The 72089-nt window shown below is 37.8% G+C and overlaps 1 protein-coding gene across 1 annotated transcript; it reads left to right on the top strand.

Moving 5' to 3' along the window:
• Positions 1–30590: 30590 nt before the first annotated feature.
• On the top strand, positions 30591–32613 carry PLAG1 (PLAG1 zinc finger; the record flags this gene model as incomplete). The annotated part of the gene is made up of 2 exons (XM_084229524.1): positions 30591–30832; positions 31353–32613. 2 exons carry the CDS (start codon positions 30591–30593, stop codon positions 32611–32613), a joined length of 1503 nt encoding a protein of 500 aa, XP_084085650.1.
• Between the last annotated feature and the right edge of the window lie 39476 nt (positions 32614–72089).

Here is a 72089-nt window from a genome sequence, read left to right on the forward strand (position 1 = left end):
TTTAAAAATAGATTCCCTCAAAGTCTTTCTTTCATATCTTTTTATATTTGAATTAAACTAAATTAAATTTTAGAAATAATTTGTAGTGTTTATTTGGGATGCTTTATTTTTAAGTAAGGAAAACCATTTTCTTCTATTTTTTAGAAAGATTTCAAAAATTATTTAAAATGTATACCTAAGAAAAGTGTTCTGAAAACTCTTAAAACTGTTGAAAGTTATTTTCTTTATTCTTCACCAGAAAGTTTAAAAGTTTCTGTTAAGTTAATGAAATAAATTTTAGTAGTTTAAGGACAGTGTGCTTTATGGACTTCTTTAGAGTAATTTAAAAATCATTTCAGACACACTTAATAGCAGTTGAAAAGCTTTTCTACAGGTGAAGGTAAGAACATTCACTAACAAAGTTCTTAATTTCTGAACTGTTTTCAGGTGTATATACTGACAAAGAAATTTTCTTTACCATTTGTTAATTGGCAATTGATTTTTCTGAAGGAGAATCAAGACCTATTATAGTGTTAATATTTAGGAATAGAAGTTTCCTTAGATATTAAAAAATATTTTTAAGAGCAGAGGAGTGATCTCTTAAAGAGCAACCAAATCCTCTGCCATTTCAGAGTCTGGAATTCTTTTGTTTGAGTGACTCATCTCAGATTTTTAATTATTAAATATTTAAACTATATATGAGAATATTATCACATTAAGTGTTACAACTCAAAGGACTTCTCTCTCTCTTTTGTCTTTTTTAATGAATAGACATTAGAATCTCTAATTTTGAGATACATTTTTGGAGACTGTTAAACTAGAAATCAATTAAAAAATGAGGAAATCAACCCCTTTGGATAAAAGGCAAAATTGGAAAATATTTTAACTAATTTTGTTCACTTGAAGATACATTAAAAAAAAGTTGATTGAATTGTTCTTCATCGGGGCAATTTTAAGAAATTGAATCTGTAAGCTCAAGGTAATTGAAGTGTGCAGGTTCATAACAGCACCAGTTGAATTTTAGTCTGCTATATTTTCTCAATAACTTGATTTCATTTTTTTATTATCTTAATGTCGGAATTACATAGAGCCCCCATCACTTTACATCATACCTTAAAAGAATTATTTTTATCAACTTTAGAGAGTGAAATAAAAATAATACTGCTTAATATGACTATATTCCTTTACTTGATCATTTTGTATTTCCTGAATATAATTTCATTAACTATTTTAGTCCAAAGAAATTAGTTCCTTTGCTTTAAAAAGTTAAATTTGTTCTAAGTCTACAGTTCATAGGAGAGTTGTCACTTTGGATAAGATCTGTTTTAACCTGAAAAATAAATCTTAATGTGACCAGCATATCTGATTATAGGTGACATCTTAAACGTGAATTTGCTTTCCTTGTACTTCTAAAATTGATTTCTGAATTAATCGAGACAATGTATATTGTGTGTTTTTCTAATTTGTTATTGTCTAAGGTAATTTCACACAGTAAAATTTTAATCTGTTATGTTTCTTTTCTAATCTTTATAGTGCTTTTTGGTAAATCAACTGCTCAAATAAATCCATGTGGTTTCCACACTAGAACAGAATTAGACATATAGTAAAATTGGTAGGTTAATTATGCCAAGAGGGTTTGGAAGCAGACCTAGAAGTTCTTATTTGGACCACATTTAAAAATTTTCAAAGAAGGAAAATGCCTATGAGTGTAAGGTACACCTATAACAGCAATTTAGTGATGTTTTTCTTTTTCTTTTTCTTGCTACATAAAACTTGAACATCCTCAAAGCTACTATCCTGCAAACATGTAACTGATTTAACTAACTCTCTGTGTGCCATAAAGTACATGTATCAGGTTTAGCTTTTAATGTAATTTTTTTAGTTCCTTTGTCAAAGAAAAAGGTATAAGATAGGTATTCCTATGGTGTGAAGACTCTAAATATTTAACTGCATAACTGATGCACTACTGAAACATAGGGAATTTTCATTGAAAGTTGTTTTTGTACCTGAATCAATTTTTGTATGTTTAGAAAGTTTGTAAAAACAAAGTGAATACATACAAATGCCTGGCATTTAGTGGGAGTCCCTAAACATCTATCCTTTGACAATTAATGAAAACACCTTTCAAATAAAAGAGCAAAATTGCTTCAAAATTCATGATTTAGTCACTTTATTTCAAAGAAATATTTTTATCTATATCAGTTGAATATTCATTGTATTTGAAATTTTTAATCATTAAGGGTTTAATACTCAGAAATACTTTACTTCAGTGTTATAGAGATATCTTCCTTAAAAGCCTTTCTTTTGACATTATAACCTAATTTAGAGAGTTATTTTAAAGCTTTACTTTTATTTAATAAGAGCATTTTTAATCCCCAAATTATGTTGTTATTAAAAGAAATTCCTATCTCACAGCACTTTCAGTGATAGCTCGAGTTATTTTAAATATACACCAGAGATACTGTTGCTTTACTTAAACATTGGGTCTGATGTGCTTGAATTTAATCATACGCAGTTTACCTTTTATCAGGCAGTGCAGGAAGAGGAAGAGAAGGCAGTTTGTTTTGAAAGAAGTGCAATTGATCACATTCAGAGGCTGACTCATAATAGCTTTTCTAAAATACATGATACCTCTGCCAGAATTAAAAGGAATTTCTTAATTAAAACCAAAAAATCTCCGTCTGTCTAAGAAGTGTTTTCATAATCAGATTTCAGGCACACTTACATGCCTGCATTGGCTGTTTCAAGTGTTCCTACTCCTTGCACGCGTTTTGTTCTCAGTGCTGCCACCCTGTGTATGGCAGTGCCTCTAGACTGGATGTACTCCTGTTCTGTGCTATTTGTCAAGCGTTAACGTCCAAAACCACTTATGGGGGTGGGAAGCATACATACTACAATTAATTTAAGAGGTATTTTGGCATTCTCTGTTCCCATGTGACACTGTACAAAATCTAGATTGCTTAAAAGTTACACAGGGTAGAAATATGGTAACTCAACTGACAAAAGTGAAATGGGGGAGAGGGAACTTAAAGAGAAATACCATTATCTGTTTCATCAGTCACTTTACTAGAAGAAGGTAGACTTGGATTCGTGTTCTAAATATAGCTTGAAATTGATCAAAGGAGAAAGCAGAGGTTTTGGTCCTTCAAAGTTGAAAGATATTGTCAGACTTTTTTATTTTAGCCAAGTTTTTGTTAAATGTTCTTCCTAGGAAACAAAACTAAAAATGAGCACAAAGAAGAGACTGTTTCTGTTTAAGAGAAAAAGAAACTTAACTTGATTGGTGAAATTAGTCTCTGAATCATTAGCCAAGATGACTTTTAAGTTATATCACCCAAAATATTTTGAGTATTAATAACTGTGCTTCAGCCATAAGCTATTTTGACCTGGATAGCAGGCAGTCTTTGTTTCTACCTATATTATCTCATTTAATTTTCACAGCAATTGTGTGAAATAGGAAGTGCTGGCATATGTGCATGCAGGGAACAATCAAGATTTCAGAAACTGGAGTTTTTTTGCTTTTTATAAGTAACTTTTTGGAGCAAACAAGCCACAAAAGCTAATTATTATCCATGAATTTATTATATGACCTAAAGGTGCCCATTTTGAAGTTAATGTATTCATTATAAAAATCAGTTATTGTAAAGATAATATTTTCAGCCATAAAGTTGACACTGAATAGCTCAAGTTACAAAGTGATGTGTGTCCACTTATTTTAAAACTGCACATAAGGAAGGGGGAAAATTTATAAACTCATAGAGTTAAAGGAGAGTTTTTAAGATAATGACCTAGATTTTGTTTTACAATACTTACAATTGTTGCTTGAAAGAAAGTTTAGAGCAGAGCCATCTGATTTCAGAATGATGAGCCTCTTATTTTGAACTTTTGAATGGTTATAATTCAACAATGTAATTCTGTATGGTGACAACAGAAAATATTGTTTAGCTTTGTCAATATTAGATGTTAGACTTCCAAGATAGAAGTGTCACTGATGAACTTGCTACTCAGGAGAATTGAAAAAAGTGTAAAATGGTGTCCTAATTATGCCAAAATCCAGATTAAGTTCCAAATCTCTATTTTGTTATTTATGTACTTATCTCCTTAGAAGATTTAGAGACAAACCCCACATTTGACTGTGACCATGCACTTGACTTTGTCCAGGCTCCCTAAAATGCTTTTCTCGCATCTTACCTTTCTTTTAAATCCCATCTCAAACCATCTTTTTTTTTTTTTAAGTTTCTTTAATCTTACTCCAAAATGAGTGCCAGAGTAAGTAGAGTAATTCCTGCCCCTCTTATAGTGTTTATATTTGTCTTCTACTTTTTCCTTCTCTTTTATGCCTTTTAGAGGATGCATTGGTGAATAAAAGAAATCAAAGATTTATATTTTGAAATACCAAATGAATGTTACAAACTACAGAGAAAAGTGGGCTGTGAACAAGGTGGCAGTTAGGAATAGGAAGAAAGAGGGGAGGATGTTCAGGTGAAATTGTTTCAGCAGAGGCTAGAAGGTAAAAATGTGCTAATTGTCCATGGCCTCCAAGACCAGTCTGACTGGAGAGGATGATTTGTTAGAGAGCAATGCAAGGTAAGTTAGAAAGGTATGCTGGGGCCTGCCTGTGAGCAGCCTTGGTTGCCTCCTGTGACTGCACTCTGCTGCGAAGACACTGGAGCTTTTTGAGCAGGTAACGATGAATTAGGAAAATTAAGTTGAGTCAGAATAATCTAGAATAAACTGAGCTCATGGGTGTGATACTGGAGTTACAGAGATGTTAGTATAACCCAGATTTGAAGTGGTGGTCCACTGCTATCAGATGACTCAGATCTTTATCAGATAAAGATCTGCAAACCCTAGATATTTTCAGTGTCTATGTTATTTTCAGTGACAGGGCCACCTAGATGGATGCTTGGCATATCAGATTCTCAGCATCCCTAGAACCAACAATGCAAACTTAAATATTTTTTTCAGTGGACCTACCATTCTTTCAGACCCCTGGTCATGAAACCTCCTTTTCTGCGTTCTGTTGGAACCTCTGTTGTAGGTTAAATATTTCTGTTGTAGAAGTATAAACCAAGTGGACCTGTGAAGAAAGGAAGAGACAGTACCAGTAGGTAAATTCAATTCACAGAGGAGGTGAAGGGTCAACATCGGTGAAGGGTCAACATCGGTGAAGGGTCAACATCGGTGAAGGGTCAACATCGGATATGCATAGCACAGGCAGTGTCCCCTCCCCTACCCCCCCCCCCCCATAGCCGGAGCAGATGGTGTCACAGCGAGCAGAGTGGTAATGGCAGATGAAGCTCAAAGGAAAACTGGGGCCAGGAAGTATAGGATCTTAGATACCCTATGGAGGGCTTGCATTCTGTTGAGAGAGGGAACCACTGAGATTGAAAGCTTGGGTCTTTAATGATGTAAAGCCATTCTGTAAGCTGTATCGCATTCTCAGTCTCTGCTCAGTCCTTCCATCACCCATTCTCAATGCAGCACATTCTCCTGAAACCCTCTTTCCCCTATGCTCTCGCCAGGTGACTTACCTAGTACACAGTGTATCTCCCCGCCCAGCTCCTCATTTCTCAAATCCTGTGTCATTCTGGCCCACCCTGCATAAGACATGCCAGGGCCTTGGGCCATCCTGGGGCAGAGTTGGTCTAGTAGGGAGATGGACCCCACAGAATAGGCAGTATACATTGGGCTGTCTGAGCCAACCATGTTGCTCCCCTCACCTAGTGCCTGGTATTATCACTCACCCCTCCCATCGTCCTCCCCACCTGAGAGTGCGTATATGCTTAAACCTTCTTCCCTAGTTAAAAAAAAAAAATCACAGAAGACCTTTGCCTTCAAGCCGCATTCTCCTCAAGTATCTTTCTTTTGTCGTCTCTTTCTCCTGCCTCACCATTTGAATCTGTCATACTCCACCCCAAACCCCAATAACAAATCTAGTGGCATCTTTTCCATTTTAATTCCCACTTGGCCTTTCTGAAGTATTTGATGCATTTCCGAAAACTACCCCCTTACTTGCTTTTCTGGCTCTGCTGCTCCTGCTCTGGTACCTCATTTGCGCTTTCACGTGCTGGTGCCTGTCCTTATACCTGCCCTCCTCACCACCACCAGACAGGCCTCCCCGCACCCACCAAGTCTGTGGCAACAAGTACACATGTCCTGAAGAAAGACAGAGACCTCTGTATTGGGAGGTGGGTCTGCACATAAGCCCAGAGCCAGGGAATACCCAGAATCCCAGAGAGAGATGTACAGACACACAGCTGTAAACACACAGTGGGGATAGGAGACCCCTGCACCTGGAGGGACTAGTCTTTTTATGTGTGCTTGTGTAAATTAGTGTTTACCTCAGGAGAGGGAAAAGGACATACCAGAAAGGGATGTGAGCGAATGGCACACCCTGCTCATACCCAGCGGGGAGACACACAACTCTGTGTCTGTCTCGCCCCTGCCTCGGGAGATCCACAGAGGGAAAGATACTCCCATGTCCCCACAGGATGTACTGGAGAGACCCTGACATCTGGATGGGGCGTGGGGAAGTGTGACACCTCTAGAAAGTGGTGGAGGGGGAAGAGAGAGGCGAGCTCCAGGAGGAGGAAGTGCGGGTAAGTACAGTAGGCGTACTAACGGCGTTGAGGCCCTTGGTGGGACAGCAAGGAGAGACACATATACCCAGAAGGTGAGAGTGTTATACTCAGACCAGGATATGATGGGAGACACACTTGCACTCGGGATCACGGAGTGAAAGGCACTCATGCTAGGCACACTAGGTGAGAAGGAAGAGGTACACTCAGATCCAGAAGGATCCAGGCACACAGGTTTCCAGAACTGGGGAGAACCCCCCTTCAGAGTGAGTGGAGAGACACATACACATACACCCTCAGGAGGAGACAAACATAGACACATAACCTAGAGAGGAAGAGATGTACAGAATAGGGAGGTGAACCATACAGACCACTAGAGAGGGGAGAGATGTGCATACCCCTGATGGGAAAGAAAACAACAGAGATTCAGAAGGGAGTTGGTGTCCGGGTGTACACATGCACATGCACCAGGGCATATCTAGATGGGTGGAGGGAGAGAAACAGATCCACAGAGGAAGATGCACGTACATCTACACATACAAGGAGGAGGACGAGGCAAGGAGGGATGCCCACACAGGAGAGATATGGGTAGGAGGCAGGCTAGCACAGGGGGCAGTGAGAGAGGATGCAGTGGGCAGGAGGCCATACATCCAGAGGAATTACAGACATATGTATCTTACCCTCACCTTTGGTCCTTGCGCCACCATACACATGACTGGGGGGTGGTGAGTAATATTGGTGGTGCCTCCCAGTCCTGGGGAATAATATGTCTTGATGAACCCCCTCCCAGATTCTCTTCTAGAGAGAGAATCTGTAAAGGGAAGTTAACACTTGGCAAGACGTTACCTTCAGTTCCAGTCTATCCTCTTCAAGACACAGGTTTCCAGAGAGAAGGTCACACTTCTGTTGCCTTAATGTTAAAATCATAAAAGTTGTCAAATGTTCACATGGAAGGTTTTTCCCTTTGAGTCTAGTGTGCCTGTGCGTCACAACCACCCTAAGAGTATGACATAAGCAGCCTTTGGTTTCAGACGCACCACAGGTGATTACCCAAAACTGATGCTTTCACCCTCCGTGACATTGGCACTTGAGTGTCCTAATACTTGGGATTCTCTTTTTCCCACTTCTCGTTGGACAGCATCCTTTCAAGCCTGACTCATGGTACTTCTGTGCTCCACAGTTCCTGTGTAAATACCTGCCTTCTAGCACTAAGCACATAGCCTGCTTTGACTTAACACTTGATGGCTTTCTCCCTGCGGTGACTTGGCCTTATTTACCTTGATATCACCCTTCTTTTTTTGCATAGCAAACATAAAGTTTTGTGAGATTTAAGCTTTCTGAGCAGCAACCATTGAAGAAACAGTCTTGGGTCCTGTCTTCTCACCTACCCAGAACTATGTGGGGACCGGCTTCCACTATTTCACATTGTTTGCTGTCTACCACAAGGATCCAGACCTCACAGGTTTAGGATCCCCTTCTTCCTTGGAGTTAGGCTGAGGTTACTTTAGGCCAATGAACCTGCATATACCTTCCACAGCTGCTGGGAAGAGACTCAGGCCTCTCTCTGGCTGTCCCCCAACCTCAACCCGCCCCAGACCCTCTCTAGCCACTGTCCCTCTGCATTTCCTCACCCCATTCCTGTTTTCCCCTCACTGCCCTCGCTTTAGGAGGCTGCTTAGCTTGTGTGGGGGATGCAGGGATGGGCCAGGCAGTTACAGAATAGTACTGTCACCTGACATTAAGAAGTGCTTACTGTGTGCTTGCTGTCCAGCACACTTACCATTGCAGCTCCTTTAATCCCGGTAACTTGACAAGACAGGGACTGTGTTTTTCCCCAATGCACAGAGGAAGATGATGAACTCAGAGAAGTTAAGTCACTAAGTACTATGAGAGATCGTGCATGAAAAAAAATTCTCAGTGTAGAACCTGGTTCATTTAAGTGCTCAAATGGTTTTCTAAACATCTGTGTCCACTTCATTCTACAAAATTCTAGCATTAATGGTAATGATGATAATAGTTCTCTTGTAGACCTAGGGTTTCTAAAATAGTCTGTTGATTGACTATTGTCTATTAATTGACTATATTAAGTAATTAATATTTTTCTATTTGTATTCTCTAATTTATTTTTTTATTTTATATATGTATATTTTTACATCAGTCTTCATTTTTTATACAATGTATGCTTTATCATCTCAGGTATGACCCAGTGAAATTCCCACCACCAATTCACCCATGTACCTCTTCTAATAGAAATGTCTAATATGTTCTATTAATACTAATCTATTAATAGTTTAATAGAGATTTTAACTAGAGTCTCTGTAATACAGACTCTAGGTAACATTGCCCCAAGTTCACTAAGCAAATTGACTTGACAGAGCCTGTTTCCACACCACAATCCTTATTTATATCCTAACCTCCTCTTTTCTTGATTGCTGAGCAGTGTATTCCTTGCCTACACCTTCCCCTCTCTTTCCATGTCCCATTGAATCTGGAATCGTGTTTGCCCCCAGTAGAGATGGTCAAGATTCTTCCAATGAAAACTGAAGCTCTTCTCTTGATTCTACCAACTCTATTTGGCTATCTTCTTTCTCCTACAGACCTTCATGCCTTCACCATCTTTCCCAAACTCACCAGTTTGGGCTTCTGCATACACACACACTTACACACTCACATGCTACCTCCAAGTCCAATAGATTTTTTTTAAGATTTATTTATTTATACAAGAACCGGGGTATAGGCCAGATGCACTGGAGGGTGAGAGGACTCACCAGAGACAGAATGGGGAACAGAACAGACAGATTGACCGAAGTACACTGCTGAGGGGAGCAGCGGGCGAGTCAGGAGAGGTCTACTGTGCCGTGTGGATTGCTCCCTGGCCAGCCGGGGTATCAAACTCTTGCTGCAGAGGCTGCAGATAACTTCATAGGTTGCGTCTTAACCCCTTGCAGCACCACCAGGGAGGCCCCATCTGGGATATTATTTTGATGCAGTTATTTCGTATCATGTATATTTTGGGTGTATTTCCAAAATATACACTATTTTTTAAAGGTATAATTACAATATGATTATCAAACTGCAAAAGAATAATTCCTTAATATCATCAAATAGTGTTCAGCTCTCCAGTTTTCTTAATTTTTTCCAACAACTTTACATGATCCGAATCCAAAAAGTCCTGTTAGTTATATCTTTTTTTTTGACCTATAGGTTACTGCTTCATTTTATTCCTCCCTGTCCCCCATAAACTTTGTTAAAGAAATGAGATTTTTTGGTTTTGTGTATAGAGTTTCCCATAAGTCTGGGTTTTGATAATTGCAACCCCTGTGGAATTGATTGTTTTCCTTTCATTCCTGTAGATGATGTGGGATACAGGTTCTGCTTTTAGCCTTCAAACACTGTATCCCAGAAAGAATAGTTGGAAAGATTGAATGTGAAAGAAATAAACACTGAGTTAATGTAGACATATGATACCTTTTTTAAAAATTCTTTTAATTGTGGTAACATTAGGATTCTCTCCATCAGGTATCACTGCAATAAGGTACCCGCCACCGCGTCATCCACACTCCCATAGTCCATTGTGCTTCCCCCCCCCCTTGTTCCTACCCTTCCCCGTTTTCCCCCTCTTTTGGATGCTTCAGTTCTAGAGTCAGTTTTCAAGAGTTAGCCTTTAAGATTATCTTTCACTATGTTAGTTTGTTTCTCTATTTCCCACTTATTAATGACACTATCCGGTATTTATCTTTCTCCTTCTGACTTATTTCAGTTTGCATTATCTTCTCCAAGTCCATCCATGTTGCTGCAATACTGCTGTGATTGCTGAGTAGTATTCCTCTGTGTGTGCGTGCCTTCATAATTGGTTTATCTCTTTTTGGGCATTTAGACTGTTTCCATACCCTGACTGTTGTAAACAGTGCTATAGTGGTCATGGTTTTTCTTTTGAATTAATGTTTTTGTGCTCTTCAGGTAGATACCAGAGTGGGGTTGCTGAACTATATGGTAGATCCACGGAGTCTCGAGAAACCTCCATACTGTTTTCTGTAGGTGTTGGAACAGTTTACATTCCCACCAACGGTGTAGGAAGGGTCCTTTTTCTCTATCTACATCCTCACCAGCACTTGTTTCTGGTCCTCTTGATCTAGGCCATTCTCACAGGTGTGAGATGGTATCTTATTGTGGTTTTGATTTGCATTTGTCTGACAATAAATGACAATGAACATTTTTTCATGTGCCTGTTGGCCATCTGTAGAGACATGTATCCTGTTGGTGCAATATGATGTTCTGGTCTAATACTAATATTCACATCATTAACATGTTAAATATTAACAGGTATTTCTTTCTGGTATTATCTTTAAGCCTATATAATACTTTTATAAACAGAATTGGAATTTTTTTTTTCGTGTAGTACTTCTTCTAGCATTGTTTAAAGTTTTTCCCATGTACTTATATGTCACTTCTCTGTAGTCATCAGATGCGAGACTACTTGGAAATGAGCACCCCCATTTAGCCTTCCCCTAGTTTAATAGCACAGTGATGAATGATCCTGTGCATATATCTTTATGTACAGCTCATATTTTCTTCTTCAGAGTGAAATGAGTGAACAAAATTGTAAATGCCGCCTTTCGTGTGGCAAAGACAGGGCCAATCTGACCTTGGGGAGAATTTCCAGTTGCCAGTGGTACATGGGTGCACCTATCACCTTAACCCTTCCCAGTGTGAGCTGTGACCACTTAAGCCTTGCTTCTGTCTTTCCCTCTTGATTTCTCTTGTATGTATTTCTCTTTCAAATGTTTTCCTCCCTGAGCAGTCACCTCTTGCTGCCATCATTTCATCTGTCTTTGACTCCTGAGGTTGCTTTGTTTCATTTTACCTGAGAGGTCAGCACGTAGTGAGAGTTCGCATGGCACTCAGCTCCACTATAAAGGGTACGATGTGTGTGGATTTGTACATCTACTTTTCCGCTCTGGTTGTTCAGAACTATGTTCCTCTTTTCTGCTTGAGGTCATTGACATTGCATGATAAGTGAGAAATCTCTGTATGATATTAATAATACTACAAGTTTATGTTGAGGTAAAGGGAAAAAACTCACCTGCAAATTTCCGAAATAATCAAAACTTAACAAGCAAATAAATCAAGGGAGTAATTTTTCATATTACCCAATTATTTTTTTTTAAATGTAAACAATCGGTACTTCTTCTGGTACCCTTAAGTGTTTGGGAGAATATCATTTAAGAAATCTAAAATATTGGGAATATTGAAAAGTCATAATCATGATTCTCAGAAATTATAATACATGCTAAACATTACCTCACGTTTGCATAATGCTTCTCAAATTTCATTGTGGCTTACAAGTCCTTACCTCTGAATCTGAACCCCAGAAAGGGTCCTGCTGACTACAGCTTCATGTCCTTTAATTCTGCTAACTCTCTGCTCTTGCTTATTCTTGTGATTGGGAGCCTCCTTTTCTCACATTCTCTTGTTTCCTTTCAGGTTCATTTGCTCCCTGCCACCCCAGTTTGCTCTTGGTAGTGCTCAAGAATGCTATATTCCAACAACTGACCTCTCTATCTACTCACTACTTTCCAACATCTCTTCTTGCTTTTAATTTAAAAAAAAAAAGATTTATTTATGCATAGAAGAACTAGGGTGTAGGCCAGAGGTGCAGGGGTGAGAGGATTCACCAGCGACAAAGTAGGGAGCAGAACAGGTGGATCTACTGACATACACTGCTAAGGAGAACAGCGGAAGAGACAGGAGAGGTCTGCTGCACCATATGTGGGTCAGTTCCCTGGTGGGGATTGAACTTGAGCCCGCTGGGGTGATAGCGCTGAATCTTAACCCCTAGGCCACTCGGGATGCCCTATTGCTTTTGCTTTTCTTGGGCTTCTGGGGTCAGTCACATTAGTAGGTGATTAGAAGTGGCTGTATAAATAATCCTGACATGATAGCTGAGTCCAAGGCCCATCTTTTTTTTTAAATAAATTTTATTTTTATATTCCCCATACAATTGCAACCCCCTTATTTTGACCCCAATCCCTCCCCTCCCCCCACCCCCCATATCGTGTCTCTGGTTCATAGTTATTTGTTAATTTTGATTTTGACTTTCTTATAGTTATTCATTTTCCTGGTCCCTTATTTAAGTTTTCTAGATTCCTGCTATGAGTGAGACTATCCGGTATTTTTCTTTTTCTTTCTGGCATCATGCCAAGGCCCATCTTGATGTGGTTCTTGTTTCTCTCCATATCTGCCTCAAAAATGTTCCCTCCCTGTCCCTTTAGCACCACAGCACCAAAGGTGCTTCAGTTCCTCAGGCATGATGGGGGGCGGGGGTTCATTTGCCTAACCTCACCCATGCCATTTCCTCAGTTGGAATGATCTTACCTCCTTTTGCCCCTGCCCTGTTGTTCCTCCCTCTGGGCTGCACTCTCTATTTCTCCAGCCCCATTTTACAGCTCCACCCACATCTCACCTCTGTCCATTCAATTCTGCTGACTCTTCCTTCTCAGATTCTCATCTCCAAAGCTTGGAAGAATCTTTCTGTCAGTTCCTATTGTTCCTAATCTATATTTATTTTGTGACATTTTCTTCCATCTATTTTTTGTTGCCAATAATTTGTAAATGTCATTTTGGAATCCCTCCCTCTTAGACTACCTACTCTTTGATGGTAGAACTCGTGACTGGCTCATCTTTATGTGTTTATGATACCTTGATAGATAAATAACAGATTTATTTATCTCAAAGTTTGTTCTTACAACCTGTTTTAAGAAAGAGCGTCCAAGAGTACAGGAACTACGCCGGCGTATTGAGAAGACGAACTTTCTAGAGATGACCACAAGATGGCACAGTGACCGCAGTGTCCTAGTATCTGTTGAGGGTGGGCCAACGAAGAGAACAGTATGTCCTTGATTGCTGGATAGTCAAGGAAAACACTAGAAAATTTCCAGCTGAAAGTATCCAGTTAATTCCCAGTCATTCCAAAGGTAATCAGATAGATGGGGCAATGGTTTTCTTCCTCAGACCCATGTGGCCAACAGATGGAAAGCTTCCCTCCTTCCCTTCTTTTCTCTTCTTCCTCCTGCTTTACATTCACAAATATTTAAGTACCTCCCCCTTGAGGCCACTGTTCTAGATATTAGGAATACAGACATGGACAATAAAAAGGCTGGATCTTTCCCAATGGAGCTTATCCTGTGGCCTTCACTGGATCCAATTGCAGATATTGGAGACAGCCCCAGAGTTTCTTTGCTGTTTTTTGTTACTTCCTGAAGTTGCTTTCCCCTAGCCTGGATTGGGCTACAATTTTTTTTTTAATTATTCAAACAGGTTTCAGTTTAATAAGCAAAAGGACCAACAATCATGTATTGTGACAATTTTGTTTTAGCCATGATTTTCTGTGGCCTTTTACAGAAAGTTACCTCACTTAAACAAGAATTGACATACTGACATGTTCTCTGTACAGTTAAAGTTACTGAGGTTCAGAAAGGCCCCAAAACACATCTAATATTGCGTAGGTGTCTAATATTGCTTACGTAAATACATGGAAAAATAACTTTCATTATATTACGAGCAGGATCAACACTAGTACATTTTTTAATAACAAAAGAAAAGTCAGTCCAGTATTAATGGCAGGTACCTATAGATAAATATGACTATATTGTTGCTAAAGGTGTGTCCAATGTAAATTTACATACTTTTACATAGACAAGGTGTATCTAATGTAAATTTACATAGTTAAAATTATATCTAGCATTTAGAAATATTACTTCTGCAAGGGATAAGCAAGAATGTAAAACTAGTACAAGTGTGATTATTTAGAAGCTTCAGAAATCACACACTGCTTGTTTAAAAACCATGAGGAGTTACTATTAGAGCACCCTGTTATGGTGTGAGTCTTATAGCTGAGGACTCATTTTTTTCCACCATTGAATCCCCCATCTTGTGTGCTTTCCTCCTGCCCTAATCCCACCATCATCCTGGCTCTGCCAGAAGGGAGTCAGCTCCACACCCCTCTTTCCAACCCTTGCTTCAGTTTCAAGAGGATGAGAGTAGACATTTTGTGAGAGCTTATAAAGGAGACATCCCCATGTTAGAGAATCCATTGTGGCATTTTGGCTTATTACGTACTTTGAGTATATTTTTTTTCTAATGGGTAACTGTTCTCTATGATTTTTAATAATCATAATATTTTCAGAGGTGCATTATAGTCTTTTGCCACAGGTAAGCCACAGCCAGGGGTTCTGATAGACATAGTTAAATATTACCCAAATTACCATTCAATTCAACACACAAAATGACAATTGACTCCACCTGGATTAAGATAATTTATTTTAGCTGTGATTTAGAGTAAACTGTGATTCTGAGTACCATAAAATTTAAGATACATTCTGTTTATGTCATAGAGATGAGAAAGAAAGTGTACTCCTTCACCAGATCACTTTTAATGTAAATCTCACATTACATAAAAGTGCACACTCTTCTTCAAATGAAGTGTTCCCGTTGTTTGGTTGTTTGTCCTTCAATGATTCTGTCAGTCTATGATTCTATATCGGAGAGTATGTGAGGGGGGAGGTGAGGTGGCCCTATTTTTTAAGTGTATATCAAACCATTTAGGGACAACGCTTATTTCTAATATAACAGCTTTGCATCTTAAGCCTTCAGAAATACACTAGAGATGACATCGATCACTTTGTTTAATTCTTACAGTACTGCGAGGTAAGTCTGTATTCCTATCCTACAGAGGAAACTGCTGAAGAGATTAACTTGTCCAAAGTTATACTAATGGTAAGGGTCTGGCAGGAGTCAAACTCAGTTCTGACTCCCAAAAGCAAGTCCTTTGTCTTGTGCCACTGTTTCTCCTATACTTCTGGGCTCTGTGAATCCCTTTAGGATTTGTATTTTGAGACCCTCTCCAGGTCAACATTTTCAAGGGCCATTTTCAAGACAATTGCAGAACTGTACTAGTTAAGATAATGGAAAGACCTTTCTGGAACACATCACCTTATCACAGTGGGGAGCAGGGCATGCATCCTACAGTGGAAAGGGGCCTGACCAGGTCCAGGCTGAGGCTCAGGGAAAGAGGATCCTGGAGGTCTAATTCTGGTGGCTTCGCCCTTTATGTTAACTACTTGTCAGCAAACATAGCAAAGGCTTAAGTGAGCTTATAATTGAGGAATATCAAACTTCTTTTAGAAAAAGCTAACCTAAATAAAAATTCCAAGAACAGTCACCACTTAATTCTATTTCAGAAAGCAAAAAAGGCATACAAAGATTGGTGTTTTCTAAATAATCTGAAAACATGGCTGGGGGTGAGAGTGGGGGAGAAAATTGTATAGGAACCTACATTTAGCATAATTTGTAAATTATCAGAATAATTAAAAATTTTTCAACTCTTGGTAACCTGACTCTAATAAGGCTCCTCCACCCATGTCAAGTTTCATGGTTCCATTGTCTCTCTCACTCTTGGACCTAAAAATATCAAATTGTCTGAAGTTACCCAAACTCATCATTCCTCTACCTGGAATACCTGCCCTACTTGCTTAGTCTTACTTGTTCTTTTGTTATCTTGGCTGGAGCAGTGCTTCATTTATGTTTTTAATTAATCAGAGGCAAAACACCCAATTAGCATGGCTCTTCCTTTTTAAGATTACCGCTAGTTAGCATATTTTAAGGGTCTCTACAGAGGCTGAATTGAAATGCTTCAGTGGGCATTTCCTTTGGTATTTGATAAATGGAACTAATCCCAGATGCATTTATTATTTGTGGAGTTCAGTTAGAGGGTATTCCTGGATCCTTTAAATCATATAGTATGATATGCTAGTCTGTGAAGCAACAGGTGAACCCCATCAGCTTTCTCCAAGGGCAACAGCTGAGAATGTGACTCTAAAATCTGCCTAAATGTGTGTTCTTTCTAATAAGGATTAAATGCGACTCTTACATTTAGGCCACTCTTTCTTTATATTTATTTTTCTGTGTCTGAAAGATTTTAGTCATTTTGAGTCATTGCCCTTATAGAGGATTTTAGTTTATCATCTTAGTTTATCATTCACAGAAAGTGGGTTTTTTTTTCCAGACTTAAGTAAATTTATATGAAAATTTTTTCTCATTGGTTTTCCCCATATGAAAATTTGGCCTTTCTTTAGTTTTATTCAGTTAGAATTGATCTTTAGTTAGTTGCACACATTAAAATGTGCAGTTTGCCAAGTTGTGACATATGTTTACATCCCTGAAATCATCTCTGCAACCAACATAGTGAACATAGCCATCATTCCCCACAGTTTGCTCACGTACTCTTGGGAATGCTCCCTCCCGCCCCTACCCCCTGTCCCCACATAATCACTGAGCTGCTTCCTGTCATTCTAGATTGCTTTGCATTTCCTAGAATTTTATATAAATGGACTCATAGAATATGTCCTTTTTTTGTCTGACTTCTTTCATTCAGCATATTTTAAGTCCTATGTTATTGGATGTAACCTTTTTATTGCTGATTGGTAATCCATTATATAAAATCTATTTACTACTTGTTTATTCAGTCACACATTGATAGATGTTGAACTATACCTAGTTTTTTGTTATAAATAAAGCTGCTGTGAATATTCATGTGCAAGTTTCTGTGAGGACCTTTTCATATTTCTTGGGTAAAAAAATACATAGGTGTGAAATGGTCCATGTTTAACTTTTTAAAGAAGCGCCAAACTATTTTCTAAAGTTCTACCATTTTTATCTCCTCACCAGTGCTATATGAGTTCTGTTAGCTTTACATTCTCACCAGAACTTGATACAGTCAGATCATCAGACTTTTTAATTTTAGTCACTCTGTTGGCTAGGTAGCACTCATGGTACTATTAATTTGCATTTCCCTAGTGACCAATGATGTTAAGTATCTTTTCATGTCCTTATTTGCCACCTGTACATCTACATTGGTGAAATGTCTTTTCAGATATTACCAGTTTTTAAATAGGTGATTATTTTCAAGTTTTGGAAGTTCTTTATCAGATACATGCTTTGCAGAGATTTTCTTCTAGTCCTGTTATCACTTTTATTAGACATGATCAATTTTTATTGTTGCAATATACTTTGAGCATGCCTATACTTAAATATTTGTTTCCCATCTTTTTTTTTGTTTGCTTAAATTTATAGAAACAAGTTACCAGTCAATGTACATGAATATTTTAAGTTTTTTGATTGTATAGTTCCACAGTATATTCCAGAAAAGTTTCAACAGTTGATACTCCCACCACCAATAACTAAGAAATTTAATTCTTTATGTCAGATTTTGTTTGTTTTGTAAAACCCTGAAGGATGCCCTTAGATACCCCTTTCTTGCGCCCTATAATGTCCTTCTAGCCACTGCTACTGTCCCCAGGCTAGGTACCCTAGTCCCTCATTCATCAGGCACAGGAACCTTCCACTTGACTGTGGCCAAGTGAAGGAAACTTCATGCATCTCTTGCTGCTTTACCAAAAAAACTTACCGGGATATATTATGTCCCTCTTAGATGAGTACAGAAGCCCCTCTTCTTATCAAAGAAGAAAAACCTCTTCCTTTTCTCAGGCTTAGAATTTTTTATCCTACCCTCCCAGAATCGTCTATTTCTTTTCTATCTCTTTATTCTTAACACTTAGGCGTCTGTTCTCTTGTCTCTCCCACCTGGGATCCTGAGTTCCCTTAAGCCTATCACCCTACCTTTTTTCTTCTCTTTCAGTGCACCACTCTTTGAAACAAAGTGTCTTCTTACAGGAAGTCATTTCCTTGCCACTGGACACCCACATTTAGGAGTTTCACCCTCTTCCATTCTCTCGGTTCCACCCTATCCTGTAACATTTCTTGATGAAGCATGGTGTCTTCATGCCTAGTTGGGAATGCTGTGTAAGACTTGCAGGATGGTTCTGTGACTCTTAGCAGTTACCTTTTTGTGGGTTTTGCCACCCCTTTCTTCCTTCTCCTTGAAGCTCAATCTCTGCCCCTCCCCACTAATTACCTGGTTTGTTCTTATAGTGGGTAGGCTTATAGGCTCTGCCATGAGTTAGCTAACGAGTAATTTGGCCTGAGTCTTTCTGTATGAGTTAACTATACAAAATCCTTTTATCCCCTTTGTTACTTTTACCAGACATGTAAGTGTTCTTTGTTTCAGGAAATGCTTGATTTTGCTGATTTTTCAGATCTCTGCTTTAGACTACTCTCTGCCTCATTGGAACAAGCACTCCCTCTCTCCTTCTCCCCTACCCTCTTTTTTCTCCGTCCTCTTCCCTGTTCCCAGTATTTGTTCTCAGTACTTTCTGATCAAGTCAGTGTTCTATAGCAACCTCATTTCTCATGTATGGAGCACGTCAGTGTGAAATGTCTCATCCTTTTGGGTTTCAGTGTACTTTTCTCATTTGAGAGTTTACATTGTCTGTAAACTGCACTTTACTGTAGTTAGAAGGTCTTCTTAGAATCTGTAATAATCCATAGTTCTAGTCTGTGGGAACTTCTGGCTAACTGTATACCTCCTACATGCACCTCCTTTTGTTCTGTTTTTATTTGCATCCTTCAATAGTAAAAATCACCAAAAATCCATGGTTTTCTCCTTTTCTGACCTTGTATGATATTTGTTTATGCCATAAAATACCGTTTTTAGCATTGATTTGTCACTGTAATACTGCCAGAAGTTATGTTTTATTTTATTTACTGGTAATATTGCTTAAGTTGACATAAAAATTTCTATACTCTAGCTGCAACTAGTTGGTACACTCCTAGAGTACAGGCGCTGTATCTGTTTGCATCCCCAGTGATTGAATTCAGTGCCATAGGTAATAGATGTTGGTAATATTTATTACATCATTGTTAATGATCTCAGTGGAGTGGTATCTACATACGATTGAATGTTGACTCTCTGACCTAGGGAAATGAACCAGATGATTTCTGCACAGAACTCCTGATATTCCTGCTTTCTCTTAGTTAATGCCCATAGAGAGTCTTTATTAACCTTCACCAACAGAAGGAAGCTGAGGATAATTCAAAACACTGAGTACTTCAGAATACATTTTGGGTTTTCCTGTGTGATGTTGAAGATGGACTTGCCACCTGCAAATTCACATGAAAATGAGTAATAGTCTCATCATAAAGACTAATCACTCAGGAGCTGAGTAGTTGTCCATTTATTCAGCCTCTGCTTTTGGGTACCCGTTATTTGCACCCTTCCCTGTAAACAGATGACCTAAGGGAAACATCCATCAGGCAAGATTTCCCCTTAGCTACTGTTCAGAACAAGATACACACTTTAAAAGATTTTTCTAAAAACTGTGTTACAAAAAAAAAATAACTGTATAGAATACAAATGAAGAAAATGATCAGAAATTTGGGGTGATGACAATAAACTTGGAAGATACTTTGCCATATAAAAATATGAACAATACAGTTAATTGTGATTCAGGGGGAATATACAACTCTAGGGCTGTTTACTCTTCATTTTACAATGTCCTGTAAATATTTTGTTTCACATTTATTTCTAACAAGATTTTGATAATTGATTTTCCAATAAAGCATAAAGACTATGAATAGGTAATAATGAATAAAAAACAATTTAGTTCATATGCCTTTAATCAGATTGGGTCTGAGTTTTGGAATTTTTAAACTAACTCTTCTTTTCTTTTTAGGTTGCGCCTTGGTGCTGCATTGGCCGTATTTTGGCACGCAGAATGCTTCATTCTATGATGGTCTTTTGATAAGGTTACCTTGCTAGAGTTTGGAGCAGGGCCTCAGGTAGGTGGCTTTTATCATTATATGGCATGACTTTCAAAGTGATTGATTATTCCAGTCACTAAGATAAGATACAATATTAAAAGCTTTGAAAAGCATGCCACATAATAAGCATGCCACTTACTATTTAAAGGTCTGTCAATATCTATTGTGTTCAGCAGGACATCATTAATAGTTACAGTGTAATGGAAGGATTGGAATACTGGCAAGTACAGTCTTCCTTACTCTGCACAACATGGGTAACTGCTGTAAAAGCTTATTTGTTCATATTCCCCAAAAAGCCCACAGATGAACTCTTAAGTTCTTCTTGGAATCTTGTGATAGTCTCTTCCATGTTACCCCCATATCTCTTTCAATCAGCTGGGAAGGATCTGATTAACAATGGCAGGTGGGAGGTAGCTAGCTCTGCTTACTGGACAAGGCAGAGCTAGAATCAGGAACTCAGCAGGACCACAGTTTGCTACCCTTGTTGGAAAGAGGACACGCATGACAGTCTAGATTTCTCAGTCTGTAGATGCAGCTCAGTGACTCAGAATCAAGGTGTAGCAATACTTGGAAACCCAGGCACATAATGGATTTGGTACCAGGTAAGTCTGTCAGCAGGACTTCACACACAAGATCGAGGTTTAGCTGCCAGGTCCCTCAGCAGCCCTAGGATGGGAAGACTGGTTGAAACAAAGATAGCTGTGCCAAGTACCAGAGGATGGGCTCGAGCTCCTAAACTGCACCGCCACCAGGCAGGGGCCCAGCCCTCAGGGAAGAAGGACATAGGCTGAGAGCCAGACCGGGCCTCATAGTACATATGAACAGAGCTTTGTAACCAAATAAAAGGTGCATAAATTAACCTGGCTAAAATTCTCTGATAAGCACAGTGTTCTATGGAGATTAAGCATTACAATTAAGTCAGCATAAATTTTTAGTCTTTTGTATATTATAAACACTCTTAAAACATATGAAAAGCTATTAATGGTTGTTTATTGTTATAGGTTAAGGATTTTTTTCCTTCTCCATTATAGTTTTTAAACTTGTTGATAAGGGAGCTGGTTTTTAACAACTAGAAAAAGAAAAATTTTATCACTTTTAGCCAATTTTATGCTGGTTTTCTCCTTTTGATTTCTATCTGAAAGCAGTCAAAAATGTTCTCTGATATTTTCATCATTATCTGTACATTTTAATTTCTCATGAAGAGCATCTCCTTTAAAGGTTTTGAATTTTCCTTTTTTCATTTTTCCTTTCTATAGAATTACATTGACTATTTCCAGATGATAAATTATAATCAAAACACGTTGTATGTGCTTAAGGAGCTATGGGATAAAACACTTGAAAGCAGAAATGTTCTGAAAATTCAGGCTGGCTGAGAGTCACCCAGGTGTGTCTCTGAGCCTGTCAGGGACACCTGCACACCTCTGAGCGGCATGTGCCTCAGTCTCCCTTGCTGTCAACACCCATTGACAGAAACAGGACAGACTCCCAGGTGCTCATAATGCTGTGCTAGGTTCCTGCCTCTCCACCCAAACAAACTAGCAGTTTCATTCTGTGGGTTTGTCTTTAGAGCCTGCCGTAAACAGATTTGGAAATTTAGGAGCTCCAAAACACATTTACCTGCTTGTAATTCTTGAAGTTGTTTCAAGGAATTCTATTTGTGTTCAACAAATATTTATCAGAGATCTACTACTATTGGGATTCTGACCAGGTGCTGGGAGTATAAGGGTGAATAATAGCTTGCCTGGAGATGAATTTACAGTCCTGAGGAGGAGACAGGTAATTTCCAGAAAATCTTTAGAACCCATATCAGGGGTTCAATAATGAGAGAGGCAAAGTTCTGAAGTTCATTCTTGTGCAGTTAGAATCACTCAAATACAGTTACCAAGTGTCTTATTAGTATAGCTGGCAGAATGTGTGGGTCCTCTAGAGGCAGAGGGAGTGGCTACCCTGATTGGGCAAGTTTACCTAGAACTGATCCTACTTCAACTGTGTGGGAATAAATAAAAGTTGTTTCCAGAAGTAGTTTGGTCCAGGATAGCCACGTGGGCATAACTTAGAGAATAACAGTGATGGCATATATAGATCCCGACCTGGATGCAGGTTCTGTTTTCATTTCATTGTTTAGTATTACTCAAGATTTTGTACACACTTAACATTTATACCTTATTGACTACATGCACAAGCCTCTGATTAAAGTTCATTTTGAGCTGGCTTAAAACTAATTATCTGGGGCCTCCTTGGTGGCTCAAGAGGTTAAGAAGCAGCACTATGATGCTATCCATAGACACTGCAGCACTGGTTCAATCCCTGGCCCAGGAGGTGATCCACATGGAGCAACAGACCTCTTCCGGTCTTGCCCGCTGCTCCCCTCAGCAGTGTGTTTCAGTACATCTTCCTGTTCTGCTCCCCACTCTGTCTCTAGTGAATCCTCTCACCCCCTGCATCTCTGGCCTGCACCCCAGCTCTTGTATGCATAAATAAATCTTTTAAAGTAATTAAAAAATAAAAAATTATCTGCATGAACTTTTAAAATGAAGTAAAACATTATCACTTTGGTTTTAAAGTATACTCTTTCTACCTTCCCATTTGAATTTACTACAGATTGAATGAGTGCTTGAACCCTGACTTATGCTGTAGTTGTAATTTTAATAGCATTAGGATGAATGAAATCATGTCCTCCAAATATTTAGAGTCCTTCAATGTGAACATTTCCATAGTGTCAAGCATGCTTTTTGTAACCCCAGGAAGTTAAGGAGTTTGTGGTAATAAAAACATAAACGACTCTTCACAAATTGGGAGATAGGCAATTTTCAGGTTGCACTGACCTATGAAGTACCTACTTTATAATTCTAGCCAGGGCTAGAATTTTTGGAGATGCTTTATATTTTGGAAATGCTTTATATCAAAACAAAACCAGGAAAACTTCTGAAATTAAAGTTTTGATTAAGCAATCATACTTTCTGTTCACATGTAATCGTTAACTGTTTGCTCTCTCAAGTATCGTTGCTTCCTTTTTATATAATTCCTCTAATTTCCTGTTTGCAAATACTGACTGCCCTTTGCTAAGAAAATGAGAATACCCTGGTGAACCACCCATTTGTATTTTATTTTTTTGATAAGCATATGCAATCATGGGGGCTGGGAGGAATCTTCCAAATAGTAGTTAAAATGCTTACTTCCAAGTTATGTATCATTAAAAGAGAAGTAAAAATTTTGACCTATCATGATATTCTTGCTCCATAAAATAATTAACCAAGGAAAATATTTCTGAATTGAGATAAAATTTATTTGAATGTTATATCTTCAGCAGATATCTCTCTGGGTACACTAAGAAATGAATAAACAGCCATACCCACATGCAAAGTGACCCAAAAAGGAACCTAATTGTATACATAGAAGTGACATTGGAATTTTTTGGTTCCATTTTGGAATTTGTTGACTTTTCTACCTGTCCTTAAATAAATCTATTTCCCTTTACTTCTATTAGCTTTTGCTATTTGTATATTAGATATAAAACTTTCTGAATATCAATAAGACTGACTTCTATGGTAAATTTCAAAATGATTGTCGTAGAACTCTATGTTAATGAATTGCTCAAAATAATGTTAAATACAGTAGTTACAAAAGGACATCCTATTTTAATTAATTTTAGTTAGCTATGACATCTACTATAGGAAAATAAATACTGTACCAGTTTTCAGTGTTTCAAGTATACAGTGAGTTTTTGGGTACCTACCACAGCTTAAGCGGATCTGACCCAGTCTCAGCTCCTTTCCCTGTCTCCTGCTTCTCAGTGGGCACTCCTGTTCCTTTCTCTTATTGAATATAGGCAGCCTCATGTGATTACCTAATAATCCTTTCAGCTCCAGGCCAGGAATGGGCACTGGCATCAGGAGTGTTTCCACTTTAGCAATTTTTGTTAGGAATAGGGACCAAATTGATATTATTCACTTTATACTAATTTATTCCTTAGCAATAAGATCAATCAGATAAGACTTATTTTCTGAAACAAAAGTGTTTTAGAAACTTTAAGTATTACAGTTGCTGTTGTTTTAGTCTAAGACTATAAATAGCTACTAAGTTTCAAAAATACTTTCTGTTCTCTTAGTTTGTTGTTACCAAATTATACTCATGCTGTATTCCTTTTGACTTGAGTATGGGTATATTTATTCTACGCTTGTTTATGTGGTGCTTGAGCAAGCCTCTCGTTCATTTTGTTGCTGGAAGGCACTTACCTTGCTTTAATTTTTTTCATTCTGAAATTTCAGCAATATTTTTTCTTTCTTTGATGGAAACAGCAGTGACTAACTGACACAACTCCTGCCCCAGTGTTACTGACAGTTTACTTTTAAATTTCTTAGATTTTTATAGTTGCAAGGATTTTCCTCATTTTATCTCTAATATGTGATTTTACAGATCTGTGGGAATTGAATGCTATAAAAATTTCCACCTTATCATACAAGATCAAAAATGTTCTAAGCATACAGTTGCCCTTCAAAATTAACTGTGTCTTCAGTTGTGTTATCCTGTTGATAGAATCTTTCACAATATTCAAAACTCTGTTGTGTTTTATACATGTAAACGAAAGTATTAACTGCTGGTAAGTTTTCTTTTGCAAGCTACCTTATTTACTCTATATGAAAAAAACATGTTTTAAGCTAATGTTGACATTTTATGCCTTTATTTACAAATGGTGTTTTATGATTAGCATATGGAAGAATAAAGCTTTGATTATAGATGCCATTGCCCTTAATTAGCAATGTCTTTGTTTAACTTTTAAGTATAAAAGCATTATTGATGCAGGTAAGTGTTACAAAAATTCACAGCTGTTACAGAAATGACTATCAGAACTGTGGAATTTAAAATATAGAAACAGTTTCAATACAGGCCTGTTCTTTCTGCCTTCATCCTCATGGGAATTCATTTTAGTAGACCCTCTGATGTATGATTCATTTTTGCTTGTTATTTTTCTCGGTGAGTCACTGTTTTAGAATGTAAAACATAGGAAGATAAATCTGTGTGTGTGCAGGCATACTCAGTCTTCTCTTTAATTATTGTTTTTATATATGCAAATTTGCCCTAGAAAAAAAAAAATGTTTTGTTACTAGCAAAAGCAGGAAGGGTTTTCTGAAATACTTTTATCTTCTAGTGATTTGAAATATACATGTGTACATTTTCCACCTTGCTTCACAACTCTTTGGACCAAGGGAAAAAAGAACTGTAATCATTTAAAAAGCATAGTAACCAGCCTTCATATGTAACAACGGGAAAATGGGTATACATTTTGTTGCAGACTTTGCAGAATAGTAGTCACAATGCTTTAAAAAAAATTTCTTAATACTTCAAAAGAGATCACACATATTTTAACATTATGTAGAATTAGGAATACTTATAAACTTTATATTTTCTTGTGTTTATTATATCAAACAAAATAACAGTGAACTCTGTCACGCTCCTGGTTTCCCTTGTTTTAGGAAATAACTAGCAGTCCTTTGGAATTATTTGACCCAAAATAAGACTCATAATAGTTAGGCTGAATTTAGGGAAATTAACTATGACTTTGGGATTGTGTTTTGTGATAAATGAATGAAAATGCTGGCTTTATTATTTTATTTCAGACTGTAATATATAATGGATAATTTGTAAACTATTGTATTTCAAATCAAGATACATAATTTTGATCTATATTTAAAACTTTAACGTATTTTCATAAATGCCATTGAACAGTAAGCATAAATAAAATTTTAATGAATGTATTCTGGATGTAATAAAATTATATTCATGAGGAAAGGAAGAAAATATATATTTGCTTGCTAGTCAATGATGGTTTTAGATTTTTTCCTACCCAAATCACTGTCCACTCAGACAGATATAATAGCTATTACTTAACTGCTGTTTAAATTATTTAAAATTTACTTTGTAAACTGTCTTTATTAAAAGAAGCTTTTAAAATTTTAAGTTTGTTTCCTTTCGGGAGTCAGATCTGACTACTCTGAAAGAGAAAATAGACACTAACCCCATTCTTGTATTTAAAGTATAAATGACAGACTCTATCCACTCACAAGTTGGTTTGCTAAGCTATCCTTCTAGAATATAATCGGATAAGGGTAAAATAGAAGTGTTAGGACATAAGCCCCTTCTTGCTATCAAGATCTTGAGCTGCTTTGAGCCTCTTACATTAAAATGCCAATGATAATAAATGCAACTACCTGTCAGGTCCTTTGAATTCCAGGGAGGTTATAGAGATGAAAACACTATGCCTATACTGTATGTATATTATTAAAATAACATGATACACAAAACAGGCTTTCATATTCCTAATTACCCTTCCAAAACTCAGTTATGTGCCCTGAGCAAGTAAGTATTTACAAAGTTAACTTTATTATTTTGCAATTTTGATGTGCAGAGTTCAGTTCTTCCATTTATGCATGCCCTGTGCTTACAAAAGAATGGAGCTTTTGCTTTAACTTTTTAAATATCTTTTGTTGGTCTCAATTTTTATTTTTCTTTTAAACGTGAGAAAATGCTGCTTTCAGATAATACTTGTAGTATTTTTGTAATGATGCTTGAATGTTCTCTATTAAATATTTTATTTTCACATCACCAAATTCTTAAAGTACAGGACCATTTTCTATTGGGGAAATTAATTAGATTTGTGTTTAGAACAATAAAATTATTTTCATTTAGCTTGTCAGTGGTGAATCCTTTTGTTATATGTTGACTATTTGATTTGTATTTCCCCTCTCAAGTTCTTATATTCATGATTTCTGGTTAATCTTTATAATTCAAGTTTACTAACTTTCCTATGCCATGTATATTCTATTACAGATAATCCTATCTTTTTCTGCCTTTTGACTATTACTCTTTTCACATTTATTTGTTCAACCAAGAATTATTAGGGTTTTTTCTTTGTGTTCTTAGTCTACTGAGGATCATGCTACAAATGGACACTTTTGAGAAATACCACATTTTTCAACAATGATCTCTTGAAACCAAATGATGCTTTCTTCCTGACCCCCTTCTCTGTAGTAGTCCATATTTACTTTCCTTGCATGCTTTTGAAATCTAAAGAGCACAGAGTTGTTGCTACATTTCAGCAATCCTTGCAGCATTCTGAGAAATGAATTGTCAGGTACTGCAGATAACAAAAATGTACTCAGAGAAGCCCAAGTTGCACAAGTTTGTACAGTGTGGACATGTGAGTGCTTCTATTGGGTGTTTTCTGTTCTTTGGTGAGGTTCCAGATGCACTGTCTCCAAGAGAGAATTTAGTGTTTCTCTTCTGTAATATTATTAATGAAATTTTGATCAGTTTGGTTTACCCATAGTAACCCTAATATCCATTTCTCTTAGTAGACACGTTAGATTTTAAAATTTTAATGAATTTGGGAAAGAAGTGGGGAATCATTCAGCATCACAAAATGCCATTTATATAGGTAATACTATTTTACCTTTTGTTTCTGCATTTATTTGGTCATGTAAATGTGCTTAGAACTAATAATTTGCAATTGGTGAAAATTAATGCATGACTCATAAGCAGAATATGGAATGTAAGCATGTGCCATGAAATTGCAATTCTTTATCCTTTATTTTCCATCATTTACTTGCTGGTTCTAGTTAGAGTGTAGTCCATCCTTATTTTTTTGTTTCATAGATTGGCCAAAATGGGAAGGACTGGATTCCGCTCTCTTCCACGAAGAGTGAATGGAACTGGCTAAGATCAAGGTCTGAGGCTTTTTCCATCTGTCATCAGGTATTCATTGAACAGAAATCACTGCAATTCTATGCATGTACCTTTAAAGTACTATATTTGATTGATAGGTATATTATGAATGTGAAATTTTATTCAATGTTGAACTTACAACCTTGTATTTATCCTATAGTTTAAATGTACCTATAACTAATTTGAGTTTTGTAATTATTAAGATAAAAAGGTATTATTTATTAGCCATTAAAAAATTTCAGCTGGTCTTAGAAAAGTGTAATATTTGAAATCTGCAATTCTTCATTGCTCAGTATGTACATCAAAAATAACAGTACATAAAAGATTACCTGTTACTCCATATTATCACCAATTTTTATATAATCAATGTTTAAATATTGTTTCATGTTGCATTTTTAGTACATTTTTTTCAAAACATGGAAGTCAACATTTTCCCCAATTGGAATTCTCTGCCCGTGACAAATGTGACCAGTATTTAAAAATTTTTGAATATTAGTTACCTACAGGAATTTAAATACTATGCTGATTTTACAACTGAAAAATTTACCAACTTGTTTCCCACAGATGTCAATAGGTGGATAAAAGAATCATGTTAGGAAATCATGTAATTAAAAGTACTTTTTTTTTCCTTTATTGCTTTATACCAATTCACAGTGTCATTACTGGTTATTGCAGAATAGCTGTTTTGATGTTTCTGAGAGAGGGGCTGTATCTTAAATAAGAATATAGCAGGAAAAGAACAATTCCCTGAGATTCAGAAAATCTAAAACTTAAGGAAACATACTATATTAGCATTACTAATGTCAGTTGTTTTAATTGTGTTAATGTCACTTTTAAACTGCAGGGGAAACATAGGCAATTTGAACAGCATGAAAGAAAGCTTTTTCCTGTATCTACTTACGTGAACTAAATCCTAAGTCACCTATGTGGTTTACACTTTAAATGATTGGATAATTTTTCTCTTTTGCTATTTAATGACAGCCTCTACATCGAATACATTAGAAACTATTATCATGTACACTTAATTTTTTAAATTATAGGAATTTAGAGTTTCTGCAAGAGTATAACTGAAATTTGCAAAAAAAGTCAGTACCATACATAAAATTTGTCAAGGCAAGTGTCCGTACCAAAACACAACTACATAAAGAAATTGGTTTTCATTTGTTTCTGAATTTATCATAGGGTGAAAAATCCAGTTGATTAGTAGTTGATAACAGTCGTTTAATCATGTTCAGTATTTAAAATTATGTCTTTTTAAAAGAAGTTGCAAGTATTATTTCTCTGTCTTTTAAAAGTACATTGCTAAATAAACTAACATTCATGAACCTTGGAGAGTCATTTAACTCTTATTTAAATTGGATCTTTAGGGAATTGATTTTCTTACTCTGAGAAATATAGTCGATGATATTTACTATCTCTTGTCTATGAATTTTCAAAGGTTTCAGTCAGCTTTAAATTTTTTCAAGTAGACATTTTCTTTGCTGTAAGTTATGTACCATTTCATTTTTCTCACAGCACTGATAAAGAGTTGAAACTCTGACATACCTTTTTACCAACCTGAAATACCTCCTAATGATGTATCCTTGCACAGGTGCTGTGCTCTAAACCAGTAATCCCACATGTGTGTCACACAGGGCTTACAGGTGTGTCAAAGACTGATCCCCTGAGCTTTGGGGATGCCTGATGACCCTAACTTAACCACTGACCTCAGTGTGCCCCATGAACAGGACCATTTTCTATGATGAGGAAAATGGTGAGGAAAATTACTCCAGCTGAATCTTCCCTCTAAAACAAGGTCATGATCCTTACCTAAAATACAACAAAAAGTTTTTCCATTTCAAGAACACATATTTGTTATGAAGATAAGTATTTTCCACTCTTGACTCAGAAACCCTTCTGTATGTAATGACACTGGTATAAAGAGTAATTTTCACTTTGGGTGGTGGGCCCAACTCTTTCAGGCCTCTGGTGTCTACATTAAGTGCTTCTTCCATGGACTGAATGGTTCACAAGGTGCCTAAAAGAGTTATCAGTTGTTTATATTTTCTTTTAATACAGGATGTGACTACAGCCAATTTGTGCAAATTAAAAAGATTTTTAGACATTCACATATTTATGTTTTATATTTATGTTCCATTACATTTATGTTCCGTAGTTCCTTATGAAAATTGAAGCTCAGTAATGCCACTTTTAATGTTGTCTTTCGATGCTTCGTCAAAGTACCCAAAAATCACTACTGCTTTCCCTAAGTGCAAATGCTTGACAAGTGGAATGTCAGGGTACATGTGGACTGTCCATTCTGAGCAATGCGTTAATATGTATTTTGACAAGTATAAGGAAACCTACAGATATTACATTAGACCAGCTGAATCCATTTTATGATTTCTTTTTTAATTCGAAAGCATCACATAAGCAAATAAATTTTTTTTAATTAAGTTTAGTTACAAACTAGTTGTTTCTTATTTTTTTTTCCAGTCCCTTTTTGCTTTCTTTTACGACCACATGAAACTTGAGAAGCCACCTAAAGCTAAATCATTTAGTGGAGTTGGGCAGTTCCCAAGTGTCCAACAAGAAGGCCTGGTTTAGGCTGCGATGGCCACTGTCATTCCTGGTGATTTGTCAGAAGTAAGAGATACCCAGAAAGTCCCTTCAGGGAAACGTAAGCGTGGTGAAACCAAACCAAGAAAAAACTTTCCTTGCCAACTGTGTGACAAGGCCTTTAACAGTGTTGAGAAATTAAAGGTTCACTCCTACTCTCACACAGGAGAGAGGCCCTACAAGTGCATACAACAAGACTGCACCAAGGCCTTTGTTTCTAAGTACAAATTACAAAGGTATTCAACTCTATTTGTCTTTCAGATTATATTTTCTATAATGTTGGCCATTTGAAGCCATTGTAAACGTATATAATTGTATACACATTTTTTAGCTAATTTACAGAGAGGAAATGTTAAGTAGATTAGACAATGGCTAGCTTTGGTATTCTAAGTCACATACTTATATGTGTTGGTGTCTTTAATTTTTTTGAATAAAATGCTTAATGACAGTAGAATTTCCATTTGTACAAAGAAATTACAACAAGAAAAGAGTATGGACGTTTGCGTGAGTATATTCAGTCTTGCTCATTTGCTTTTGTTGTAATAGCTAAAAACCAGCAAAAACTAAAGTGGCAACTTAATGACTCAAGTTCTGCAGTGTTTAGGCACGTTAACTATCCTTGTAGCATAGATATTAAGTTAAAAAGTGTCCATTATTCAGGAAATTCTGTTTTAGCAGAATAGTTTAGCTTCCATTTGAAAAGTGAATACATACCATTTTTGTCATGATACTTACAGAATATGTCTGTGTTTAAAGGCACATGGCTACTCACTCTCCTGAGAAAACCCACAAGTGTAATTATTGTGAGAAAATGTTTCACCGAAAAGATCATCTGAAAAATCACCTACATACACATGACCCTAACAAAGAGACGTTCAAGTGTGAAGAGTGTGGCAAGAACTACAACACGAAGCTTGGATTCAAGCGTCACCTGGCCTTGCATGCTGCAACAAGTGGTGACCTCACCTGCAAGGTCTGTTTGCAGACTTTCGAAAGCACAGGTGTGCTTCTGGAGCACCTTAAATCTCATGCAGGCAAGTCATCAGGTGGGGTGAAAGAGAAAAAGCACCAGTGCGAGCACTGTGATCGCCGGTTCTACACCCGGAAGGACGTCCGGAGACACATGGTGGTGCACACTGGAAGAAAGGACTTCCTCTGTCAGTATTGTGCACAGAGATTTGGGCGGAAGGATCACCTGACTCGACACATGAAGAAGAGTCACAATCAGGAACTTCTGAAGGTCAAAACAGAACCAGTGGATTTTCTGGACCCATTTACCTGCAATGTTTCTGTGCCTATAAAAGATGAGCTCCTTCCGGTGATGTCCTTACCTTCCAGTGAACTGTTATCAAAGCCATTCACAAACACTTTGCAGTTAAACCTCTATAACACTCCATTTCAGTCCATGCAGAGCTCGGGATCTGCCCACCAAATGATCACAACTTTACCTTTGGGAATGACGTGCCCAATAGATATGGATGCCGTCCATCCTTCTCACCACCTTGCTTTCAAATACCCATTCAGTTCTACCTCATATGCAATCTCTATTCCTGAAAAAGAACAGCCATTAAAGGGGGAAATTGAGAGTTATCTGATGGAGCTTCAAGGTGGTGTGCCCTCTTCTTCCCAAGATTCTCAAGCATCATCATCATCTAAACTAGGGTTAGACCCACAGATTGGGTCCCTAGATGATGGCGCGGGGGACCTCTCCCTGTCAAAAAGCTCCATTTCTATCAGTGACCCCCTAAACACACCAGCTTTGGATTTTTCTCAGTTGTTTAATTTCATACCCTTAAATGGTCCTCCCTATAATCCCATATCAGTGGGGAGCCTGGGAATGAGCTATTCCCAAGAAGAAGCACATACTTCTGTGTCTCAGCTTCCCCAGCAAACACAGGATCTTCAGGATCCTGCCAACACTATAGGTCTGGGTTCTCTGCACTCACTGTCAGCAGCTTTCACTAGTAGTCTAAGCACAAGCACCACCCTGCCACGTTTCCATCAAGCTTTTCAGTAGGACCCCAAGACATTGATTTATTGCAAAAAGTATGTGTAGCCCTGCTTTAGATCACCGATTTTATTTTAGTGCCTACCTTAAGACAGTATAAAAATTTCTGCTTTTGTATATTACCAATTTTCATTAAGCCAGTATAAGATAGAAACTAGCTTTTTAAATGAGCTTTGGAACCATTTGTGTTCAGTTATGTTTACCTGGGTATTTTGTCCTGATTCACTGCCAATTGTCATATTTTAAGATCATTTTTCATCTAGAAAAGCCATTATCATCAGTAAAGCCTTACAAATCCCGTGTTCATATTACATTTAGATCTTAAAGTCTTCAATTTTGGCCAGTAACAATGGCTGCACCTTTTGACATTTGGCTCACATGATAGATTGTACATTTTCTAAAATGTGTATGAATAACTCAAGAGTTTTGAAATTTTTACTAGCCTCTGAATGGATTCATAATCAAACATTTCAAATGAATGAAGAATCCACTTGGAGAGAGATTAGATGTTTCTTAGGTATACCATGATTTCAGGTCAGTATATTTTGAAGGCTTGCTATTGTCTGACTTAAATGCTTGCTGTCTTTATGATGCGCATGTCAGGAAAACAACCTGAACACAAAGCACCAGTATTTATAGCAAAAAGAGACTTTTAGCAAGGTGACACAGCATTCCATGTTACTTAATAGCTGTCTTTAAATTTGTACACAGAATGTTTTGCCACGCTTCAAATTTCTTTCGCTTACTCCCTTTCCATTCAATAATACTAACAGTGGATGGGATTGGAGTGTTCAGAGTGAGTACATAGTTCTCTTGTAGTGTTTTCCACCTTCCATGACCAAAGGGTAGGTCAAGTACAGCCAGCAATTTTATTTTGACTATCTGTCCAACCTTAGTCCAGAATCTAGTGCCAGGGTGGAACACACGTGAGCTGTGTTGACCCCAGAGTGGACTGTCCTGGCTTATAGGATATGATAGACTCCTGAATGGAGTGACAGACATGAAGCACAAAGTTCAACTTGAAATCTTGTCTAGAGATCATATCCCCTGTTGCCAGGGTTGGAAACTGGACTCTTTAGGAGTTAAGTACAAACATATCCCTTATATCGCTTCTTGCTGAATTTAATAGGGTTTATTTCCCTTAAGAGCCAAAAGCCGAAAACAAAATAATACTCATACCCCAAAGGTGTCTTTCTCATTCAGTGTTAATTCATCTTTCCTCGCTGTTTTCAGGTGGCTAAGTTAAAGTAAATGTATTAGGAAACTACTTGAGGACTGACCACAGAGTTTTAAGCAAGTTAAAATATATACAGTAAAACCCCACTTTTACACGTCTCTGGGAGAGGGGAGTGAATGTTGCAAATAACTTGGATTTGTAGAGGGGGGGGAAAAGTAAAACAAGCACTATCTAGTTAACATGACAATAACAATATTGTGTTCACTGAATACAATAGTTACTACAGGCTTTCCTCATGTTAGACAACCACCATAATCTTCTCAAAGGTCAAATTATTATATATATTTTTAATATCAGATGGCACATCAACCTAAGAAACATTATATGTTAAGCACTTGTTAACACCTTATTTAGGGACCCTGTCCTTTGGGGTGGGTATGAGGGTGGAAGGTTTATAGAAAAGTATATGTCTCTTAAAAAAGAAAAAAAGATTTCTGAGCACTCATCAGCCCTAGATGGAGGCTTTTGCTTTCCTAGGGCCAATTATCACTGCAGATTGTGTTTACCAAGAATTACTAAAAATGAGTGCAGGTTACTGAATATAATACATTATTTAAAATATTTGGGAATAGTATAATTTGTGGAAAGATGTAAATTGTAATAATGTAAATGGGGGTTTCACTATATATATTATAAAAATATATATATACACACACACATATATCACACTTCATAGAATCAGAGTTGCTCTCTTAGGGAGCTTTGGCTCCTGATGTTTTATCATGCTCCTATTTTTTTTTAATCCTAGGAGCAGTAGTTTTTATACTTATGTATTTAAATTTTATTATTAAAATTACATTTTATTAAAAAAGTGTGTTCCAAAGGCATTAAAATTATATATGTTAATAAGGAAATACATTTAAAAATTTTCAAACTGCTCCTAAACTTTTGATTAGGAGAATATTTGCTCTGAAAGTAGGCTTTTAGCTCTGCTTTATTACTGCTTCCTTTAGTTTCTATGAAACAGATTGCTTACCTAAATCATTAATTGAATGATTAGTGTTCAATATTGCTTTAATCACCATTTTTTTAAAAAAAAGAAAGAAATTTGGTGACAGAGCACAAATAGAAAACCTATTTTTAAGTAGAAATCACAAATAGGAAGTGTGGAAGCACTATTTTATCAAAAAATTGCTGAAGGAGAAGTCAAGTTAATGAGCTGAGACATTGGCCTTAGTAGGCTGTATTTCATTTGCTAATAAAAAAAAAAAATACAAGGGAGTACTAGGATTTACTAAATAGGCATTTTGGTAATGGGGAGTGGCACCATATAGATAAATATATTTTTAGCCTAATTCTCGCCCTGCATAGAACTCAAATAGATGGAGGCACATCTTTCAGGGCACCAGTGTTAAAATTGTAGTGTCTTAATATTCATATATACACCTCTTTGCCTGTTGCTGCCCCACAGACTTGAAATAACACTTCCAAATAAGAGGGAATTCAGCTAATTTGTTTTTAAATTGACTATAATGGTCACTAAACCCTTATTGAGAGAATTTTTATTAAAGAAAGGCAGACTAATTTATTTCAATTGCACAATGGTCTAACAAGATGCAACACAGAATTGGCTCTTTTTTTTTTCCCTAGATAAAGTATGACATTAGTTTTATGTCAACTGGATGTGATTAAAAAAAAAATTATTGCCAATGCTGTTTTCATTCTCTGCTGACCAGAATCATTATCCTTGAAGTTTCTGGTAGTGCCTTTGCTTGATTTAACAAAAAAAAAAAAAAAAAAAAAAAGACAGAAGATCGTCATTAAGTAAAAATATTTCAGTTTAGAATTTGGACCTCAGACAAGATATTGAACGTCATTCAGTTTGAAGTTCCACATGTATGTACAAATTAGGTCACCAGACACAGAAGCATGAGTGTGGAAGGATCTCGGCACTGTAAGCAATATTAGCCATTCATGCATGCAAATATCTTTGTAGTTATCGGTCACTGTTAAAATTTGCATTTAAAAATCCTATTACCAAGTTCAGTTTTTCAAAATTTCTATTGTCCTGGCTGATCATGCACCACTCTTAGTGCAACTTTTTAATTTCATTTAGTGTTTTAAGCTATGTATTTTTGCCTATTTGTTGCTTATGCTTTATTATTTTTAGTCATTTTTGGAATATGGTGATATATTGTGTTAATTTGGACAGTGGCGGTTTTTAAAAACCATATACTGAATGAAACATGAGCCAGAGCTGATTGCTTTATTAAGCTAATAATGAATGTTAAAGAGTACATATTTTCAGGATTATTCATCTAGTAAGCAATACACCTATATAGGTCAATATTTTTTTAAAAAATAGAGCTTGGTCAACCTCTATTCTACACATATTACAAGATATAGCACTTTCAAAACGAATCTAAACTTTTACAGAACTTTCTTATAGGTTATGCCTTTTATTTTAAGACTTATTATAATTTGTTTCAAGTGCCATTAGATGATATATATGTAGGCCTTTGATATATAATGCTTTGTGTTCAAAGTGGTAGATGGTATTTTAAACAGGTACATTTTTACAGTGTTTTCTTATCAATTTGCTATATTGCACAGAATCAGTGTGTCTTTTCATACAGTTTTACAATGGTTTATTTTTTTACAAGGTTTACGTGTCTCAAAACACACTGTCTTCCCAGTATGTAAGTTAAAATATACCAGTTCACCCAAGTTGCTTCTAGCCTACTGAGATCCATATGACGCTGGAGGAGATCTTTTTAATGTTGAGTATTCTTCATTAGCAACAGCAGACTGTTAACCTCTGACAAACGAGTGCCTACGTTGACTTTGTCTTATTTTTTCTCACACTGTGTCAGTAGCCATGTCTACAGCACAGATAGTGTGTTGTGATTTCATAGCTTTATAGAAGTTGTGTTACATAGTTTTGTGCTAATCTATACAGAACTCCTTTGTCATTATATAAACAAAGTGATGCCACCAACATTGGTAAAGACACACTTAGATCACCCTGAAGCCCTTCTGCAATATTATCACCCCTCTGCGGATGGAAGGTAGTGTCTTTTGATAAGTTATCTAGCTCTAGAAATGACAGGACTGTTGCTAATGTATAAAACACTTCATTGTATAAGCTTCAGTGGTACAGATGAACCATAATGAATGTTTATCTTCTCAGAAACACTCCTTCACTATCATGTTGGATCATGCTGCTAATGTAACTTGGGATACAACTCTTCATGGTGCTACAAACTTCTCTATCTCGTTCAGTTGTATTTTTTTATCCATAGAAAAAAGGACTACAGTAGGTGTACAATATATTTTTATACTGTGACTTAATTTGTCATTAACAGACTTTTACACCACCCACCACAATGTATTCATGTGCACTTGCAAAAGGAAATCTTGGATGTGCAAATGTTACCAGAACAAACCCAGCTTTTGTCCACAATGTGACTAGCTCAAAATGAAAACGGGCTTTATGATATAGTGTGGAGTGAAGAACATGCTGTACATTACTAACAGCCCTTTGAATATAACAAAAACTGGGAATCCATTAGGAAATGGATTGCATCCTGCCTGAGCATAAGCTGGACTGCTGAAATTGTATTTTTAGCTGATGAAAAGTATTTGGACTAGTACTCTAAAAATGTTCTAATGGTAAAGTTTGGAGTCAAAATAGAAAAGAAAAAATCTGCATTCCAGGCTGAATTTTTGTATATTTTTATTGCCTTTAAAATCGCTCTTCTGTGATACCGGGAAATCAAGTGGCTTATCATGTATATCATGTACTTAAAATGTATTCACAAACTACTGTTGTATTTGTATAAAATATAGACAAAGATCGTATTTTTTGTGTGTGTATAAGCTCTGTAAAATAGCAATCACATTATGAAGCTGCAGCGATACTACATTTTAAACATCCACATCCAAAGAAGCAGGCTATTTATTGTCCAGTTACCCAGATATAAAATATTCATTTGCTGCTAATTAAACAATAGTACTGCAGCTTCTTGTGGCCTACAGTGTTAATGTTTGCTGTAAGAAAAAAATATGTGAACTCCACAAAATATGCGAATAAAATTATAGAGTGGCTTTAGATAATGCAGATCTTTCTGAAATTTTAACAGATAAATTTCTATTTGGTAAAACATTTTTTCTTCACTTTGGATTGGAAATACTGATAAATTTGATATATTTGCTAAATATAAGATTCTAGAAGCTGGCTCTAGGACATATTTTGTTATTGAAATGTACAGTTCTAGAGTTTCTTTGTTTTGTTTTAAAACTTTTGTACCTTTTAAGGAAGGATAGAAATTGTCAATAAAAAAGTCAAAACATGATGCATCAAAACTTTAATCCAGGTGAGAATTCAAAAAAGAATTCCAAAAAGCCTTTAGAATGTGTAAATTGATAATGGCCCTTGTTTATGAGATAAAATTGGCGTTAGGTGTTCATGTAACACTATCTTTCAATACTACAGATTATCCTTTTAGAAGGGGCTGTTTGTCTAAAATATTGCTAAAATTCTTGACAATTCATCTGAACCAAAACATCCAGGCATTCTATAATTACATCTAAAACTCACCTGATAATTAGTAATGTAGCTTCAAAAAGAGAAAGATTCAAAAAATTCAATTAATAAACTGTCCAGGAACCAACTGTAGAAATATTTTTTTATGTCTCACATCTCTTTCAGTATGATAGGAAAAACTCCCTTGACTTTCCTGTTTTAAGGCTCTCCTGCCTTTTTTTAAAGGTCTATTTATTTATGCATATAAAAACTGGGGTACAGGCCAGAAATGCAGGGGTGGTGTGAGAGGATTCACCAGAGACATAGTGGGGAACAGAACAGGAGATTGACTGAAATGCACTGCTGAGGGGAGCAGTAGCAAGACAGAAGAGGTCTGCTGCATCTTGTGGGTCCCCTCCCTGGCCGGGGATCAGGATCCAACTTGCTGCAGTAGCTATGAGCTGGTAGCTACCAAGCTGCGAGCTGCAATAGCTACTGAGCTGGAGCTGCAGTAACTAAGGATTGCTTCATAGTGCTGATGCTTAACCCCTTGCTACACCAGGGAGACCCCATCTTCTGCTTTTATGAAGGCCTCCCTGATGGTGCAAGGGGTTAAGCACAGCACTATGAAGCTATCCACAGCCACTGCAGCACTAGTTGGAACCCTGGGCCAGGGAGGTGACCCACATGGTGCAGCAGACCTCTCCTGTCTCGCCTGCTGCTCCCCCCAGCAGTGTATTTCAGTCAGTCTGCCTGTTCTGTTCCCCACTCTGTCTCTGGTGAATCCTCCCACACACACACACACCCGCACCCCTGCCTGTACCCCAGTTCTTGTATGCATAAATAAATAAATCTTAAAAAAAAAAAAAGTGATTCCAATATTGGCAGGGCCTCTTCACATGTTTCATTCCAGAAATCTGGAAGTACTTGTTAATTCTTAACACTAAATACATTTATATTTAAATTCATGCATATGAAATATTTCAAGGACCATTTATAGAGCAAAAATCCTTTTGCTTATTGTTAGAATACTCTGTGAAAAAAGTATGTTTGGGATTAATTCACTTGAGGTATATCTCTTTAATGGAAAATTAGAGATAGTTTTTTTTTCTTTTTTTTTTAATTTTTCCTAGAGGCATGTTTTATTTATTTATTTGTTTGTTTGTTTTGTTTATACATGCACTGGGTACAGTCAGAAGCACGGGAGGGTGAGAGAATTCACCAGAGCCAGAGCGGGGAGCAGAACAGGCAGAAGGACCGAAGTACACTGCTGAGGGGAGCAGCGGGCGGCAGGAGAGGTCTGCGCACCATGTGGGACCCTCCTCCGGTGGTCGGGGAGCAGCTGGGTATCGAACCGGCACTGCAGAGGCTGCGGGCAGCTTCGCAACCCAGCGCTCAACCGCTGCGCCACCGGGGAGGCCCAGAGATGTAGTTTTCTTATTGCATCATACAACCAATGGCACTAAAAGACTCAAAGTCTTAAATGAATGTTTATGTTGGTTTCCCATTAAGGGGACAGAAATGTTCGGTCTGGCTATAAACAGCTTGAATTTTGCTGTCACTTTTCCTTAATCGAACATTAACTCAAATATTTCTTATGCATAAGGCACAGCTTTATGCTAAGTCCTAGAGGTGTTCCAACAAAGTCGGTTTTATTATAATTCATTAATTTTTGATTGAGGTAATATTTGGGTACCCCCATCAGATTGCCACCATAGTGTAGTGACCACCAAATCACCCGTATTCCACCACCACTGTCCATTTTGCAAAGTCAGCTTTATGGAAGCATTTGAGTGAAGAAGGCAGATTCATTGTCACAAGGCAAGCTTGTCTTGAACCCTACCCAGTTACCCTTTTTCCTATATCAAAATGTAGTTTGTTTGTTTTTTTTTAACAATTTCGGCCTAAAACAAAACAACAAAACCCAGGATGTCCTGACTTCACTGTCATCCTGTACCACACAGAGGTCAATAATAAATCTTTCTGGGCCTCCCCTGGTGGCGCAGCGGTTAAGCGTTGGGTTGCAAGGCTGCCTGCAGCCTCTGAAGCGCCAGTTCTATCCCCGGCCACCGGCGAGGGTCCCACAAAAATAAATAAATAAATAAATAAATAAATAAATAAATAAATAAATCTTTCTACTCTGAAGATGGCCACTTTTGGCTAGTTTTATGTATCAACTTAAGTAGGCCACAGTATACCCAAAATAGACATCTAGTCAAAAGTTTAGCTCTTGCTGTAGAGTTAGTTTTTAGATGTGATTTTCAATCAGTATATTTTAAATAAAACATTACACAATGTGGGCCTCCCTGGTGGCGCAGGGGGTTGAGACGCAGCCTATGGGGCTATCCGCAGCCTCTGCAGCACAAGTTCGATTCCTGGCCAGCCAGGGAGCAGCCCACATGGTGCAGCAGCCCACATGGTGCAGCAGACCTCTCCTGACTCGCCCGCTGCTCCCCTCAGCAGTGTACTTTGGTCCATCTGCCTGTTCTGTTCCCCACTCTGTCTCTGGTGAATCCTCTCACCCCTCACGCTTCTGGCCTATACCCCAGCTCTTGGGTGCATAAATAAATCTTTAAAAAAAAAAAATTACACAATGTGGGTGGGTCTTAGAAAAGAGTTGTCTTGAGCAAGAGGGAATTCTGCCTCTAGCTGCCTTCAGACTCAAGCATAACAGCAGTTCTTCCTTGGGACTCCTGCCTGCTGGCCCTACACATTTTGGACTTTCCTACCACCACAATCACATGCTCAGCTGATTTCTTAAATCTCTATATGCACAACCTATCCGTTTCTTTGGAGAACCCTGACTAATACAGCTAGTATCAATTTTCACTCGTTAAGAGTTCCTGATTTTACCTTGAAGAAAGTAGAAACATTTTTCTCTCTGATATGCTGTTAGGGCAGAAAACAAATTCCCAGGTTCTAATTGCTTTTTTAAAAAGAAAGAAAAAAAAAGCATGGTATAGTCCTATCTATAAAGGAGTTCTCAGGATCTCCTATTCCATACTCTTATTTTCACTGCCACTGCAGATGAAAATGGTTTTCTCCTAATGAACAGGTATTCTTTTTAAAAAATGTGAAAGGGAAATCTGACTTTACTCAGTAGAAGCAGACTTGAAATGGAAACCAACGTTTATTACAGATACACAAGTACTTATGATTAAAAAATTTAATCTTTTTTAAAAACACGTAGACCATCCATTTATAGTAACCCCTCGGTCGGGCACTGTGTTCTGAAGGGATCCGGATCAGAAGTGCAATGTCTCCTCCTATAAGGTATGTGTTGTGATATTAGAAATTTGGGAAAGGTTTAACTTTTGGTTTATTTATAATTAGAGCTCTTTTATCTTTGGCCATTCAATGTTGTCAGTGTGGTCTGTAGTCTTATAAGAATGAAGTTGTTTCTAAAAATACTTAATTGATGTATTAGTATTCACAACACCTGATGTAATTTCTAAGCTGGTTCCTGTAACCAGATTTTCATGCCCTAGGAATGTTCACTGTATAAATAGTGTCATAACCTAAGAAATGACCTGGTTAGGATTTTAAGGTCTATATGCTTTTCCAATCCCAGAATAAATGGTGATTAGTAGTGGTAACAAATGTAAATCCTCACAGGTGTCTTCAAGACCACTTGTTCAAAGCCTTCAGGCAGATGGGTTTAACTTATCCCCAGTTAAGTTACCTTTTGCAGTAAGTGCTACTTCCTGTTGTATTTTGTCACAGTTTCTTTCTTAGAATATTTCCATATTAATTCCTAAATTGTACATTTATTAATAGAGCTTCAATAAATCAGTGATTTGAAGGACCTTGAAAATTCTCTTCCATTCTTATCAGTCTGCCCATTTCCTCCTTTTCCTATTTCTGTCCTTTTCATATGATATTACTCACTGGTCTTTGTGCTGATCCACCCCTTTGCTTACAGTTTTCCTGTTCCTCATCCTGACAAGCAGAATCCACTCACCCTAAGAAACATTGGGCACCTACTATACACCAGGTACTACTCCAAGTGCTGGGGATACAATATGGAAGAAGCCAAACTTCCTATTCTGTGCCGCTTACATTCTGTTGAATTGTGTTCCCAAGGAGGAAAGTGAAAAGGCTCCCTTATCCTGGACAGTACACTCCCCCAAAATACACTGATCCTGCTAAGAAACTATACTTCCTTGGGCCTCCCTGGTGGCACACGGGGTTAAGATGCAACCTACGAAGCTCACCGTCAGCATTTGTAGCACAAGTTAGATCCCCAGCCAGGGAGCTACACATGGCGCAGCAGACCTCTCCTGACTTGCCCGCTGCTCCCCTCAGCAGTGCATTTTGGTCAGTCTTCCTGTTCTGTTCCCTACTCTGTCTCTGGTGAATCCTCTCACCCCCCACACCTCTGGCCTGTGCTGCAGTTTTTGTATACATAAATAAATAAATATTAAAAAAAAAAGAAACTACACTTCCTTGTTTGTTGCCAACACACAGGATGAGGTCTCAAAAGAAGAGCGCTCTGCCCAGCCCCACACTCCAAACCTCACTGACTCCCTGCCATTGCCACCTTTAGAGTCTGCAGACCCAGTTCCAGTGGGTGAAATGCAGACATTGGTTGTGAAGAGATTGACATTGACCTTGAAAACTGGAGGATGAGCTGGGGTGGGAACTACTGCACTCTTGTGTATCTCTCCCTTCCTGGCGTATCTCTCCCTTCCTCCTCCCTGCCCAAGCTGGAGGAGATCAAGATAGGATTCTGGCTTCCCAATTCTGGCTTCCCAACTACTGAGCTGTGTGGTACAATGTAACTTTGACAGAGACCAGTAATAAGACCAAGCATGGCCAAATCCAGGGGGAGAATGTCAGAAGTGAGCCTGAGACCGGCTGAGGGTTAAGTGCAGGAGCAGCAGCCAGACCTGTATAGGAAAAGAAGCTGTGGTGATGCAGGGAGCATGTAAGAAAACTTGAAACCTGTGAATGTCCCATGTGTATTTTTTAAACATTCGTGAGACATAAAAATTGATGATGTTTTCAATCACAAAAGGCAAACAATAAATTCCTCCCCCGAACTGAGATAATTCAAAGGACATGGCAGAAATTTTAATTCCCCAAAACCTTTGAAATACTTACGGACATTGTCCTGTGCCATTTCTGTGCAGTAGTATCAATTTACCGCTTTTTTCCCTGAATTGTTAGTAAAGATAAGGATTTTATATGCATTTATTCTTCTCTAAATTGCTATTTATGCCTTTCTTTTTCCAGATGGATGTTACTATCCTATCATAATCAGGATCTTGAAATAGCTTAAGGATTTTGAGAGCACTATTTGGTGCAAATTCTCAGCTAAATATATTAATACATTAAGCAAAAAATTCTAAATATTACCAGCACAGCACATCAAAATGTATTAATTATATCTACTACCCCAACATTAGTCATTGACCAAAAGCTCCTTTAAATGAATTTGTTTAAATGTCTTAATAGAATGCTACTGCTGGGCAATCTTGATGCCTAGGACAATGCTTTCGTAAGACTCTGATTTTTTTTTTTTAAGATTTATTTATGCATACAAGAACTGAGGTACAGGCCAGAGGCGTGAGAGGTGAGAGGACCACCAGAGACAGAGCGGGAACAGAACAGGCAGAGGGACTGAAGTACACTGCTGAGGGGAGCAGTGGGCAAGACAGGAGAGGTCTACCTCGCCATGTGGGTTGCTCCCTGGCCAGCCGGGGATCAAACTCATGCTGTAGTGGCTGCAGAGAGCTTCATAGGTTGCATTTCAAGCCCTTGTGCCACCAGGGAGGCCCTAGCAAGACTTTAGGCAGTTGAATTCTTAGATTGAAGAGTATTTGAAATTTGAATTTAAAGGTATCTTGCCAGATTGTTTTCCAAAAGCATTATTCAGTGTTCAGTTATTGTAACGTTTCATATTTCTATAAGAATATGTAAAATTACTATCCCCCCACCTCCCTGAACCTGTCAGTTATAGATATTATATTTCCTTTTGTCTCTTTTGCCTGTCTGATGGGAGCAAATAGATATTTCAACAATTCCTTTAATTTGCATTTCCCTGACTTACTAGTAAATTTTCATTTATTTGACAGTCATTTGGGTTTTCTCTTCTGTGACGTACCTATTCATATACCCTGTTCATTTTCACAAGATGTATATTTTTGGTTAATCTGTAAGTTTTCTTTATATAATATATCGATCATTTGTCATATCTGTATTATCAGTTTTTCCAGTAATATCATTTTTTTCTTATTTGGTATCATGCAATATCATAGATACCATTTTCAAAGTTTTAAATTTTATATAGTCAGATATGACTAGTTTTACTACTGTGGCTCTAGATTTCCAGGCTTGATTATATATGGGATAGATTTTCAGGAATAAAATTACTAGGTTGAAGAGTGTATCACAGGTTTTCTTAGATTTTTGTTGTTTTAATTTTTAGTCATAGCTTTAAGCCTATTTGTTTTATATCAGGTGTAAGATGTAAAAGTAAAAGTTTAAATTTTTCTGGAAGAGTAGATGGTTACGCTGGGGTTAACTATTTACTAGCTCATTGAACTTCCACATTTGTTGTATATTGACTTGTCATGTAAACGGTGATTTAATTTTAGATTCTTTTCTTCCATTCCACTGATCTACTTGCCTTCCATTCCACTGATCTATTGAAAATGAATACTAATGTTGATTTGCTTAAGGTAATTCTAAGGTTCTGATAACTAGTATGACAAGTCTACCCTCCACTGATCATTTCCATGGTTTTCTTAGCTTTCCTCATAGGTACTTGTTGAACATAACAATTTTAAGAATATTTTATTCGATTAATAAAAAATATATAGAAACAACTATTGTTGACCAGGATGTGGAAAAAAGGGGAACCCTCATATTATATTGGTGGGAATGTAAATTGGTGTTGTCACTATGAAAACAGTATGGAGAATTGCAAAAAAAAAATTAAAAATAGAATCACCATATGATCCAACTATTCCATTTCTGAATTTTTATCTGAAGAATATAAAAACACCAACACAAAAAGATATATGCACCCCCCTGTTCACTGCAACAACATTTGGAACAATGTAGATGGACACAGGGGATTACACTAAGTGAAATAAGTCAGGTGGAGAAAGACAAATACTGTATGTATAAAATGTGGGATATTAAAAAAAAACTGCAAGCAAACAAAATATAAAAGCAAAACGAAATCTGTTCTTAGATCCTGAGAACAGATTGAAGGTTACCAGGGGTGATGGAGCTAGAGCTGTGGAAGCTAGATCTTTGGTGGGGATCAAGTAGTAGTGTCTCACAGATGGAGAATTACAGTGCTCTACAGCTAAAGCTTACATCATGCTATATACCATTGTTAACTCAATAAAAACATTGAGCCCTGTTTTTTCCTAATTCTAATTGGAAGTTTCATTATATTTAAATGTTAATTTTGAATGAAATGACTTGCCATGTAAACTGGGATTTGAGTGAATTGACTTGTCATTCTAGATCCAAGAAATGGGAGATATTTACATTAGTTTAAGACTTTGTTTAATGTCATTTAATAGTACAGATTCTGAATTTGGCCCGCAGTCTTTCTAGTTAAAATTTTTTCCTATGTAATTTAAAATGTCTTTCCATTTCACGTCTAGACTTTTATAGCTAGAACACAAGAGAGCAGTTGACTTAACGTTTATTGCCTATCTACTTAACCAAATTTGCACAAATATCCTAATTGGTTGGGTCTTTTCCCTATTCTTTCATTTTTTTTTCACTTTATTCTCTTACTATTAAATGTACATTCATACAATCAGCAAAAAAAAAAAAAAAACCTTTTATTTATTTCCTAATGTCCATGACATTCATTTTATGTTCTTTTTTAACAGCACTTACTAAAATCGCCAATAAAATATTTAATAAGTATGGTGATCAGCATCGCTTTTCATTTCTGGTGTTAACTGCAACGGCTTTAGGGTTTTGATCTTTCAGATATTTATTGCTAGTTTTTGGGAACTCCGTGCATTTTAATAAACTGATCTATTCCTGAAGAACCTTATAGTCTGCAAACACCGCGCAAGACAATAGTGAGGGGCTACCAGCTTGGGGAGCCGTAACGAGTAGAGGTGGCCGCCCAGACCCTCGCCGCTCCCGGAATGGGGCCCGGACGCCCGGCGCAGGGACCTCCGGGAACGCAGGGCTGTGGGCGCGGCCAGGGGCGGAGCAGGACGGTCTCCCCCCGCCCCTCAACCTCTCTCCCCACCCAGCGGATACTCCGCAGCCCGTAGCCCCAAGGCCTGGTGGGGCTGCGAGCCCTTGGAGATGCGAGGAGGTCTGTCCCGCAGGCCTGGGGCCCCGCGCGAGCGCTCAGGCGTCGCCGCTGCGCCCCATGCTCAACTCCCAGCGAGCGGGCACCTCTGATGCCGGGGAGTCCCTGCCTTTCTCGGCCCTGCCCCTCAAACAAACAACCTCCCCACCTAATTTCCTAGATGGCCGCGGCGCCGCTTCTCCCGGCACGCAGCGCTCGGCCGTACCTGGCTGAGAGCCCCGGCGGGACGCGGACGGGGCGGGACGCGGGCCTGCAGCTCTGGGCGCCGGGACTGCCCACGCCCGCGGGGCCGCGTCGGGGAACTTGGCCTCACCAGGGGCGAGCAGCGTCGGTGGGGCGCCCGCGTCAGGCCCTCCCGTGCAGAAACTCCCTCCGAGCAGCGCAGATGGTCATCTTTATCCCATTGAAGAATTCACAAGTTTGGCTGCTGAATTCTAGGAAATGCCTCTTCAGCATTTGCTGATATGTCCTTGGAGGCTTTCTTAGTTTATTGATACGTTTTCATTTTATATTGAAAGCCCTTGTAGAATTCCTGGAACAGTCCCTACTTAGTGATACATGGCTGGATTTTATTTGCCAATGTTTTGTTTAACGTTCGATTCCATATTAATATAAGTACATAGTGTCCTTTTTGCGTATTCACTTGGAATTTTAGTTATTGCGATTAAGACTGGAGGGAGGGGAAGGGATGGGGGGCGTAAGGGGGCGCATCTTTTCCCCACTGCAGAATAGAAAAAAAATCAACAATCAGCGCGCCCTTTGCCGTTGTCTTTTTGCACCGACATCCCATTTTCATTGGCCCAGTGCTCGCTCAAATGCTCATCCTTCTTGGCTCAGAGTTGGTATTTGGAATTGCCAGGAAATCAAACATTTCCTATAGATGTTCGTATTTGCTGCTTCGGGATTTGCATGTTGTGTTTCTCTTCGGATGCTTTCATTCTCCTTTGCCGCCCTCCCTACAATTAAAGTCAACACATCCAAATCCTTCACAATTTATTTGTGATGTTGTCAACTCTCTTGGCTTGCCTTAATTGTATGTGATAATTTACAGTTGGTTTTTAATTTTTCAGTTAATCGAAAAGTCTTCTTCTTTAATGGGTTAATTCAGTTCATTCAGACTGAGACTTAGATTTGATTTTATTCTTTTGAACCTTACCGTATAGTTATTACTTTGTAACTTTAAGAAATGTTTGACATTTTTATCTTATTTTTGTGAGTTTGAGTTGTTGATTCCATTTGTTTCCCTTGCTCATTTCCATGTTCCTTTGTATATTTTTATCCTGTTAATCATCACTGTCCCATTTACCCTGTTTTATTAAGCAGTATCTCCTAACTTGCCTTTGTTTGCAGACAAAAATACCAGATGTTTCCCCACCTGATTCATCCCCACAACACTCTAATTCTTCCCTACTCACCTCCTCCACAAAAGGAACCAATCTTTTTTTCTCGATCACCTATACATCCCCCACCACACTATCCAGACAACTCCAGTATTTTGCAAACATAGTTTATCATTTATTATTTTTATTATCAATAATAATCTATATTATGATAAATATTATAAGTTATAATTATTATGATAATTTAGTGAAATGTTCTATTCCAATAATGTATTATTAAGTTTTAGGATTTTATCTGGTTCTTTTTTTAATTTCTCCTCTGCTGAGATTTCCTATTGGCTCATGGAGCATATTGACCTCTATCTCTGAGCATCGTTTTCAAATATTCATCTTGTCACCACTGCTCCTTCTCAGAGTCAGCCTCTGTTGATGACCTCTTATCTTGGCTATGGCTTACACAAACTCTTTCTTTGCATTTCTAGTAATTTTGTGATTTTGTTATGTTTCTCTAAAGAGTATAGGCTGATTGGTTGGTTTGAGCCTTGTCTTCCCTATGGTGGGCTGCAGCTAATGCAGAAAGGTTTTTTGGTTTTGGTTTTGCTTTTAGTTTGGTTTTAGTTGAAATTGGGCTGCTTGAAATTGGGAGTGTTTTCAGGGTCTAAAAAATGGGACAAAGTTTATACACAGAATGTGCCTCCTTCTCTCTGGCTCTCTCCTCTCTGTGCATTTCCCCCCTCCACTTTCTAGCTGCTGCTTTCCCTCCAAACTCTGGTCTGAATTTTCAATTCAGGAAGACTACAGGATTTTATCTTAGTTTTACTTACCCATAGAGAGAATAATAAACCTGGAAAACAAATTTTATTTGTCTTGTTTTATAACACCTGAATCTGAAAAAGCTATGAAATCTGTTAAATCTTAGGAAAAGTTTCTCTACTTTTACTTATTCTCTAGGTTTGCTGTTTATCACCTTTGCCTACAATATGAAGGGTTCTTTTTTTTCCCAACATAATCAGTCTAGATAGCAAAGATTCTGTGGCATTAGTAGATGTACTAATAATTCTATGAATTTTTTTTTCTTTTTAAAGATCCATTTATCTATGCATACAAGAGCTGAGTACAGGCCAGAGGTATGGGGGGGTGAGAGGACTCACCAGAGACAGAGTGGGGAACGAAACAGGCAGATTGACCCAAGTACACTGCTGAAGGGAGCAGCGGGCGAGACAGGTCTGCTGTGCCATGTGGGTAGCTCCCTGGCTGGGGATCGAACTCGAGCTACAGAGATAGCAGACAGCCTCATAGCCTGCGTCCCAACCCCTTGCGCCACCAGGGAGGCCCCTTTATCATTTATTTTATAGCAAACTTTCACATTGTCTTCCAAATGGCTTTATTATAGTTTTCATTTCCATGCATAATGAACAAGAGTGACTGTTGCTTCACATCCTCCTGGTGTTTTGACATTGTCAGATTTTTAGATTTTAGCTTGTGTCTCATTGTTTTAATTTTCATTTTTCTACCACAAACGATGTGAGAACCTTATCATATGTTTGCTTGCCAACTCCATGTCAATCTTTAGTAAAATGTAAGTCAACAGTTAGTGGCCACATAGAAGGGGGCCAGAAGAACTGACTGAGACCACCTAGAGAATTGAGAGAACATGGCGCCTTAGGTATCGGCCCTTTGAGGGGAACTAGTTCCCCAGAGCTTCAGCCATAGCAAAGGCAGAATCTCAGCCCTTCTGGCAATGGCAGTAGTCCTTGAGTTTATTAATCGTTTTAATGTTATCTAGGTGGGACAGATTATCCTCTGCGCTCATTGGAAAAGGAATTTCAATCCAAGGTGCTCAGGTTCTCCTGGTTCGAAAACAGGAGTAAAGGTAGTAAGTTTGTGACTTAAATTAGTGTTTTATATCCCATGAATGGCTACTAAATAGTACCCCAGCAGAATAATAGTTATGGCGCACACATTTGCAAGTGGTTCCCGAAGTGGGAGGATATTAGAAGAAATCTTATTCTAAGTTGGCCAAGATGGGGCACATGAATTGCTTAAGAAAAAATTCTTACATACTCAATTAGAAAAAGCCCACTCAAACATCAAACAAAATCAAAAGGATGTGTACTTTGAGTGGTACTGGAAGCATCCAAGCTGGAAACGAACTTAATAAAGAACTACTTAGGAGTCTCTCTAAATTAAAGAAAACTACAGAAGCTAGCTAAATAACTAAGAGTACAGAACTTCCAACATCTCCTTCCTTATATCCATTATATCCAGAGCTGCCAAGCCCTGACACTCTGCCTCATTCCCCACCCCACCCTTGCCAGCAAAAACAAAAGGGCTCCTTCTAGAATTTCTGTGACACCCCCCACCCCCACCTCTTCAAGAAAAGGTCACAGCCTCACTTTTTCCTTAGTTTTGCTCCATGATCAAAATCAGAATTTAGGGCCATCACTAAGGAATTTCCAGCAGCATCTCAGGATGTGGAAGTTTTATTAAAGGATTTGAATTAACACTTATGGTTTACAAACCCAGCTTCTCAGACTTGCACCAAGAAGCCCACTTGCTCCTTTTGAAAAGTAAAACTAAAGAATGATTAAGAAAGGTCTATCCTTCTTGACTTTTGTCTTGGGATAAGCGATATGACCATGTTCTTCCTTTTGATCCCCCTCTTGAGACTTTGTTTTCAGTACCTTCTCATGTGCTGAGTTTTGTTCATGTTATTTATGTGTTGTGTGCTGTGACTTCTGTTTACCTATAAATCCAGACTTCAGGAGAGGTTTTCATGACCGCCTCCTAGTTTCAAAAGAAGTCAAAATTGAAGTTTAGAAAAGGTATCTCTACCTCCAGCCTCTGTCTTCTATGTTGTTGATATGAAAAAGGAAAAATCTGAATATGCACTCATGCAACTGCTATTGCCAAGGAAATCTCAGAAGCCAAAGAAGCAACAAACTTTGACGGGCAAGGGTGAAATATTAAAAACCACAGTGAGGGGGGCCTCCCTGGTGGTGCAAGGGCTTAAGACACAACCTATGAAGCTATCCACAACCACTGAAGCATGAGTTAGATCCCTGGCAGGCCAGGGAGCAACCCACATGGCACAGCAGACCTCTCCTGTCTTGCCCGCTACTCTCCTCAGCAGTGTATTTCAGTCTATCCTCCTGTTTTGTTCCCCACTCTGTCTCTGGTGAATCCTCTCACCCTCCCACACCTCTGGCCTGTACCCCAGTTCTTGTATACATAAATAAATAAATCTTTAAATCTTAAAAAAAATAAATCTTTTTTTAAATCTTTAAAAAAAATAAAAACCACACTGCTTGCCCCCTCAGAAAGAAGTTTCCCATGCCAAGATAAGCTGGTCACAGACTGGGGTTAGCTTAGCACCCACCCATTGCAAGAAATACCCATGCATCTTCAGAAGTTCATTAATCAAAATACAGCCCCAAACCATGGCATGGCCCTCTTAGGTTATAATTTTGATTCTAGAAATCCAAGATTTATCTGAAAGTTGTTCATTTCTCTTTTTTTGTTGTTGTTGTTGTGTTTTATGCAAGGGGTGAACTTCTGCATCTTTGGGTAAGTTATAAAAAATGCTTATTAATTGGTTAAAATGTTATTGAATGGGAAAACTTCTAATTGGATCTTTGAAAAATTCATATTTCTCAATCTAAATTTCTTATTAGAAGATGGGGTTAGTGGGCCTCCCCTGGTGGCGCAGTGGTTGAACGCTGGGCTGCGAAGCTGCCTGCAGCCTCTGCAGCGCCGGTTCCATCCCCAGTCGCCAGTGAGGGTCCCACTTGGCACGCAGACCTCTCCTGTTACACCCGCTTCTCCTCTCAGCAGTGTACTTCATCAGTCTGTCTGTTCTGTTCCCCGTTCTGGCTCTGGTGAATTCTCTAACCCTCCTGCGCTTCTGACTGTACCCAGTGCTTGTATAAATAAATAAATAAATCTTTAAAAAAAAATGGGGTTAAAAAAAAAAGAAAGAAAATATATAGAAAATTTGGATAGCCTTAGGGAATTTTTTAAAATGAAAATACAGAAATCAGGCTTAAAGTCATGTCTGAACAAAGAATATGGTCTTGCTTTTATAAACTTTCATCAATTAATTGGATCATAAATAGAAAAGATGCCTTTAAGTTTATAGTGACTAAGCTTTTGAGTTTCCCAAACTGTGCAAACTAAAGTCAAATTTAAAGAGAAAGAAAAAATCTGGCCTTGGGAAGCTAGAGTCTATTTCTGTGATGCAAACTTCCTGTCCCCACCTTTTTAGAACCAAAGAGTCATTCTTTAAAATGCAAATTTAAGGAGTAGTTTTTTATCTAAAGAAAAATAAAGAAAAAAAACTATTTAAAATTGAATCAATGAAAAGTCTTGTGCCTTCATATATATTGATAGTCCAACTGCTATTTCTTTAAAACTAGTACATGTACATGAAATTTTAAATAAAAACTAAGAGATCTCTATGTACGTAAGTATATTTGTGTAACTTCCACTTGTGTTTTATTTTTGCTTTTGAATGGCAGTTTATTGGAATTAATTCATATATAACTTACAGGAGGTACCTATATAATTTCTAAATTCAGAAATATAATAAAAACTACCTTAAAATTTAATGGTTTGATTTAAAACATTTATTTCTTTAGAATTATAATTTTGGTATATATTACTTTTATTCTATTTGTGTTGGCTAATCAGAATTAGCTCATGTTATCTAACAAGAAAAATAATTGACTTGGTCTTATGAAGTTTTGTGACTAGCAATAACAAGCCCAATATTTGGTCATTTTTGTTAAGTAGACCAAGACTAGTTTTGGCCCTGCTTGAAAAAATATATATAAATGGGATAACTTTTCGGCAGGAAGTAAAGAACAGATTCTTTCAGGCAAGTGACTTTACTAGTTTAATTCCAAGTTTATTGGATTGGGGATTCCACCCCTGGGGTAAACTGAAACTACAATCTCTGGGATATTTTGATGCAAGTTTAATATAGTTATTAAGGTAAATCCACTTTGAATCTGTTGTTGGTTTAACACTACTTAGGTAAAAGAATTTTTTGAAGATTGTTTCACTAAGTTCATTGTGGGAATTCATGAATATCTAGATTATTCTAGTGAAATTATTGAAGTTAGATTTATTTTTGTCACCTTATTGCCGGAAACTAGAGAAATCTGGGCATGCGAATAAAATATACCACCTAGGAAAAATTAAAGTACATATTCAGAAATTATGAAAATTTAATTGTAAGTCTTCCAATCTAAAGGGATAATGGTATAACATTTTTTTCAATTTCTTACAATCTAAAAGTTAGGAAATTAATTTTTTTTTTTAAGATTTATTTATTTATTTATACAAGCACTGGGTACAGTCAGAAGCGCCGGAGGGTGAGAGAATTCACCAGAGCCAGCGCGGGGAGCAGAGCAGGCAGACAGACGGTGAAGTACACTGCTGAGGGGAGCAGCGGGCAGCAGGAGAGGTCTACGCGCCATGTGGGACCCTCCTCCAGTGGCCGGGGAGCAGCCAGGGATCGAACCAGCGCTGCAGAGACTGCGGGCAGCTTCGCAACCCAGCGCTCAACCGCTGCGCCACCGGGGAGGCCCAGGAAATTAAAATTTTAAGGGTTAAAAGTTTAATTAAATTATGAAATTAAAGGGCCTCCCCGGTGGCGCAGCGATTGAGCGCTGGGTTGCACAGCTGCCCGCGGCTCTGCAGCTCCGGTTCGATCCCCGGCTGCTCCCCAGCCATTGGAGGAGGGTCCCGCATGGCTCGCAGACCTCTCCTGCCGCCTGCTGCTCCCCTCAGCAGTGTACTTCATCTGTCTGCCTGTTCTGCTCCCTGCTCTGGCTTTGGTGAATTCTCTCACCCTCCAGCGCTTCTGACTGTACCCAGTGCATGCATGAATGCATGAATGAATGAGTGAATGAATGAATGAATCTTTAAAAAAAAAGTATGAAATTAAAGATACTGGTAATAATAAGGGAAATAACTATGTGTAAAGAAAGTGAGATGTATGTTTGGTAAAAAGTGGGAGGTATAAGGAATGGAGATATATTTGTTGAGGGGGAAAAAAGAATTTAGTGTCAAGCTGAAACTTTTTTTTTGGTATGATATGAGAAAATAGGAGAGTAAAAAAGAATGTGTACAAGTTTTGTGATGGTAATCTCAGAAAAACTTTTCATCTGCTAAAGGGACAAAAGTATTCTGAAACTGTATTCAGCTTTTATTAATAGATTATGAATTGTTTAAGTAATCTAAAGATCTCCTGCTTCAAAGTCTCTGTTAACTATAGAAAAGTCTGGTCCTGTTAGCATGATCTTAAATTGAGCCTTGTCAGAGAAATAGATTTTGTCTTAAAATCTTTATTTGTCACTCTAGGTAATTAAGTATTAATAAGAGTACTCCCAGTTATGTGCGACTTCTTAAGTCTGATATGGCCAGATATAATATTATTACTGGTCAGTTCTGGTCATTAAAGCATTATGCATACTTTGTTTATCACAATAATCACATGTCGTGATTATTTGCTCAATAAATCACAAAATTGAGCAAATTTTTCAATTACATTATAATCATATAGTTGCATTAAAGTCTTTTTGCCAATTACAGAAGTTTTTTATTCTAATGCTTTGTACTTAGAGAAATTCACAGGAAAAGGACTTTGACAAAATACTCTAGATACAGGTTTATCATGGAACTGAGGATAAAAATTACATAGCTTATAGGAAAACTGGATTCTAATTGCTAAAGAGAAAACAGGGTTTCTGTATGAGACTGAATGAACTATATATAAAGGGCTAATATAATATTCTAATGACTTGTCTGAAATATTATTCATCTTTAGTTACTGGGTTTTGGAGGTCCTAGATGTTTCTGGGTTTGGGGGTTCCTTAATCCTTGACTATGGTGTGAAAAATTCAAAGTCATACTTCTGCAGAAGCAAACGCAAAGTTTATTTAGAGACAAAATAAAAGTATACCGGGGGGGGGGGCTTCCTGATAGGCAAAATCCAGGGAAGAATAATTGCAAGGAAAGATGGGGGCTCCTGGCTTAAATGGGGTACAGGAGCCTGCTCACTCTGCCCCTCCCTGGGGTCTACTGCACAGGTGATCCCAAAGTGTTGCTTTATCAGTCTAGGCGGTCGATTCTAATCACTCCCCCTTCTGTGCACCCAGGCGTAGGTTTATCACCCCTGCAGCAGGTCAGAGCAGGGTCTACCTTCCCCCCCTTAGCCGGTTCTTGTTCTCCTCAGGCTTTTATAGGTTGCCTGTAAAGTGGGGTGGAGAACTGACTCCTCCCCTCTGGGCTTTTCCTGCCTCTCCCTGGGCGTTATGGGCTCTGGCAAGTGTTTCCTGAGGTTTTTGGATATTTCCCCATACCAAGGGACACTTAATGGAAGAGAACTATGGTAGGCATATTGATAACAATCTACCTGACCATTTTGGGGAGACCAATCCCACACTGTTTTAAGGAACAAATGCAAGGGATAAAATAATAATAAACATAAATGGACCTTCCTTTATACCTTCCAGAAGGGTATAAGAAACTAAGAAGGACTTGGATTGATGATGTGGAAAGAAGTTACTATTGACAAGATAGAAATAAATTTTCAGTCTATAATTATATCTTTTTTTCAACTGCATGGGAATCAGTGAAGATTGTATTCAGAGGTGTTTTGTCATGTGCTACTTATAATAACTTTATTGTGATTAAGAACAATTTTTAAACCCTGATTTCCTGCATTTAGACCTCTACCTGAGTATTCCTTATTTGATGTTTCACAATAGCTAGTTTCCTTAAAACTCTATATATGTTTTTAGACAACAATACTTAAAAAAAAAAAAAGTGAATGTCATTTTGTTCAATAATTTATGGGTTCCAAAATAGCAATGATATAAATATTCTCCCTGGTATTGACAATGAAAATAGGCACATGCATAGTATATAATTTGAAATCATAGAGACAGTCTACTGAATAAGAATTATAATGATTGGAATGATAATTAGGATGGAAAGGAAGGAACAAGAAGAAAGAAAAGCAAAGAAAGAAAAGCAAAGAAAGAAAAGCAAGGAAGGAGGGAGGGAGAAAAAAAAAGAAAGAGGGAGGGAGAAAGAAATTTGGGGTTTACAAACATTCCTCCTTTCATCCTGACAAGAGGGAGAGAGTGAATATTTATAAAGACAATATGTTTGCTTAATGGCACATTTTTGCATGTTATTTGCATATCCCATTAGAAAAAGTGTCTCTTCTTGCCCTTTGCCCATTTTTAAATTTGATTGGTGGTTTTTTTTAACTGCTGAGTTCTTCTTTCTTCTTTATTTATTTTTTAATTTATATACTTTTTACATCATTGTTCATTCTCCTCTGAGGTGTAATGCCTATGAAAGTACCACCACTGAGATACCCGTGAACCATCACCATAGTCTCTTCTGCTCTTCTGTCCCCGTTTTTGACCCCTCTTCTATCCCCTCCCCTGCGCCATGTCTCAGTTCTATAGTTTGCCTGCTAGTTTTGTCTTTTTTTTTTTCTGACCCCTTGTTTGGTTTCCCTACGTTCCTCCTATAAGCAAAATCATCCAATAATTTTCTTTTCCCTTTTGACTTATTTCGCTGAGCATAATCCTTCCACCTCCATTCATGTTGCTGAGAACAACATGAGTTTATCTTTTTTGATAGCTGAATAGTATTCCATATATATATATATATATATATATATATATATATATGCCACATCTTCTTGATCCACTCATCTGTTTTGGGGAATTTAGGTTGTTTACATATCTTAGCTATTGGTAAATAGTGCTGCAATAAACATAGGAGTGTAGGTTGCCTTTTGAATCAATGTTTTTGTGACCTTTGGGTAGATTCTTAGAAGTGAAATTGATGGATTGCATGATAGCTCCATTTTTAGTAGTTTGAGGGTCCTCCACTTTCCATAGTGGTTGGACCAGTTTGCACTCCCACCCGCAGTGTAAGAGACTTCCTTCTTCTCCACATCCTTGTTGTTGCCAGTTTTTTCAGTATGTGCCATTCTCACTGGTATGAGGTGGTAGCTCATTGTGTTGGTTTTTTTTTTTTTAAAGAAATTTACTTATTTATGATTACAAGAACTGGGGTACAGGCCAGAGGTGTGAGCATTCACCAGAGTCAGAGCGGAGAACAGAACAGGCAGATAGACTGATGTACACTGCTGAGGGGAGCAGCAGGCAAGTCAGGAGAGGTCTGCTGTGCCATGTAGGTAGCTCCCTGGCCAGGGATCGAACTCACACCACAGAGGCGGCAGCCAGCTTCACAGCGCTGCGCTCAACCCCTTGCGCCACCAGGGAGGCCCCTCACTGTGGTTTTGATTTGCATTTCCCTGATTATAAGAGATGTTAAATATTTTTTTCATATACCTGTTGGCCATTTGCATTTCCTCTTTGGAGAAGTGTTTTTTTTAGCTTTTCTGCCCATTTTTTGACTGGATTGTTTACTTTGTTTTTGTTGAGTCATGTGAGCTCTTTGTATATCCTTGAAATCAGTCCCTTATCAGTTGTTTGGAGAGCAAATATTTTTTCCCAATCAGTAGGGTATCTGTTTGTTGTAAGAAGCTTTTTAGTTTGATGTAATCCCAGCTGTTTATCTTTTCCCTCACTTTCTTTGCTTCAAGGGATGAGTTGTTTTGTTTTGTTTTGTTTTTAAAGATTTATTTATTTATACAAGCACTGGGCACAGTCAGAAGCATGGGAGGGTGAGAGAATTCATCAGAGTCAGAGCAAGGAGCAGAACAGGCAGAAGGACCGAAGTACACTGCTGAGGGGAGCAGCGGGAGGCAGGAGAGGTCCGTGCGCCATGTGGGACCCTCCTCCAGTGGCTGGGGAGCAGCCGGGGATCGAACCGATGCTGCAGAGGCTGCGGGCAGCTTCACAATCCAGCACTCAACCGCTGCGCCACCGGGGAGGCCCTCAAGGGATTAGTTTTTAAAGATGTTTCTGAGATGTATGTCATGAAGTCTTTTGCCTATATTTTTTTTCTACATATTTGATGGCTTCAGATCTTATGTTCAACTCTTTTATCCATTTTAAGTTGGTCTTTGTGCATGCTGTTGCAGTAGTTAACTGCTAAATTTGAGAATATTTGATATATTCCAAATTCTAGTCCTTTGTTGAATAAGTAAATGGTTTACAAATATTTTCCTCGCAGTCTGTAGTTTGTATTTTCATCTTCTTGGCTGAATCTTTTACAAGGCAAAATATAAAAATTTTTATGAAGTCTATTTTATCAATTCTTTCTTGGATCAGACTTTTGATGTCCAGTCTAAGAACTTTTGGCATAACCTCAGAATTTGAACATTTGTTATATCTTTTCCTGTTTCATAGTTTTACATTTTACATTTAAGTCCTTGATCCATTTTGTGTTAATTTTTTGTATGTACTATAAGACTTAGGAAAATGATTTTTTGTTAGTTTTGGTCCATAAATATCTAATTGTTCTAGTAATCATTTATTTAAAAGGTAATATTTCCTCTTAACTACTTTTTGGATCTTTATCAAAGCCAATTGGGCATATTTGTATGGATCTACTTCTGAGTTCTTCATTCTGTTTCATTGATCTGTGTGCTTCTCTGTCCACCAATACTACACAGCCTTAGCTCCTATAGCTACATAATCACTCTTGAAATGGAGAAATTACTTGAATCCTCCCACTTCATTCTTTTCAAAAGTGTTCAAACTTTTCTGGTTGCTTTGCATTCTACCATTGGAATGCAAAAGAACACATCCATACTCCTCTAGTTTCTTCTAGACTGGCAAAAAAAAAAAAAAAAAAAAAGCATCAGGCAGATTGATAAGAGAAAAGATAAAAAGTAAATTTAATAATAGTTTGTATACTTCCTGTGTATATGGAAGAGACCCAGCATGACAGAGTGTTAACTGAGTGTTAGTTGACTGTCAACTAACCCACATGGCTTCTGGTACTATCTTAAATAGCTTAGCTAAGTTAGAAGGACTTGGGAGTGGGAGGAAAAGAAAGGTTCTTTAGGGAGGTTACCTGGGAAGGCACAGTACATAAAGATATGCAGACTTAACTATTGCCTTCTCCATTGAAAAGAAATAAAAAGGTTAGCCTTCCTGGGAAAAGGTTCTTACAGAAAGAAATTTACACATAATATCTTTTTCAAAAGTAACCTCCACCCAATCTTCAGAGATCCTCCTATGAAGTCAAACTTGTGTCAAAGACATAATTTGGAGTGGTAGATTTTTGTTCCTATAAGGCATTCACTATACAGATTTTATCACACTTTTTATGTATACAAAAAGATCTTGTAGAAATTTGATAGGAATTATGTTATATTTGAATATCAATACATTTTCTATATATCTTCCTGTACATGAACATAGTATGTCTCTCCATTTATTTTGGTCTTCTTTGGCTTCTTTTAATTTCATTTCTTTGATTTATTTTATCTGTAGTTTTCAACATATAAGTCCAGTACATGTTTTGTTAGATTTATACATAGGTATTTCTTTCTTTCTGTATTATTTGGGCATGATTATAAATGAGATTGTATTTCTAGTTTTGGTGTGCATGTGTTCATTGCTATTACATAGAAATACAATTGATTTTTTTTATATTTATCATGTATCTTATGACCTTACTGAACTAATTTTTAGTTCTAAGGGTCTTTTTGATAGATTCAAAATTTTCCACACAGATAAGCACAATTACACAAGTGAATGGGACCCAAATGAAGTCAGGGACAGCCATATATGTCAGACAAAATAGATTTCCAGTTAAAATAGGTAATGAGACAGGAATGGACACTACATAATGATTAAGGGAACATATATTTGATAAAATTCAACATCCATTTATAATGAAAATTCTCAAAAGACTGAGGATAAATGGAACATATCTTAATATAATAAAAGTCATATACAATGAACCTATCATTCTCAGTGTTGAAAAATCGAAAGTTTTCCACTGCGATCTGGTACAAGACTAGATGTTCTCTCTCACTACTACTATTCAAAATAGTATTGGAAATCCAGCTATAACAAGTAGGTAAGAGAAAAACAGAACAGAAATCCAAATTGAGAAAGAAAGAAAGCTATCATTTGCTAATGACATGATAATATACATAAAGAATCATAAAGATACCACTGAAAAAATAATTGAAACAATAAATCATTTTAGCAAAGACAAGTTATAAAATCAATACACTAAAATCAGAGACTTTTCAAGACGTGAAACAAAGAGTTTCACTGCGAGTCCTGCAGACCTAATGTGCTTTTATGGTGACCAACGCAAGAAAAATTACTTTGGGCTGGTCAACCACGGGTGAAACTTGCAAAGCACTTTGGGTGCCAAGCTGTTATAGAGCAACCCCGATATTAAACGGGTTCCTGGCTGTGGGTCCTCACCCGCGCGCTTTAAAGGGACTTATGAATACTCTACTACAGACACACACAAAAGGTTAATAAAAGGTTTATTTACAAGAGAAAAGGAAATAAGGAAAATGTACAACTCAGGGAGAAAATAGGGAAATAAAGTCTTTAATGCGTCCTACCCGATCCGACGACCTGGAAACCCAAAGTCACTCTCAGAGCTGGCCGGACGCTGCGAGCTGGTGGAGAGCCAAAATGGGGATCCCCCAAAGCCCACATGTCTGCCTTTTATATCCACCTGGCTGCTTAACCCTACCCTCAGGTCCCAGCCACCTTCCCTTTGGTGGTGATAGGATTTGGAGTTCCCAGTGTCTTTGGCTTTGACCTGGGGTGGGGGTGGAGTCCACAAAGCCTGTATGGAATTAGCTTTGGGACATCCTTTTCCCCCTAACAATTAATAGGGAAAATTAATAATTAAAAGTAGATTTAGTTCGCAAACTTTTGCTATGCTGTTTAAAGTTTGGGATCAAGGTTGAGAAAATTTGTGTTTTACATCAGTTGAACCATTTTAAGATTTTTTCCTGTGATTTTGACATATCTGCTGTCTTGTTTTGGCTAATGCCTCCAGATGTTTGTTTGTTTGTTTGTTTGTTTGTTTGTTTGTTTTTTTGGCTTGAACTGATGAACTGTTTTTCCAGGAACAGAGGACTTTTTGCTTTCCACAATGGATGAATACCTGGAGGGACTGGTTTTCTTTCACACTGGAACCTGGTAAAAAAATGTTCATCTGAGACTGCATCCCAACATCCATATATTCGCTCTTCATCACCATGGAAATGGTGGAAAAAAGTGAAAGGGGGGAATTGTTAGGGGGAAAAGGATGTCCCAAAGCTAATTCCACATAGGCTTTGTGGACTCCACCCCCACCCCAGGTCAAAGCCAAAGACACTGGGAACTCCAAATCCCATCACCACCAAAGGGAAGGTGGCTGGGACCTGAGGGTGGGGTTAAGCAGCCAGGTGGATATAAAAGGCAGACACGTGGGCTTTGGGGGATCCCCATTTTGGCTCTCCACCAGCTCGCAGCGTCCGGCCAGCTCTGAGAGTGACTTTGGGTTTCCAGGTCGTCGGATCGGGTAGGACGCATTAAAGACTTTATTTCCCTATTTTCTCCCTGAGTTGTACATTTTCCTTATTTCCTTTTCTCTTGTAAATAAACCTTTTATTAACCTTTTGTGTGTGTCTGTAGTAGAGTATTCATAAGTCCCTTTAAAGCGCGCGGGTGAGGACCCACAGCCAGGAACCCGTTTAATATCGGGGTTGCTCTATAACACTACTGTTCAACATAGTTTTGGAAATCCAGCTAAAACAAGTAGGTAAGAAAAACAGAACAGGAATCCAAATTGAGAAAGAAAGAAAGCTATCATTTGCTAATGACATGATAATATACATAAAGAATCATAAAGATACCACTGAAAAAATAATTGAAACAATAAATTATTTTAGCAAAGACAAGTTATAAAATCAATACACTAAAATCAGTTGCTTTCCTATATGTAGACAATGAGCTTAGGAGAGGAAGAAATCAAGAAAATGATCCCATTTACAATCACACCAAAAAAAAAAAAACAACAAAAAACCTATGAATAAACCTAACAAAGGAGGTAAAAGACCTATACAAAGAAAACTATAAGGCGTGGTTAACAGAAATAGAAGAAGATACAAAGTACTGGAAAGAAATTGCATGCTCAAGGACTGGGAGAATTAACATTGTCAAAATGATCATCCTACCAAAAGCTATATACCGATTCAATGCTATGCCAATAAAAGTATCAATGACATTCCTCAAAAGAAGTTGAATAAACATTACTGAAATTTATACAGAGCCACAGAAGAGCCCAAATTGTAAAAAAAAAAAAATCCTGGCAAAAGCTAGGAAGAATGGTGGTATCACTTCTAGAATTTAATTAATAACTAGTTTATTAATTAAAAATTAAAACAGCATGATACTAAAACAAAAACAGACCTCAGATTAATGAAATATAATTGAGAGTCCAGGAATAAATCCACACCTATATGGACAGTTAATCTATGACAGAGGGGCCAAAACACACTAGAACAAGAATAACCCCTTCAATAAATAGTGTTGGGAAAACCAGACACTCATGTGCAAAAGAATGAAAATAGACCACTATCTCACACCAACAAAAAAAAATCAGTTCAAAATGGTTAAAAGACTTGGCTGCAAGAAGTGAAACCATAAATTACATATACGAAAACATAGGCAAAACATTTCATGATATAGCTTCAGTGATATATTTGCAGATTCATCTCCAACAACAGGAAAACAAAAAAATATAAACAACTGGAACTACATTAAACTAAAAAGTTTCCCAATGTTAAAAAAAAAAAAAAGAAAACAACCAAAATGAAAAGATACTCTACTGAATGCAGAAAATATTTGCACACCACACCACTCAGCTGTCAGGAACTAGTATGGAAGATCTATAAAGAACTCATACAACTCAGCAAAAAGAAAACAAATAATCTAATCAAAAATGGGCAAAAGTAATAAATAGGCACTTCTCTCCAAAAAAGACATACAGATGAAAAACAGATGCTTGAAAAAATATTCATTATCACTTATCATCAGGGAAATGCAAATCAAAACCTCAATGAGATATAACCTCACATCTGTGAAAATGACCAACATTTAAAAGACCAGAAACAAGTGTTGGCTAGGCTGTGGAGTAGACTGGTCCAGGTCCCCTGGTAAATAGTATTGAGGTTCTTCAAAATACTAAAATGGATCTACCGTTCCACCCAGTAATCGCACACTTACAGATCTGTCAGAAGAATTCAAAGACACTAATTTGAAAGGAAAACTGCACTCCCATGTACATTGCAGCATTGAGTGTTGACTATAAAATCGAAACATCCAAGGGGGAGGGGTGAGAGCAGAGTGGGGAGGGAGCATAGTGGACTATGGTGGTTGGTGGTGGGAGCACTATAGTAACTGCACCTGAAGGGGGAGGGGAGTAGCCTATACTTCAAAATACCACCAATGTAGCCAGGATATGGAAACTACCAAAGTGCTCCAAAACAGATGGGTAGTTCAAGAAAATGTGACATATATACCCAGTAATATATGTCAAAAAAGATCAAAAAAAGATAAGCTCATGCATTTGCGGCAACATGGATGGAGCTGGACGGAATTATGCTCAATGAAATAAGTCAGAAGGAGAAAGACATTAACTTCTACAGAAACCATACAAATGGTCAGATAAAAACAAACTTAAAAATTAACCTATGAGGGGCCTCTCTGGTGGTGCAAGGGGTTAAGTCTTATCACTATGAAGCTGTGGCTGCCTGGTGGCACAAGGAATTAAGCATAGCACTGTGAAGCTATCTGCAGCACAAGTTCAATCCTGGCCCAGCCAGGGAACTACCCACATAGCGTGGCAGACCTCTCCTGACTTGCCCGCTGCTCCCCTCAGCAGTGTATTTCAGTCAGTCTGCCTGTTCTGCTCCCCACTCTGTCTCTGGTGAATCCTCTGCCCACCCTCCCCCCACACCTCTGGCCTATACCTCAGCTCTTATATGCATAAATAAATAAAATAAGTCTTTAAAAAAAAATAGGGCCTCCCTGGTGGCACAGGCTGTTGAGCGCAGCACTGTGAAGCTGTCGGCAGCCTCTGTAGCACCCGTTCCATCTCCGCCGGCCTCAGAGCAACCCAATGGTGAGCAGACCTCTCCTGACTCGCCCGCTGCACCCCTCAGCAGTGTATTTCAGTCAGTCGGCCTGTTCTGCTCCCCACTCTGTCTTTGGCAAATCCTCTCACCCTCCCGCACATCTGGCCTGTACCCCAGCTCTTGTATAAATAAAAAATAAATCTTAAAACAAACAAACAAACAAACAAACAAACAAACAAACAAGGGCCTCCCCGGTAGCGCAGTGGGTTGAGCGCTACGCTGCGAAGCTGTCCACAGCCTCTGCAGTGTGGGTTCAATTCCTGGTCTGCCCGGGAGAAACACACATGGAGCGGCAGACCTCTCCTGTCTTGCCCGCTGCTCCCCTCGGCGGTGTCTTCTGTCTGTTGTCTGCCTGTTCTGCTCCCCGCTGTCTCTGGTAAATTTTTTCACCCTCCCATGCCTCTGACTGTACCCCAGTTCTTATATAAATAAATCTTTGAAGAAAAAAAATTGCAAAAAAAATCTAACCCTTGAATGCTGACCATAGAATAGAAGCATCCAGAGGGGAAGGGGTGAGAGCAGAGTAGGGAGGGAGTACAGTGGACTATGGTGGTTGGTGGTGGGAGCACTATAGTAACTGCACCTGAAGGGGAGTTAGCCTATACTTCAAAATACCACCAATGTAAGCCAATGTTGCCTCAATTAAAAAAAATTTTTAAATATATATAATAATTTTTAAAAAATTACTAATCCTGGATAAATGGCTGATTCTAGGGCCAGGGTAGGAAATATAAAAAATGAGCCAAGAGCATCTTTTAGGATTAGAAAATACTCAAAATAGAAATGAGGAGATATCAAAGTAGCTAATTGGAAGACTTCTTAAGCGGCCAAAGCTGGAACAATTTGAGCAACAAGATAGACTACTATTGGATATCCATGACTGTATATTGATATACATTAATAAGTGAATAAATAATTAAGTGGGGGAGAAAACACACATCTTGTACATAAGAATCCAAATTTATGTATATATGCAATCCCACAACTCCTTACCCCTAAGTAAGTACTGCATATAGTGACTTCTTTCAAATGAAAGTATGAAAGAGGAGTAAATATACTGACTTTATAATAGTGAAACCTAACAAACACATACCTCAGCCAGGTGATCAAGTTGAGCATAAAGAGATGTCATTTTGGGCCTCCCCGGTGGCACAGCGATTGAGCACTGGGTTGCAAAGCTGCCCGCAGCCTCTGCAGTGCCAGTTCGATCCCCGGCTGCTCCCCGGCCACCGGAGGAGGGTCCCACATGGCGCGCAGACCTCTCCTGCTCTCCCCTCAGCTCTCCCCGCTGCTCCCCTCAGCAGTATACTTCGGTCCTTTTGCCTGCTCTGGATCTGCTGAATTCTCTCACCCTCCCGCGCTTCTGACTGTACCCAGTGCTTGTATAAATAAATAAAAATAAATCTTTAAAAAAAAAAAGAGATGTCATTTTGATATGATGCACCCTGGATATGATATTTAAAATGGTACTTTATCTTTGTGGTCTTCCTTCCAAAACGCTTTTACCCCAGTCTAATCATGAGAAATGCACCAGACAAATCCAAATGGGTCATACACTTGACCAATATTCATCAAAATTGTCAAGGTCTTCAAAAACAAAGTCTGAGACACTGCCATAAGCAAGAGCATCTAAGGAGACATGACAAATGAATGTAATATACCCTGAATGGGTTCCTGGAACAGAGAAAGGAGATCAGGTAAAAAAATAAAGACATCAGAATAAAGTGTAAACTGTTAAAAAAATATATTGGTCATTTATTGCAACAAATATGCTAAGCTAATATAAGCTGCTAGTATTAGGGGAAACTGGGTGTGGGTTATATGAAAACTCTCTGTATTGTCTTACAATATTTTGTAAATCTACAACTACTCTAATAAGTCTATTAAAACTGTTTATTCCATAGCTCTTCCTCATGTAAACCAGTCAGGCTTACTCATCTCAACTCAGATTTATAAACTCAAATCTCAACGGGGTCCTAGTTGTCGTATGACAGTTACATTTCCTTATCCTAGTCATTTCACTGTCATTCTGCAAGTCACATCTCCAATCTCCTCACCTATCCTACATACTCCTCTCCAAACCAATTCCACCTGGTGGTCTTGCTTTTTATTTTTCTATGAAATAAAAGCAAACAAGAGAATTTCCACCTCTTTTGCCACCAAGTCTAATCAGCCAACTGCATCATCCAGCAATTATGACTTTGGACAAACATCTGTGTACATTTCTCCATCAAGTAACCTGGAAAAATGTCTGCATATTCCAAAGCAAGATAATCCAAACCCTAATAGGTTAGGCCCTTTATCTCATAATAGGTTATGCCCTCAGGGTGCCATTATTCCCTGGATTGCTTGACAGAACAGAAATGTTATGACCCAGCGGTCTTGCTAAACAAAACCTGTCCAAAACTATTCAGGAACCCATTTGTGAGTCCTCTGCTCCCTCAAACTAAGCACGCATCCATATATATCAGCAGCCTCAAGACCCAAGTTGTGATTCTCTCTTGAATCTGCCTGCACTCACTCTTGTGTATGCACTCTTGTGAAATAATAAAGCTTCACTTCTAACTCAGCTACTTTGACTCCTGAATTAATTCCTGTGCCAAAGTCAAGAGCCTCAGTTTTATATGTCATATTAATTAATCACTCTTTAATAAGATTTTTACATGTCCAAGACTTAATATGCTTTCCTAAACCTCTCAAAAAATTGTAGAAATTCAATTCATTCAATTGTTGAGCAACATGGAGAAAATATGTTCTATTCATAGGGAAGAAGATGAACTCCTGGCTTAAGAATGTCATTAAAATTTCCTTCTACTCTTCAGAACGAGAAATATTCTAAAACCAGCTTCTAATTTCCCGTTGGCATTTGCTTTCAGAACAGGAATAGTACAGGTTGCCAGATATTTGATAGCTGCATGTGGGTCACATGATTGAGTGACCACCATTAAAAGGTTGTGAATTGTTCCAGCTGGGGTGAGCACTGTTCAGACACTCATCCAACCAGAGGAGCAACTGTGGCTCTCTCCTCATCAGTCCACATTATCCTCTTGGTAAAGTCCAGTCTAATCACATAAACCATCACTTAAACCACCAAGACCCAACACCTCCAATCCCTATAATGAGAGGTGTTGAGATGCTTCTTACAAAATGAATGCTGGTCAGTTAAGTACACTCTTCGCTAACCACTCTAATTCAAGCTTTCTCTGTTTCTGACCATGTCTATCAAGAACCTGAAGCTACTATGAATGGAAAGGGTTGTGGTTATGACCCAAGGATACTAAGTCAACTCTAGGAGAAAAGGTGACTCTTGGGTACCTAAGGCAATTTCCCACTTGTTCCTAATGACTCTTCCCACTAAGGTATAAAGCCTAGGAACTTGTCCCCAGTTCTAACTAAACAAGTAAAGGTGGAGCACTACTCAGCAGCATCCTGAGAAATCTATGCAATCAACTCTCATTGGGGGCAAGAGTGCCATGGAGGACTCTCTCTGACTCAAACTTCTGGGGGGTAGTTCATTCTAAAACTACTAATCTATAAAGTGTATGTTTCATATCTAGAGATAGATACAGCCTAGAGATAGAAAGAAACACCAATGTTCTCTTTAGGCACAGTCAGAATTTGGAATACCCTAAACAGAAATACACGCTCAAGAATTAGAGAACTGGGATATTAAAATAATGCTCAAAATAAGAATCAGAAGACTTTTGAAGAGATGCAAGAAAATAAATAGTGAAATGATTGTCTTCAAGACACATCCTAGTTATAGTCTCTATGGGCCCCATGATTCTTTGAATGAAGTAACAGAATTCAGAAAAACAAACAGCCAAATACTATTGATAGGATTTAAGAATCCTTTCATTTCCAGGAAAATACTTGAAAGTTTCTATACATTGTGTTGCTTCCATTATTTCTACAATTGTATGTTTATTCCTTTGGTTGATTTTCTATGTGTACATGTATTTGCATAAGGCTAAAATTGTAAGAATGGATTTTAAGAAATCTCCTTACTTTTTAAATACAGTCTTGAGCTCAAAAACAATTATAACATCGAAAGTCTTCTTAAAATTGGCATTCTAAACTGTAATTACGAATTAGGATAAAAATAACTATTACGTATTAATGCAATCAGAATTTTGACCCATGTAAAGAGACTCTCAAACAACATTTTGAAAATGTGGGGTGGGTGGCCATCTCTAGTAACTATGATCATGAACCTGTCAGATCACTGAATGCAGAATGTATTATTGGAAGATGGACCCAGAACAATTCTAAAATCCATCATGATGTTTGTACTGACATCACATTCCCAGGGTCAGTCCCAGCCAGTGACCGCATATAGCAGAAACTCTAAAGCCAGTTCATTCCTAAGAGACAAGGGATTCCGCTAAAGGTCAGTTTTGACTTGAAGACTTCTCATCAGTCATACTGAAGCTTCATAGAGCAACACTGCAGGTGAAGACTCTTCCACCCACCCATTCTCTTTTTTTTCAAAGATTTATTTATGCATACAAGAGCTGGGGTGCAGGCCAGAGATGCAGGGGATTAGAGGATTCACCAGAGACAGAGTGGGGAGCAGAACAGACAGATGTACTGAAACACACTGCTGAAGGGAGCAGCGAGTGAGACAGGAGAGGTCTGTTGCTCCATGTGGGTCACCTCCCTGGTCAGGGATCGAACTAGTGCTGCAGTGACTACAGATAGCTTGATAGTGCTGAGTCTTAACCCCTTGCACTACCAGGGAGGCCCCCAACCTTTCTCTTTTCCCTCTGTCTTACCCAAGGACCAGAGCTTCATCATGGTTTGTACTGTATAAATTCCTTCATTATGAGAAATGGAACAGAAGACAGAATTTGGTTGTCCAGTAGGGTATATGAATCTTATGAATGTAATATGGCATTTTGTCATTGCATATGGACCAGATGGTAGCTAAATGAAGCTTTCACGCAAAACTTGGGAAATTCATCTGAATGTTCCCTTAACCCTCCCATCTCATAAGATTGATTCTGAACTATTTTCTAGTTCATAGAAAACCACCAACTTCTAAGAAAACTGCCAACTAGTCATGCTAATAAATTCCCAGAACTGAAAACAAATTAAATTAATTATTATATATAATTATAAAGTCTCATAGCATAAGTTATAATTTTATAAGAAATTAATTTGATTTGCATTTTCCTGATGGTAAGTGGTTACAAGCATTTTTCCTCTGCCTATTGGCCATCTGTGTATCTTCTTTGGAGAAGTGATGATTTAGCTTTTCTGCCCATTTTTTGATCAGATTAATCATTTTATTCTTGTTGAATTGCATGAGTTCTTTATATATTTAATTTATCAGTCTTTTGTCAGATGGATTATGTGCAAATCTTTTCTTCCATTCATGAGCTATCATCTCATACCAGCGAGAATGGCCCACATCAAAAAGAGCAGAGAGAACAAATATTGTGAGGATGTGGCAAAAGGAATCCTCCTACACTGTTGGTGGGACCCCTCTGGAAATCAGTTTGAAGGATTGTCAAAATACTAAAAATAGATCTACCATATGACCCAGTAATTCCACTCGTAGGTATCGACTTGAAGAATATAAAAACATATATAAATATAAAACATATATAAAAATATAAGAAGGGGTATATGTACTCCATGCTCATTGTAACCCTATTTATAATAGCTAAGTTACGGAAACAGCCTAAGTGCTCAAGGACAGAGGCAGTAGATCAGAAAACTGGTACACACACACACACACACACACACATACAGAGGAATACTAGTAGTTATAAAATCCCTCTGCCAATTAGAACAACATGGATGGAACTGGAGAGGATAAAAAGTACTAAGTAAGTCAAAAGTAGAAAGATGGATAACAGATAGTCTCAATTATATGTGAAATATAGAGAAGCATAACAAAAGGTCAGTCAAAACCAAAACAATAATACGCTCTTAACATCTCACAGCAAAACTGAGCCAACCAGAATGGGAGTGTGGCCAGGTACGGGAAGGAAGTACGGGAAGGAAGTACGGGAAGGAAGGGGTCCATTGGAATATGGTGGAGGATTGTTGGGGTGCCATCAGGCAGGGTGTGACAGTAAACATTTGTAGATGTTTCAACCTATAACCTCCAGAGCAAACACAAAGATGTAAACTTACTCTACCACAATAAACATAATTTGTGAAAAAAATAAATAAAAATGAATTGCTTAAAACAAAAATAAAAAGAAATTGACAATATATCCATAAGGAGAAAAATGCCTGCAAAAAAAATCTTAAATTTGAAAAATTTTGTCAGAAAACAAGTAATTATATTACTTTTGTTTGGAACTGAAATTTTAAGTGTTAAAGAAAGGGGAGGAAAACTATAAAATCAAAATATTTGATTAGGAGCTGTATTAGGACTGAAGTAGAAATATCAACAAAAATCCATGTTTTAAAAAAAAAAAAGCGTATGTTTTTCCATTCTGTCAGCTGAAATGAGCTAGGAAAAGGTTCTAAGAAAATAAAACTAAAGGGTAAACTCCACAATTAGAATTTCTAATGCCATCTTTCCATGGTACCCTGGAGAAATGGTTGATTTCATGTCTGGGGAGGGGATAGGTTGTAAGCTTGGGCAACTTGGTGTACCAGTAGACAAGAAATATATCATTTTAATAGGCTTTGTCAAAAGAAGACAAGTGTTAAAACTTCAGTGGTGTTTCAATTTGAGCAATAAAGGACAGCTACTGCAGTTGTTTAAATGATTTCATGTGATTTAAAGATGGTGAACTGAATAGCCTATATTACTTTTTGAATAATTTATTCAAATATGCTGTTATTTTGACTCATTTATTTTATCAGTGAAAAACACAGATTAGTAAATATTAAATATACAATTAAAAAGAACTATCTAGCGGAAAAGAGGATGTCAGTACGATGATCCCATGAATTGTGACCTTAAGTTGGACTGAGTGATTCAAGATTGCTAAATTTCAATCAGTGACAATTTCAAATTTTCATGAGCACTTGATGGTCTTAAGAATATGAAAAGAAATGGAAGATATCATTAAGGTCAAAAGTATTTAAAATCAACTTGAAAGTCATTAGTCTTACAATTTTTTTCATGTTAAAAGGTAGAGGAGTTACAGAAGTAAAAATATTCTTATAACTCTTAAAGAGTCAAAATCCAAGGGATCAGCTAAGAGATCAACCAACCTATACCAATGGACAGAATCAATGAGTCTGTTGTAGTGAGTAGATCCACCCAGAGTCAAAATCTATGCAATACACATTGTTAATCTCTCTGTCAAGTGGGAATTTGTGCATACTATGGATTTGTAACTCTTGTAACATGCAATAAAATTTGGCCTATTACTGCAATGGCCTGTATCACTAACTTAAAATGTATAATTCAGCAATTTGGTTAGTAAATTTTAATGAAGATGTTATCTATTTTTCAAAACACTATAAAAATTGAGGTTCATTATATTATTTCAAAGTAGTTAATACTCAAGCCAATAGGTTAGTGAGAACTTAAATGTACACATTAAAATGAACATGTACTTTTAGCAGGGGTACAAATCTCGAAATGGTCGCTATTATACACACTCTCCTATCTCTAGAATTTTCTCAGGTACAGGTTGGCTGAACTTGTGTTTCAGATTTTGGATATTCCTTTCAATTTTGCTTTAAGAAAAATCAGCTCTGGAAATGAGAGCTTTTGAGATAACTGGCTATTCTTCCCATCTTAAGTACAAAATTGGAAACAAGTAAGGAAGTTAAGGTCTGGACACTGCCTGCATCTTTGTTCATGTGCTCTAGCCTCATATTTTATCAAATTCCAGCTTTTGATTGCTATATTGAACTATAAATGTGGTTTTAAAAAATGGCTTATCTGGGCCTCCCCGGTGGCGCAGTGGTTGAGCGCTGGGTTGCGAGGCTGCCCGCGGCCTCTGCAGCGCCGGTTCAATCCCCGGCTGCTCCCCGGCCACGGGAGGAGGGTCCCACGTGGCGCCCCTCAGCAGTGTACTTCGGTCCTTCTGCCTGCTCTGCTCCCTGCTCTGGCTCTGGTG

This window comes from Talpa europaea (genome assembly GCF_964194135.1).
Source record: "Talpa europaea genome assembly, chromosome: 3".
NCBI classification, from domain to species: Eukaryota; Metazoa; Chordata; class Mammalia; order Eulipotyphla; family Talpidae; genus Talpa; species Talpa europaea.